This window comes from Heterodontus francisci, chromosome 9 (genome assembly GCF_036365525.1).
Source record: "Heterodontus francisci isolate sHetFra1 chromosome 9, sHetFra1.hap1, whole genome shotgun sequence".
In the NCBI taxonomy this organism is placed as follows: domain Eukaryota; kingdom Metazoa; phylum Chordata; class Chondrichthyes; order Heterodontiformes; family Heterodontidae; genus Heterodontus; species Heterodontus francisci.
The window spans coordinates 76506562-76578650 of NC_090379.1; the positions used below are offsets into that span (position 1 = coordinate 76506562).

The 72089-nt window shown below is 41.7% G+C and overlaps 2 protein-coding genes across 2 annotated transcripts in view; both read right to left on the minus strand.

Moving 5' to 3' along the window:
• Positions 1–12748: 12748 nt before the first annotated feature.
• Positions 12749–59220, minus strand: coch (coagulation factor C homolog, cochlin (Limulus polyphemus)). The gene is made up of 12 exons (XM_068038160.1): positions 59187–59220; positions 58449–58493; positions 57939–58095; positions 35015–35148; positions 33844–33906; positions 29581–29640; positions 29352–29499; positions 29093–29196; positions 17484–17710; positions 15752–16265; positions 14568–14731; positions 12749–12808 (listed from the first exon to the last, which is right to left on the minus strand). The coding sequence occupies exons 1-12, from the start codon at positions 59218–59220 to the stop codon at positions 12749–12751; spliced, it is 1710 nt and encodes a 569-aa protein (XP_067894261.1).
• A 2685-nt stretch (positions 59221–61905) lies between these two features.
• The window catches only part of opn6b (opsin 6, group member b), a gene marked incomplete at its 5' end in the record, with an annotated part of 18400 nt that continues 8216 nt past the window's right edge, over positions 61906–72089 (minus strand). Inside the window, 2 exon segments of the mRNA XM_068038161.1 lie at positions 61906–62388; positions 65242–65465. Of these exon segments, the coding sequence (XP_067894262.1) occupies positions 61906–62388; positions 65242–65465 (707 nt within the window).

A 72089-nucleotide genomic window follows, 5' to 3' on the forward strand; every position in this document is an offset into this window, starting at 1 on the left:
AAATTTCTCTGCAGCACCTGTGGAAGAGCCTGTCACTCCAGAATTGGCCTTTATAGCCACTCCAGGCGCTGCTTCACAAACCACTGACCACCTCCAGGCGCGTATCCATTGTCTCTCGAGATAAGCAGGCCCAAAAGAAAAGATACCACGGAAGAGAGGCTAGAGACATTGTTGGCACCTTTTATTAGAATTAAAATGATTAGAGATGCTGAAAATCATATAGGTTTGTGATGAGGTAAATAGGAAAAACTATTTGTGATTGGTGAGTCAGTAAGTAAAGGGCATAAATAAACAGAAATAATAGCAGAATCAGAATACTTTATATCTTCAGAAAGGGATAATAATTTTAAAAAGAAAAATTTAAAAGTTTTTGGTGAAAGGGAATGGAACTAAGTGGGTGGTCAAAGAGCTAGCACAGGGACAATGGGCAGAATGGGTGCTTCTGCACTCCAATATTCTGCGATTCATTAATGAGCTATGAAAATTAATCTTTTTATTTCATGTGGGTGTTGCTGACCAAACCAGCATTTATTGGTCATCCCTAATTGCCTGTGAAAAGATGGTGGTATGTTGCAGATCAAGCAAGCTGCTTTCTCCTGGATCTTCTTGAGTGTTGCTGGAGTTGCATTCATCAGGCAAGTGGACAGTATTTCATCACACTTCTGACTTGTGCCTTTTAGGTGGAAATGCTTTGAGGAGTCAGGAGTTGAGTCATTCACTCTCCACAGAATATCCAGTTTCTGCCTTGCTCTTGTAGTCACAGTATTTATGTGGCTGGTCCAGTAAGTTTCTGGTCAATATTGATGTCCAAATTGTTGATGGTGGGGGATGGTAATGCCGTTGAATGTTAAGGGGAGGTGGTTAGCATCTCCCATCGAAGATGGTCTTTGCCTGACACTTGCGTGGCACAAATGCTATTTGCCACTTATCAGCCCAACCCTAGATGTTATGCAGATCTTGATGAATTATGAATAACTTCATTACCTGAGGAATTGCAAATGGAACTGAATACTGCAATCATCAGTGAAGATTCCCACTTCTGACCTTGGAGGGAAGATGAAGGTGCTGAAGAGGGTTGGGTCTAGCACATTAACAGATGAGTTTCCTTGCCTCCAATTCTGTTGGAGTACTCACTAGAACATGACATTCTTGGGGATAATCTGCAGACCTGTGCAAAAGAGCTCAGTTTCATAGTGATATTTAATCATTCAAGGAATTTATATTATTGCAATATGGTTGAAAATTTAAGTAAGACAAACTGACAGCTTTTTCATGATTGCAAGGATCAAACCAACAAGAGATTAATTAAACAGAAAATGCTGGAAATGCTCAGCAGGCCAGGCAGCATTATAAGGACTCTTCTCACTGCATGAGTCCAAATTGAGTGCATCCTAGTATTATAGCAGTAGCTAGTCTCCTGCCTCCCCTGCTCTCCCGCCAAATGTAAATGCAAGACTCACCACTGAAAACATGGCAGCCGAGACGCTCATCACAGAATTGTTACAGCACAGAAGGAGGCCATTTGGCCCGTCATGTCTGCTAGTTCTCCGAAGGAGCAATTTACCTCGCACTACTCCATCACCTTCTCCCCGTAGCGCTGCAGATTCTTCCTTTTCAGATAACAATCCAATTCCCTCTTGAATGCCTCAATTGAACCTGCCTCCATCGTGTTCTGAGGCAGTGCATTCCATAGTCTAACCACTCGCTGCATGAAAAAGTTTTTCTTCATGTTGCCATTGCTTCTTTTGCCAATTACTTTAAGTTTGTGCCCTCTTGGTCTCAATCTGTCCACCAATGGGACCAACTTTTCCCTATCTACTCTGTCCAGACCCCTCATGATTTTGCAACCTCTATCAAATCTTTCAACCTTTTCTTCTCCAAGGAAAACAGTCCCAACTTCTCCAATCTATCCTCGTAACTGAAGTTCCTCATCCCTGGAACCATTCTCATGAATCTTTTCTGCACTCTCTAATGCTTTCACATCTTTCTAAAGTGTGGCGCCCAGAACTGGACACAATGCTCCAGTTGAGGCTGAGCCACTGTACTATACAAGTTTAACATAACTTCCTTGCTTTTGTACTCTATGCTCCTGTTAATAAAGCCTAGGATGCCGTATGCTTTATTAACCGCTTTCTCAACCTGCCCTGCCAACTTCATTGATTTGTGCACATATACCCCCAAGGTCCCTCTGCTCCTGCATCCCCTTTAGAATTGAACCCTACATTTTATATTGTCTCCCCTTGTTCTTCCTACCAAAATGAATCACTTCACACTTCTCTGCATTAAATTTCATCTGCCACTTGTCTGCCCATTCCACTAACCTGTCTGTGTCCTTTTGAAGTTCTGCACTATCCTCCTCACAGTTCACAATGTTTCCAAGTTTTGCATCATCTGCACCAAGGTCTAGGTCATTAATATATATCAAGAAGTGAAAGGGTCCTAACACCGACCCCTAAGAAACTCCACTACAATCCGAAACACATCCATTAACTACTACTCTGTTTCCTGTCACTCAGCCAATTTCATATCCATGTTGCTACTGCCCTTTTTATTCCATGAGCTATAACTTTTCCCACAGGTATCAAATGCCTTTTGAAAGTTTTACAACACATCAACAGCATTCCCTTCATCAACCCTCTGTTACCTCATCAAAAAAACTCCAGCAAGTTAGTCAAACACAATTTTCCCTTAATAAATCTGTGTTGTCTTTCCTTAATTAACCCGCATTTGCCCAAATGATGAAAAATTTTGTCCTGAATTATCATTTCTAGAAGCTTCCACACCACCGAGGCTAAACTGACTGGCCTGTAGTTGCTGGCTGTATGTTTACACCCTTTTTTGAACAAGGGTGTAACATTTGCAGTTCTTTAGTTCTCTGGCACCATCCCTGAAACTAGACAAGACTGGAAAATTATGGACAGTGCCTCCGCCATTTCCACTCTCACTTTCCTCTGTATCCTTGGATGCTTCTCATCTGGTCTTGGCACCTTATCAACATTAAGTCCAGACAGCCTATCCAATACCACCACCGTATCAATTTATAAACCCTTCAAGTATCTAAATTACCTCCTGTTTCACCATGACCTGTGCAGCATCATATTCATTTAATACCTCAGCCATGCCCCTCCCTCCCTCCATTCATAAATCCCCTTTTTGGTCCTAAATCGGCCCCGCTCTTCCTTTTACTGCTCTTTTACTATTTATATGCTTATTAGAAGACTTTTGGATTCCCTATTATGTTGGTTGCCGGTCTCTTTTCATGCTCTCTCCTTGCTTCTCTGATTTGCTTTTTTCACTTTCCCTCTGAACCTTCTATATGCAGCCTGGTTCTTGGTTGCATTATCCACCTGACATCAGTCCATAAGCACACGTTTTCTTAATATTGATCTCTATCTCTTTTGTCATCCAGGGAGCTCTGGATTTGTTTGCCTTACCTTTCTCTTTCATGGGAATATACCTTGACTGTGCCCAAACTATTTCCTCTTTAAAGGCAGCCCATTGTTCAGTTACCATTTTGCCTGCCAACCTTTGATTCCATTTTATCTGGGTCAGATCCATTCTTACCCCATTGAAGTTTGCTTTCCCCCCCCCCCCCCCCCTTAATTATTCTTACTCTGGATTGTTCCTTGTCTTTTTCTATAGCCAACCTAAACCTTATGATACAATGATCACCAATCCCCTAAATGTTCCCCTACGGATACTTGATCCATTTTGCCCGTCTCATTCCCAAGAACCAGATTTAGCAGTGTTTCCTTTCTCAATGGACTGGAAACATACTGCTGAAGAAAATTTTCCTGAACACACTCTAGGAACTCTTGCCCCTCTCTGACCTTTACACTGCTACTATGCCAGTCTATATTCAGATCATTAAAGTCCCTCATTATAACTACTCTATAATTCTTGCACCTCTCTAATTTCCTTGCAAATTTATTCCTCCACATCTTTCCCACAATTGGTGGCCTATAGACTACATCGAACAATGTAATTGCGCCTTTTTTGTTCCTTAGCTCCAGTCAAATAGTTTCTGTCGTTAACCCCTTTGGGACATCCTCTCTCTCCTGCACTGTAATGCTCTCCTTAATCAATACTGCCACCCCTCCCCTTTTGCTAGTTTTCCTGAACACCTTTATATCCAGGAATATTTAATACCCAGTCCTTCCCTTCTTTGAGCCAGGTCTCTGTTACAGCCGCAATGCCATATTTCTACATGGCAATCTGCACCAGTGATTCATCATTCTTATTTACCACACTCCGTGCATTCACATACATGCACAGTAACCCTAACTTAGACTTTATTACTTTCTCCCTTACACTGAACCCAACTTACTATTCCCTATTTTAGTGCTATCTATCTCTCCCAGTATTCTGTGCACCTTGGTATTCCTCTCTGATATTTCTTCCTGGTTCCCACACGCTTGCCCAGTTAGTTTAAACCCTCCCCAATTGCACTGGCAAATTGCGGCACAAGGAGATTGGTCCCGGTTCTGTTTATGTGCAACCCGTCTGGTCTAAGCAGGTCCCATCTACCCCAGAACTAGTCCCAATGTCCCAGGAATCTAAAGCCTTCCCTCCTGCACCATCTTTCCAGCCATGCTTTATCTGCTTTATCCTCCCATTTCTATACTCACTTGCATGTGGTACCAGGAGTAATCCAGAGATTACTACTTTAGAGGTCCTGTTTACTAATTCCCTACCTAGCTCCCTAAATTCTGACTGCAGGACCACATCTCTTTTTCTGCCTATGTCATTGGTACCAAAGTGGACCACAACTGCTGGGTGTTCACCCTCTTCCACCACCCCCCCCCCCCCCCCCCCCCCCACCCCAGGGTGTGTTGCAGCTGTTCAGTGACATCCTAGAACCTGGTACCAGGGCAGCAACACACCGTCCTGGGTTCACATCTGCGGCCACAGAAACGCCTGTCTATTCCCCTAACTATCGAATCTCCTATCGCTATTTTTCTTCCCGTCGTCTTTGTGCAGCTAAGCTGACTGTGGTGCCATGGACTTGGCTCTGGTTGCACTCCCCAGATGAACCATCACTTTCATCAGTATTCAAAACTGAATACTAGTTGGAGAGCGAGGTGAACTCCGAGGACTCCTGCACCATCTTCCTGTTCGCAGTGAAGAAGGCCGAGTATTCGGGAGCTTTGGGGGTTGGCATCTTGTCAACTACTCATGCAGGATTGACACTAATTGCCATTAATATATGCAATGTGGTCGATTTGTCTTTTGTCTCTTCCCTTTCGTGCCTTGTATTTTTTCTTTCTCTCATCTGCTTGACAAATTATTTTGCGGACCCCTGGATAACCTCTAAGGACTCCAAGGGGTCCACAGACCCTAGTTTGAGCGCCACTGCTCTAGTTGAATGGCAGAAGAGATTCAAAGGGCCAATGGCCTACTCCTGTTCCTAGTATCACCAGAATGCTTTTGAAATACGCTAGCTACCTACTGACACATAAAAATTAGACAAATGTAAACTGCTATCCGATAAGAAAGCTCAGTATCACAGGTCATAGAAAATTGAATAATCTTTCATCAGTAATGGAGGAGGGCTTTAATAAATTTTAGCTACATTCAAATCTAATGACTTGGAACTAAGAATTGGGTGCTTCCTTCTAATTTTGAATCTTTCATTTCATGACAAAATAGTGATGAATCTTTCTATAAGTAATTCCATATGTGTATCAGCTCCTTCAACAGCACCTTCCAAACCCACGACCTCTACCACCTAGAAGGACAAGGACAGCTGGTGCAAGTTCCCTTCAAAGCCCCACCCCATCCTGACTTGGAACTATATCGCTGTTCCTTCACTCGCTGGGTCAAAATCCTGCAACTCCCTCCCTAACAGCACTAAGTATTCCTACACCCCAAGGACTGCAGCAGTTCAAGAAGGAAGCTCACCACCACCTTCTCGAGGGCAATAAGGATGGGCAGCAAATGCTGACCTAGCCAGCGATGCCCACATCCCATGAATGAATAAAAAAAGTTTAAAAATCACACTACGAAAAGCTTGGTCATTAAGGATCAACTTAAAAGGAGAGAGAGGTCGCAAGATGGAGAAGGTTAGGGAAGGAATTCCAGAGCTTAGGGCCTAGGCAGCTGAAGGCACAATGGTGAAGCAATGAAAATCTGGGATGTTAAGAGGCCAAAATTGGAGGAGTGTAGAAATCTCTGAGGATTGTAGGTCTTGAAGAGATTACAGTAATAGAGAAGACATGGAGGGATTTGAAAACAGTGATGAAAATTTTAAAATCGAGGCATTACTGGACCAGGAGACAATGTTGGTCAGCAAGCATAGGGATGATGGGTGAATGGTACTTAGTGCAAGATACGATACGGGCAGAAGAGTTTTGGATGAGCTCAAGTTTTTGGAAGGTGCAAGGTGGGGGTCAGCCAGGAACCCATTGGAGTAGATGAGTCTAGAATTTACAATGGCATTGATGAGGGTTTCAATAGCAGATGAGCTGAGCCAGGAGCAGAGATGGGTGATGTTATGGAGGTGTAATTAGGCAGCCTTGGTGATGGAGAGGAAATCAGTTTGGAGCTCAGTTCTGTGTCAAATAGGATGCCAAAGTTGCAAAAGTCTGCTTTAGCTTCAGACAGTGACCAGCGAGAGGGCTGGAGTCAGTGCCAAGGACCAAAGATAATGGCTTTGATCTTCCCATTATTTCATTGGAGGAAATTTCTGTTCATTCAATACAGGACAGGCAACCTAGGGAGCTACATACGAACCGACATAGAGAGCTACACACCGACAGAGAAACCTATCCACCACTGAAATGGATTTGCAGAGCAAACCTTCAGGGAATCATAACTAACTGGCGATTTGCTCACTGCTGTCACAGAAGGAGACCCACTTTAAAAAAAATGACTGCTGTCACATTTGTGGGCTTGCTTTTGAGGAGTGCTTTATGTTTGGTGAAGTTCTACACCTGTGCAATGACAGTTGGTTAATTAGATATTTTAAAAACTTTATTGTAACATTTTGGGTACTGAGTTTACCGAGTATAAGAATTTTATGATCCATTTGACAACAAGGCATCTGGCATAAGGTATATAGCCCTCTGTTTACAACCAGGTGTGGCTCTTCTAATCTCGGCCATGCAAGTTGTTTTAGGAAAGTAGTTGCTAACTGCAATTTCTAAAACTCCTCACTGTAGTCCATGGAACCTTGCTGTGCACAAAACAGTTGTCACTTTATCTCACAGCACTGCACCAGATAATCAACTCTATGCGAAGTGCTTTGGGACATTCGAAAGACACAAGAAGATGCTGAGCAGATAAAATTCTTTTTTGTCTTTAGGGATTGTCAACGACAGTGCAAATGACAGGGGATTAATGGCCTTTTCTTATTACATATTCTCTCATGCAGCCAAGAATCTTATAAGGAAGGCACTGACTGGCCAGCTGAGTCCAAAAGCTATAGAATTACTTTGGTACATTAAACTGAGGGAGATGAAAAATGTTGTGGTTACTAACTGCAATTTTAAAACTACAATTTTTTAAAAGCCCCATTGCATTCAACAAAATTGTGAGATATATGTGTCTTCCATTTACTTTTCAGCACCATCTTAAAGCCAATGTTTTTACAAAGGAACAGCTTTATGTAGCTTTTTCCAGGCCAGAAATTTTGATTCTGTTGAAGTCTTTGATGAAAAAATAACTAGAAATCCTGTATTTAAAAAGTGCCGTTGCAATAAAGATACTACTTTGACCGCAAATATTTTGTCGGCCTCTGCTGTGGTACATGCGGAGACATGTGGGCTGCAAGGAAAACTGGAACATTGTTTTTAAGCTCAATTGCGTTTATTGCATTAAATTAAACTTTACAATATGAGAGCATCGTCCACATGGGGTGCATTTAGTTTTCGGTGCCACTGAAAATTATTTTAAACCTAATTCCATTTATTGCATTGTTAAATTTTGAGTTATGTATGTTTCACTGCAATTTATAATAATATGCAATTTTTGTCTGCCCACACTCTTCTGATTGGTCAGTGGGTTGATTTGGTGAGCGGAGCCTGGTAGGCAGAGGACTGGAATGCATGATGTGCGGCTGCCAACCGTTAGTGGTGGGGTTGAGGGGATGTTGGAGAAAAAGAACAGCAGAAGACACAAGGAGACCAACAACAAAATTACCCTAAAACATGATGCTGGAACTCTGAAATGAGAACAGAAAGTGCTGGAAATACTCAACACGTCTGGCAGTAACTGTGTAGAGTGAAACAGTGTTAACGTTTCGGTCTGTGACCTTTCATCAGAACTGGATGAAGCATCACAGAGCTGAAACATTGAGCCAAATTTTACCAGCCATCTGGAAAATTCTGCCGTGAGAGGCCCGCCTCGACCTCCAACGTCAAGAAGGCCCCGCCGCATTTTACCGACGGCAGCAAGGCCTCAGTGAGGTGGGAAGGGAGGATTTGTGGAGAAAAAGAACAGTAGAAGGTGCGGGGAGCACAACAGCAAAGTTACCCTGGCTGGAGGGATTGGGGAGGACATTTGACGGTGGTGTTGGCAGCGGCAGGGTGTGGGGATTGGTGAGGGAAAAAAAGTGAAAGGTAAGGAGCGCCCAACAACAAAGTTACCCTGGCTGGAGGGGTTAGGGGATGGGGGTGGGTACAGCATAGGAGGGCACAAGCAGCTGCCTATGGTTGGCAGTGGTGGGATGGGAGGGGAGAGTTAGAGAAAAAGAACAGCGGAAGAAAAGGGGAGACCAACAACAAAGTTACCCTGGTTGCGGTGGGGGAATGGCAGGGTGTGCGGGAGCTGGCTTTGGGGTGTGTGGGCAGCATAGGAGGTAAGGAATGGGGATGGCATTGGGAGAAAGGAATGGGATGAGTATGGCATAAGGGGGATGGGGGTTTAAACAAGTACTGTTGCAATAAAGATACAAATTTTACCACAAATGTCTTGTGGGTCTCTGCTTGTATTTAGTTATTATTTACTTTTATTTTCCTGATGACTTCTCACGTTCTTTCCATCTCTCTAAATCTTAGTACAGGGTGACTAGTCAAGTAAGGATAGGCATAAAATGAAATAAATGGTAGCCTTTGATATTTAGTATAGCACTTCAAGAGCTGATCCACAAATTTGAACTGGATTGGGTCACATTAGAGATCAATGCAGATCAAGTGTCAGCTTGGCTCATTAGTAGCATTCGTACCTCTGATTCAGATTGTTGTAAGTTGAAGCTCCACCTCAGGGACTTGAGCTTTATATTGTATCAGAGGTGCCATCTCTTGAATAAGGTAGATAACATCTACCCTGTTCAGGTGGGCACAGAAGAACTGACAGTATTAATTGAAGCAGGAGCGTTGTCCCAATGTGTGTGCAAATTGGTTAACATGTTTGTCTCTGTTGTTATGGCCAGGTGAGGAGGGGGTCACAGGCTCCACTCTTGCCCTTCCTCTTATTTGACCACAACAGGACTTATTCCTTTTTAAAGAGATGTGCTTGCCACCTCAGTGAGTGTTTTACCTTTTACCTTTAATGTGATGAAAGAACCAATCAAACAGGTTTTCTTGAGTTTAAACAAGAAAGAGATGAGTTTATTCTACTCAAAAATCTAAACCCGATCTAAAAAAAAAATTCTTATACATTCACGCACGCATTCACACAAGAATAACGCACCCACAGATTAAAGAGCGAAAAGTAGGTTTTGTGGTTGGATTAGAGTCCAGAATAACTAAAAATTCAATGCACAGTCTGTGAGGTTGGATGATTTGGGGGTCTACTGGCTGAAGTTGTATTCTTGGCTGGTCAAAGTGCACTTTGTGGCTGGCCTGCTTGGCTCAGGATTTTCTTGGAGCAAACTTGTAGGTTTCTCTCTTCCCCTGGTCTCGATCTGTAGCAATCTGTAGGCTTGGAGAGTCCACTGTTGCAAATGGTTTTCAAACTTGTGGTGTTATCTAGAGAGAGAGGCACACAGCCTTTCTGCTGCTGCACAGTCTTGAGTTACTGGCTTGATTCTTTGTTCAAGGAAACTCTCAGCTTTCACAGAGATGGACAGACAGTCACATGACTGCCTCAGGGTACTCTCTGGAACCTTCTAATCAGATTAGAGGTCCAGAATTGCCCCTCCCTCCAAACCCAAGGATGCCAATATTTACACTTGGAGGGGTTTGCTCTTTCAAAGTCAAGGTGTTAGGATCGCCTTGAATGCCGTGCTGATGAAGCAATATTGGGTAATTCAATCACTTAGAACAAGCAATTGTACTGGGTCCATATTCCTTAGACCTCTGTCTCTTCTTTGGAGGCCTTGGAATGTGTAGAGGTGTTTCAGATGCAAATTGTGGTGGCCATCTTGGCTGCCAGTTTTTTAAAAGTTAACCTGGGTTTTTTCTATTAAAAGTTTAATGTAAGTTTCTAACCGATGAATTAATATTCCTTATTTGGCATATCGCTTTTCTTGACACTGTAAATACTGGCTCCACTTCAAAACAAAGTACTGCAAAATGGTTTATGATGAATCCTGCATGTTCATGTTATGGCAAATGTAGGTTTGAGGTTATTGTGTATGTATGGTATTTTATCATCACCTCATTCCATGACAATATGAAAGGCACAATTCAGCATAACGGCGCCTCATCAGACCCCTTTCCTATCCTGAGTGGCGTGATAAAGGGCTGTGTTCTCGCACCTACGCTGTTTGGGATCTTCTCCCTGCTGCTCTGACATGCGTTCATGTCTTCAGAAGAAGGAATTTTCCTCCACACAAGATCAGGGGGCAGGTTGTTCAACCTTGCTCGTCTAAGAGCGAAGACCAAAGTACGGAAAGTCCTCATCAGGGAACTCCTCTTTGCTGATGATGCTGCATTAACATCTCACACTGAAGAGTGTCTGCAGAGACTCATTGACAGGATTGCAGCTGCCTGCAACGAATTTGGCCTAACCATCAACCTCAAGAAAGCTAACATCATGGAACAGGACGTTAGAAATGCTCCATCCATCAATATCGGCGACCACGCTCAGGAAGTGGTTCAAGGGTTCACCTACCTAGGCTCAACTATCACCAGTAACCTGTCTCTCGATGCAGAAATCAACAAGCGCATGGGAAAGGCTTCCACTGCTATGTCCATACTGGCCAAGAGAGCGTGGGAAAATGGCGCACTGACACGGAACGCAAAAGTCCGAGTGTATCAAGCCTGTGTCCTCAGTACCTTGCTCTACGGCAGCGAGGCCTGGACAATGTATGTCAGCCAAGAGCGACGTCTCAATTCATTCCATCTTCGCTGCCTCTGGAGAATCCTTGGCATCAGGTGGCAGGACCGTATCTCCAACACAGAAGACCTCGAGGCGGCCAACTTCCCAGCACATACACCCTACTGAGCCAGCGGCGCTTGAGATGGCTTGGCCATGTGAGCCGCATGGAAGTTGGCAGGATCCCCAAGGACACATTGTTCAGCGAGCTCGTCACTGGTATCAGACCCACCGGCCGTCCATGTCTCTGCTTTAAAGACATCTGCAAATGCAACATGAAGTCCTGTGACATTGATCACAAGTCATGGGAGTCAGTTGCCAGCGAATCGCTAGAGCTGGCGGGCAGCCATAAAGGCGGGGCTAAAGTGTGGCGAGTCGAAGAGACTTAGCAGTTGGCAGGAAAAAAGACAGAAGCGCAAGGAGAGAGCCAACTGTGTAACAGCCCCAACAACCAATTTTATCTGCAGCACCTGTGGAAGAGCCTGTCACTCTAGAATTGGCCTTTATAGCCACTCCAGGCGCTGCTTCACAAACCACTGACCACCTCCAGGCGCTTACCCATTGTCTCTCAAAACAAGGAGGCCAAAGAAGAGATGGTATTTTATACCTGTATGAACAAATTTTATGCTGTACTACTAACACCACCACCATGCAGGGCTAAAGCTTTTTTCAGCTAATTGTGCTTATAGTTTAATAGTTATTATACGGAGTAGCAGGAGTTCCTGGAATAAGGGATCTACCATTGTGAAATTGTCATACAAGACCAAAAATGAAACCACCTCTCCATTTCATATGGATCAGATTATCAAATAAATTGGTTCCAAGTTATTTTTAATCAATAGAAAACTTGCCTATGTGAAGGAAGGTGGCAGCTACCTGATTATTTGACTGACATGATGCTTGTGTTATAATTCAACGGCCATTGGAAACATTCTTTTTGAAGGCTGTGCCAATAACAGTACTACTCAATTAAAATACCTGGCACTGCTCTCGAAACTATTGTCATTTGCCCCCACCACCACCAATCCAGAAACTTGGTATAAATACCATCCACTCCAACGACCCAATTTCACCTGCACTGAACTGCTTCACTAAGGCCTTCCATCATGGCATGCTTTGAAAGCACAATTTTTTTTTTGTAATTTGGCTACTTTTATTTATGCATTTCAAAGGAATGAATGAATGAACCTGCTAGACTTGCACAAAACTGTTATCTGTGGCCTCCTTTGTTGCAAGCAGTCTTGACCAATATCACTTGATATAAAAAGAGAAATTGATCACGATCTGAAACACTGACTGTTTCTTCCTCCACAGATGACAGACCTTTTTTTCCCAGCATTTTCTGTTTTAATTTCAGGTTTTCAGCATCCACCATATTTTGCTGTTGAATATCACTTGATTCTTTCCTGGTACCTGGACAAGTATTGTGGCAATTTTAACAACCATCAACAGAGTGATTATAGTTACTGGGACACCTTTTCAAGTTAGGAGCCTGCATATCTCTCACCACTGTTAATACTTCTAATTAGCCTCGGTCAAATACAAACTTTCATTTGGTTTCAACTTTTTCTGATCGCTGAATGTCCTTGTTCTGAGTGCAGAGCATCTGCTACAATAGCAAAGTATGGTATTAGGCAAATGGCTGAGAAATGTGTTCCTGTCAGATAGCACCAAGTAGAAATTGGCTTGGATTTGACCATTGGTGTCTGTTCTACCTTGATTTCCTGGACTGATTGTACAAAGACACATAGATGATATATCTTTCCCTCTCCAATTTTCTTCGATCCTCTCTTGAAGAGGTGTTCTTGCAGGTACAGTTGCATGGGCACAGCCAACCATCCTGTACTTTGCTAAGTGGTGATTTTTAATTTCAGAATGTTAACAGCGATCAAAGGCCATTTAACTACAAAGGCAACACAAATGAGCTCAATTCCATTCTTACCCATCAACTGCACATGCACACTTTCCAGCAAAAATCATAGATTGTAACCAAGGATGGGAATCCTGGCTCATTTTTTTGCTCCCTGTTCCAGGAACACTAAGATATTTGTTAAGATCGGTGAGCTCAGTGTACACTTGGAATGGAAACTTCTGCTCTCTATAGCCTGATACTATATACTTTATGCTCCGAATATTTCTGCACTCAAAAGTCAGTAAACAAGCTGCTGTACCTCAGAATTCACTTCACTACAACCTGGCAGCAGGAGAGGTTTTAAGTACCAGGAAATAGTCAGTTAAACTGCATGGGATTACCATCCCTTCCCCAAATAATTGATATTCTTAATTCACTAGCAAGAATCAATAATTACTTTGATAAATCCAAGCTAAAAATGCAGAATGGAAGTAACCCATACTGGTGCAATTTTCCTGTTTATGGTAATTTGGCATAATTTGAGAATAAAAAAAGTGAAAAATTGTACCTTTAAATCTACCAAATGTATTTTATTTGTGACCATATTTAGAAATTAATTCAGTTAGATTATTGTGAATCATTTGTTGCGTGTGCAGTTTGTAATTAAACAGTACGGTTAAAATAGAATACATAGGAACAGTAGGAAGTTTCAGTGTTAAGAAATATAATAAACCATGCCACCTTAAATTTCTTTTGGAAGACATTTTGTTTTACACAGTAAAAATCGAGCATGTTCTGAAAATGTAAAACAGTGCCCAGTTTCAGGGAGACTTTCAGTGCTAGGGATTGGTTTCATTTTCAGGGCAATGGTTTTTCTTTAGCACTTGAATTTTTACTGTTCAAGTTTATTTTCATATCCATGAAAACCAACATTTTCAGAAAGTTACTAAATTATCTAGGACTGGATCCATAGTAAACATAAATACCCACTTGCTTACTCAATCAAATTTAATAACAGACTGGTATTTATTTCAAACTGTAAGGTATTTGCATTTTAGCTGACACAGCATTCAGACAATAAGGACATGTTTAACACATTTCAAACCAGTCATTTTACAGCTAAAGCCTTCTACAGAGGTTACTTGTCACTGAAATCGAATGACCAACACAGTGTCTTTGATTTTCAAACACTTACTGAACCAGCAACATCACTTTTTCCTCAGACATGTAATACATTGACTCTTACACAATACAATCTCCGTTTTTTAAGGCATCTTCTTACATACTGTCATGTAAACTAAGCCTTCCCATTCTTGATTTCATTTTGGATAATTTGTAAAATAGGAGAAATAGCACATGCAGTACCAATGTTAATATTGAGGCCTAGATTTCTATAAAATATTGCACTAGCATGTTTGTTAGTATTGTCATCAGAGGTCTAATATGATGTTGGCAAGAGGCAGTTCATTCCCTTTGAATATCAAGGCACATGGTAGCTGCTGGATTAGTTTGCTACTGCCAAATAATCTTTGCAAATGCCCTTAAGGATGTCAGGCACAAGCTTGTTGACCATCGGGAAATCTCTCACAAAGAAAGTATGCGAATCTTTGGGTTCTGAAGCCATTGCTTTGAGTTCATCTTGCATTGCCCATGAAATTCCAACTGAATATATTATTGTACCTAAAACAAAATATAGGAAATCATAAACTCGTAAGACAAACATTTTGGTGTTGGAAACCAACCCAGTAGTATTACATTAGGTTCTGTGCATAAACTCCTAGGAGGATAATTCTGATGTCCATGTTGGTGCCAGTTTCAATATTTCAATTCTAACATGGAACCTAAAGAAAATCTGCTTTACTGTAGACACTATTAGTGAGTGATTGGTTAATATATATCATTTTGAAGTATAGCTTCTGAAAACCATTCTTCTCAGCAAGATTTATTTCATTGAAACATTAAGCAATGACCAAGGCTACTGACAATCATCACAATACAAATAGAATTCTTTAGGACACTATATAAATACAAGTTTTCCTTTTATCATGCTTTCTTTCAGTACAAGAACCTGATCACTAGAAATGCTAATAAGTCTAATTTATTCAACACTAAATCGTTAAAGACTCATTTTGGAGCTGTATATTTCTCATGTTTTGGATAGCTGTTATATATAGTCTATATTCCAGCTGACTGCATCATTATTGCAAATTTGTGGTATGTCTTAAAATATGCTGTGTCTTCTGTAAAATCTACTGTAGAGGTGCCCCAGAGCAGTGATTTTATCACTAATTGTTCAACCTAAATATTTTACAATATTTGGGAGTGCAAAATAGTATTCGTATGTATGACTGTGGTCACAATTGCATTCACCAGAATTTCCCAAATTTATCCTTGCAATCAGACACATGAACAGAAGTCACTTCTAGTAACAAGGGACAAAAACTTGCAGATAATTAAACCCAAGCAGCTCCTCCTACTGACTGGTTACAAACTCTGGGAATGGATTGGCTGCTCTGTCCCTCAGCTGAGGGATGACATGGTGTAAATGGGCACAGAGTGTGAACTTTAAAGTTTGTAACACTTTGAACATAAGATAGCCTGATATTTATATTTACTTATTGTAAAATTTGCACTATATATTTCCACATTCTAACTATATTTGCTGTGATATGTTTTTATCCATCCAGATAGATTAGTTACCTGATTGATGTGCCACAGTCGCTGGAGCCTTAACATCATCATAAGATTGGCCATCAGTAATGACAATCAGCACGTTCAAGTTGCTGTTCTTCAGTTTTCCAAACAGATTCTTTGTGGCATAAGTAATTGCTTCCCCTGTGGCCGTGCCACCACTCCAGTAACGGATGTTACTGATGGCATTTAGCACTGCATCCTTTGTTAAATAGTCACCAAGATCAAATTCAGTTCTCTGATCATATGTAAACTGGGCAGCACCAACTCTTGCACCAATCTGATGAATGTCAAACTGCTTCACAATTTCAGAGATGAAATTCAGAACCGTGCGAAAATTAATATCCCCAACGCTGCTGGATCCATCGATGAGGAAGCCGAGGTTTACTGAATTGTAACATGTTCTACTGCATGCCATCTGGCTGTAGGAGCACAACCTTTGTGCTAAAGGTTTTATAAATTTGTACATCCCAAACCAGTTTGGGATAGTATAGGAAAACAATCCATTGTTTTTGCAAACAATCTGGGAATGTAGAAAAACAATCAGAAAGCAAATATTGAGCATTACATCAGTAACAATAAGAAATTTCTGCCACATTTGCTGTGAATATTGAAGACAATCATTGTTGAATTATTAATGGTACTATTATATTGCATACACAATACCAGTAACTGGAGTTCGCAAACGTCCAAATGGTGATCAAGTTTATAAAGTTACTAAAGAAACCAGTGTTGGTTCTTGCTAACAATGAAATGCTTAGAAATGAAGTATAAAATATTACCAGATGACTGAACCTCTTAAAGTTTGCTTCTTATTTTTTTTTTATTTCCAAAATATACTTTATTCATAAAAATCTGTAAAAATTACATTGCCAAACAGTTTCAAACAGCACCAAAAAATACAAACATTGCCAGGGAGATCAGTTTCCTTCAATACAATCATGAGTTGCCTCACAACCCTTCCATTTCATTTGTCATGCCATTAACATTTTTACATTTTACAGCAAATGAAAATTTTTCCGATACAGTTCGAGGGGTTTCCCATGGATCCAGCCCCTCAGTTCTTATTAGTTGCAATGATGCTGAAGCAGTGTAAGATTACAACCCTAAGATGCACTCACACTACAGACCAGAGCTCAGCCCAGCAACTTCACTCTCAAATTGTTCTGCACATTTTGTAACAATGTGAAACATCAACCTTAAAAATGGGTAATGTATCTGGCTTATAATACGATGTCAGCTAAAAGTAAAGTGGAGCAGTTGTAATACAGAAAGGCTGAATCTATAACAATTTATGCAAATTAGGAACTGACTGTATCCAGCCCATTTGAATTTGATAATCTTGGAGTGCATATCAGTGAATCTGGATTATTTATTCTCAAATGCTTAAAATTTAGCAAATTTCTTCATTCTTAACATCTGAGAAATCTTTAAGAAATATTTCAAATTAGATTTCACAAATTCTGTAACTAGTAGTGTTTAAAAGATTATAATAACCAAAGTATTACAGGATAATGAGGGCAAAAAGCAAAACCATTTCACAGCTTATAGGCAACATATGCACAAGGAACAAAGTGCTGAGGAGAGCTGTCAAAATGTCAGCAGTTGTAATGGATTGGAAATGATCAAAATCTTTAATGTTCTCATTTACCACTATAAATACAGAGCACAATTAATTGTATTATTTAACTTTTCATTGAAAGGTTATAGTCAATTATAATAGTTTGTGCAATGGCCTTACCTTTTCCATGTAATTGGGGTCTAGGACCATCTTTTGCTCTTCTGGAAGGGCTTTTGCAACTGAGACAATAAAAACATTCATGCCAGATTCTCTGGCCAGATTTGAAGCTCTTTCAATTTCATCTGAGGGCCATCCATCCATCAGAACAACTATGACTTTTGGATACCCAGTCCGTGTACCCTTATCAGGAGTGAAAAAGCTTTCTGTTGTGTGGATTAGTGCTTTACCTGGTGTATAAAATTAAGAATAAACTTGGGAGAATGTTTACAGAAACTCAGAGCAATTTAATTTTGAAATGGTCAGGGTGGCTTCCATGACAAGGCATTATTAATCAGTGCTGGAAGTCTTTTGAAATTTATTCCCACATCATCGAGTCTTATAGGACCATGCGGAGATTAGAAGAAGGTCGGCATGAGGGAAAGAGTAACCTCTGCTCCTGTCCTCCTTGGCATCTGCTAGGAGATATGAGGCAACATCCAGGCAGATCCATCCCATCGTCCCCCAACCCCTCCACCCCCGCGTCAAACAGCACCGCTCGATTTGAGAACTGAGTATTGTGTTAGAATTTAACTTGTGACTGACCCATTTCATACCAGCATTTGTGTTGGGCTCCATAAACTGTGCCAATACATTGCCCTTAAATATTCTTGTTGCTTGGCAAATAGAATTCTTTTAATTTAACCTACAAGAAATATTATTGGCTGTGTTTGCTGATAACACAACCAGTATGTGGCGCAGCACTAGCACATGCGCAACTGCTGCCTAATCCACTGAAACAACACAGTCTGTGACAACCCAGGCGGCTGCCAGTAATAAAGATGGTGCTGCTCAGTTAGTCACAAAAAACAAATTAAACCCAAACCCCCTCAATGGCTGTGATCACCACCTCCATGCTACCTCGTACAGTATCCCGCATTCCTGCCATCGCGCTTCTCTTTGCTGCTCCCTCCTGTACCTGTCTGCTTGCTGCTCGCTCCCCGCCTTGCAGCTGCCTTCCCTCAGCCACTCGCTCCCGCCCTCACTGCTTCTGCCCTCGCTGCTTCCCCACCTCAGCCACTTGCTCCAGGCACAAAAACAAGAAATGCTGGAATCACTCAGCAGGTCTGGCAGCATCTGTGGAAAGAGAAGCAGAGTTAACGTTTCGGGTCAGTGACCCTTCTTCGGAACCGAAGTTCCGAAGAAGGGTCACTGACCCGAAACGTTAACTCTGCTTCTCTTTCCACAGATGCTGCCAGACCTGCTGAGTGATTCCAGCATTTCTTGTTTTTGTTTCAGATTTCCAGCATCCGCAGTATTTTGCTTTTATTTCACTTGCTCCAGGCCTTGCTGCTTCTCCTCTGTTGGCCACTCGCTCCTGCGTTGTCCTGTTGCCACTCACTCCCCACCTTGCCACTTTGGCGGCTCGTTCCCCGCACTCCACTCCAACCCCGCCACTTCTTTGGGGAGCAATCGATCGAGGAGGGGAAGTGGCGAGGTAGGAAGCGTGTGGCCGAGGGGGTGGTAGCAAGTGGTCGTGGCGGGCACTGGTGAGGGCGGGAGCGAGCGGCCAAGGGAAGGCAGCGGCGAGGACTGGAGCGAGCTGCCAAAGGGGGCAGCAGTGAGGCAGGATGGAGCGATGAGTAGTCGGGAGCAGGAAATCGAAAGCGCGGATGGCAGGAGGGAGCGGGGTACTGTTTGGAGGTGGTGATCGCAGCTATTGTTTAGTGAGGAAGTTATTGCATGGTGACATCAGCTTACGCACGCGCACATTCATACTGACAAGCTGGCAAGTGTTCGCATGCTTATATTCCGCTAAGATTCATTATAAGCCCACGGCTACCTTGACTACACTTCTGCACGCACTGTTTCCTATAAGGACTCCATCCCATCCTCCCAGTTTCTCCATCTCTGACACATCTGTTTTGATGATGCAACCTTACCTAACAGTGTTTTTGACATGTCTTGCTTTTTTCTCAACCGACGATTCCTCCGCACTGTGCCCTCAACCATGTCCAACCCATTTCCTGCACTTCTGCCCTCACCCCTACTCCTCCCTCCCAGAACCACGACAGGGTTCCCTTGTCCTCACTTTCCACCCCACCAGCCTCTACATCCACCATTTCCGCCACCTCTAGCATGATTCCACCACCAAGCACATCTTCCCTTCCCCTCCCCTGTCAGCATTCTGAAGGGACTGTTCCTGCCACGACACACTGGTCCACTCCTCCATTACCCCCGACATCTCATCCCCTTCTCACGACACCTTCCCATGCAATCACAAGGGCAGTAAAACTTGCCCTTTTACCTCCTCTCTCCTCACCATTCAAAGCCCCAAACACTCCTTCCAGGTGAAGCAGCGATTTACTTGTACTTCCTTCTATTTAGTATACTGTATTCGCTGCTCACAATGCGGTCGCCTCTACATTGCGGAGATCAAGCATAGATTGGGTGACCGCTTTGCGGAACACCGCTCAGAGCAAAAGCATGACCCTGAGCTTCCAGTTGCTTGCCATTTCAACACATCCCCCCTCGCCTCCTCTCATACCCACATTTCTGTCCTTGGCCTGCTGCAGTGTTCCAGTGAACATCAACACAAGCTCGAGGAACAGCATCTCATCGTTCGATTAGGCACACTACAGCCTTGAGGACTCAACATTAAGTTCAACAATTTTAGAGCATGACTGGCCTTTTTAAAAATTATTTTATGTTTTTTTAATCATGTGCCTTTTTTTCATGTGCTTTTGGACAGAGCTACTCGTTACTTTGCCATTAACATTCTCCCTGGACGAATGCTTTGTCTTTCGCCACAAGCATTAACACTCCCTTTGCCTTCGTCTCATGACATTTTTGTTATTTAATCACTCCTGCCCTCTGCCCTATCACACACTTTCCCTTTTGTTCTCTTCCCCACAAAACACCACCGCTGCCACCCCCTCCCCACCCCCCCCAACCCCGGTTCACTTGCTTAAAACCTAATTTTTTTCTAACCTTTTTTAGTTCTGATGAAAGGTCACCGACCTGAAACGTTAACTCTCTTTCTCTGCACAGATGCTGCCTGACCTGCTGAGTATTTCCAGCATTTTCTGTTTTTATTTCAAATGTTCGCACGCATTGATGATGTCCGTGATCACTCTGCACATGCTTTGTGTTGTCTGGAGTCACTCTGATCATTATTTGAGCATTAACCAGGAAACAAACTTAATTAGGATAAAGGAAAATATCTATGATTTAAGAAGTGAGCCACTGAGGTAGGAGAATTCCTGCACAGATCATAAAGGGTCAGGTTCATCAAAAAATTGGGAGAAAACTAATTAGGGCTCGGAGATGGAGAAAGAAATACAGTGGTATACTCTCCTGTTTTTAAGACACTAGACCTGGAATTAAACCCTCTCCAGCCCAACTAGCAAGTGCAGTTGTCCAGGCCTATTTTTAATTATTGTAAAAACAGTCACTTTCATAATATCATAAAAGTGAATAAAAGTGTTTATTTAGCCATGAAAGCTGCTGGATTGTTGTAGAAACCCAAATGGCTTGCTAATGTCCTTCAGGGAAGGAAATCTGCCTAGTCTGGCTGACATATAACTCCAGTCCTACATTATATGCTTGATTCTTAATGCCCTCAGGACAACTAGGGATGCATAATAAATATGGGCTTCCCTGTATGATGCGTGTGTTTGATCACTCCAACATTAGTCTTTCGTCTATTGACATTCCTGGCCTCAACATCTCCTTTGATCTTGAACAGAATCTCCATATCTGCTCCACTGCTGAAGAGTCATTGCACTTCTTCCAGGTACTCAGAAATTTGATTTTTTTAAAAATCTGCTCTTCAACCTACAGGCTTTTAAAACTCAAACTTGGCCTCTTTTAGCCATTGCATCTTGATTTATGTTATGGAATTTCTGAAATGTATTCAGGAGAACTTCCGTGTATGTTCTCAGCCCAACTAGAAAAGAGGCGTTGCTGGATCTGGTGCTGAGAAATGAGGTGGGCCAAGGGTCTGTGGGGGAGCACTTGGGCAAGACTGATCATTGTATCATAAGGTTTAGATTAGTAATGTAGAAAAGCAAGGAACAAAATCAGGTAAAATGTCTAGAATGGAACAGGGCTAATTACAACACGACGAGAAGGGATCTAGCCAGGGTAGAATGGAACCAAAGACTGACAGGAAGAGCTGTATCAGAACAATGGGTTATCTTTAAGGAAGAGATGCTTCAGGTAGAGGCTAGGAACAGTCCCCAAAAGGCAAAAAGTAGGGGAACTAGAACAGGCTCCTTGGATGATGAAGGAGATACAGATTATGATGCAACAAAAAAAAAGAGGGTGTACAGTGCAAGTCAGGTGAACTCATCAAGTGAGAACCAGGCCATGTCCAACTAGTTGAGAGGGGTGTTGAAGAGGAAAATAAGATTAGCAAAGAGAGAATATGAGAATAGAATGGCTATCAATAGGTAACCCAAAGATATTCTACCGGCATGTAAGTAGTAAGCGAATAATAAGAGGTGGAGTGGGGCCTATTAGGGACACAGAGGTAACTTATGCTTAGAGGGACAGGGCAAGGCTCATGTACTTAACGAGTACACTTTGTATCAGTGTTCACTAAGGAAATGGAAGCTGACAAAATATCAGTAGAAGTGGAGAGAGTAGAGGCAATGGATAGGATAAAAGGTGAGATGAGGAAGGTACTAAAAAGGCTGGCTGTGCTTACGGTAGATAAGTCACCTCATCTGGATGGCTTGCATCCCAGGTTGCTAAAGGAAGTGGGGATGGAGATAGCGGAAGGGCTTGCCATAATCTTCCAATCTTCCCTAGATGCAGGAGAGGTGCCAGAGGATTGGAGAGTGGCAAATGTTACATCCTTATTCAAGAAAGGGTGGAAGGACAATCCTAGCAACTACAGGCCAGTTAGTTAACATCAGTGGTGGGTAAGGTTTTGTCTAGTCTAGTCTGTCTAGTCTAGTCTAGTCTAGTCTAGAGATACAGCACTGAAACAGGCCCTTCGGCCCACCGAGTCTGTGCCGACCATCAACCAACCATTTATACTAATCCTACACGAATCCCATATTCCAATAACATCCCCACCGGTCCCTATATATTTCCCTACCACCTACCTAAACTAGGTGCAATTCATAATGGCCAATTAACCTACCAACCTGCAAGTCTTTGGCATGTGGGAGGAAACCGGAGCACCCGGAGGAAACTCACGCAGACACAGGGAGAACTTGCAAACTCCGCACAGGCAGTGCCCAGAATCGATCCCGGGTCCCTGGAGCTGTGAGGCTGCAGTGCTAACCACTGCGCCACTGTGCCGCCCGTTTTAGAAACAATAATTAGGGAAAATATCAGCAGACACTTGGAGAGATTTGAGTTAATTAAGGATAGCCAGCATGGATTTGTAAAAGGCAGATCATGCGTGACTAATCTAATTAAATTTTTTGATGAAGCAACAGAGAATGTTGATGAAGGGAATGCAGTGCATGTTGTTTTTATGGATTTTGGGAAAACATTTGATAAGGTAGCACATAAAAGGCTGGTTAACAAAACTGAGGTTCATGGAATAGGAGAATCAGCGAGTCAGAGTAAATGTTTGTTTTTCAGACTGGAGGATGGTAGACAGTGAGTTCCCCAAGGGTCAGTGCTGGGACCACTGCTCTTTTTTTTTTTGCTATATATAAATGACTTGGATCTTGGAATACAGAGTAGAATCTCAAAATTTGCTAATGACACCAAACTTGGAGGTGCAGCAAACAGTGAGGATGACATGAACCACCTGCAACAGGACATAGGTACGCTAGCAGAATGGCCAGAGAGGTGGCAGATGGCATTTAACACTGGAATTTTGGCAGAAGAAATAGGGAGAGGAAATATATACTTAATGGCACCGTTCTAAAGAGTGTGCAGGCACAGTTCTAAAGAGTGTGCAGGAACAGAGGGACCTGGCAGTGCACATGCAAAGATCTTTGAAGGTGGCAGGACATATTGAGAGAGTGGTTAGTAAAGCATATGGGATCTTGGGCTTCATAAATAGTGGCATAGAGTACAAAAGCAGGGAAGTTATGCTGAACCTTTATAAAGCTCTGGTTAGGCCTCAACTAGAGTATTGTGTCCAGTTCTGGTCACCATACTTCAGGAAGGATGTGAGGGTCCTTGAGAGGGTGCAGAGGAGATTTATCAGAATGTTTCTAGAGATAGAGGATTTTAGTTACAAGTTTACATTGGAAAAGCTGGGTTTGTTCTTCTTAGAACAAGGGAGATGGAGGGGAGATTTAATAGAAGTGTACAAGATTATGACAGGCTTAGACAAGTTAGACAACAAAAATCTATTCCCATTAACAATGGTACAAGGACTAGGGGACACTGATTGAAAGTTTTGGGCAGAAGATGAAGGGGAACTATGAGGAAGCACTTTTTTACACAGCGGGTGGTAATGACCTGGAACTTGCTGCCCACAAGGGTGGTGGAAGCGGAGACAATCAATGACTTCAAGAGGAATTTGGATGGCCACCTGACAGAAATAGACTTGCAGGGCTATGGGGTTCAAGCCGAGGAATGGGACTGACTACATAGCTCTGTGGAGAGCTGGCATGGACTCGATAGGCTGAATGGCCTCCTTCTGTCCTTCTGTGCCATAAATAAATAACTTTATGTTTAACTTTCTCTACCTTCATGATTACATTTCCAAATATAATTATTACAAAGCTGTAACCTAAATAAAATGTCACTCTATCACACAAATATCATTGCATCAGTTATAGATGAATTAAAATTGCATGCAATGATTTGTAGCCACCTTGCTCCCAGAAGTGTAATGCACCACTTTAAATAATCTTTGTGACAATTCCAAAACTGGAAAAATTTGCTAATTCTGTAAAAAAAAAAATCAGTTTTATATAGAAATTTAACATCACAGAAGGAGGTTATTTGACCCCATTTGAACAGATCCCATGTTGGAGTAATCGACAGCTAGTCCTACCCTCCAGCTCTCTCCTGGTGGCTTTGTATCTTCATCTGCTTTAAATATCTAGCCAATGTTTCCTTAAAATATACACTTATCTTTGATTGTGATAAGAACCTATGGTCCTCTAAATAAATTTCTCCGAATCTCTCTCTTCACTGTCTCATGAGGACGATAGAAATGGACTCAACCAAATTTGAAGTTTAGAGCAAAGACTGAAAACATTAAAACCACCATGATGCCCTCTGCCCATCAACGAAGTTAGTGTTTTTGTTAACAATGAGAAACAGTAATTTGAGACCTTTCCCTTGCTTTGATACATACTTTAATTCTACTTTATCATGTTTGAGTAGCGCAGTGGTCAGCATCGTAGCCTCACAGCTCCAGCGACCTGGGTTCAGTTCTAGGTACTGACTGTGCGGAGTTTGCAAGTTCTCCCTGTGACCGTGTGGGTTTCCGTCGGGTGCTCCGGTTTCCTCCCACAGCCAAAGACTTGCAGGTTGATAGGTAAATTGGCCATTGTAAATTGCCCCTAGTATAGGTAGGTGGTAGGAGAATTGAGGGAAGGTGGGGATGTGGTATGGGATTAATGCAGGATTTGTATAAATGGGTAGTTGATGGTCTGCACAGACTTGGTGGACCGAAGGGCCTGTTTCAGTGCTGTATTGCTCTATGACTCTGTGTTTAACTTGATAAATGGTAGACTTGTAAAATATGTTTGCTGCAAATATCCGATTATGAAATGTTACTCAGTCCTTCTCTTGGAAAATAAAATCATTAATTGTGTAAAAGGAAATTTAATTTGCTAACTATAGTAGACCAATAAATTGTTATGGGTTTCTGTCACAATATTTTTTGCTTTTGGGGTTTTCCATGGGAATTCCTACCTTGGTCACACTATCAGAGAAAGTGTTGAGTAGAGACAAAGCACTTACAGAGAAAGAGCGAAGAAAAATCAATTGATTTTCCCCCTTTACCAGACTGGTCTCACTCACTACATAGTTCCCAATTTAAGACTGGAAACAGCGAGCAAAAATCAGCAAAAATATATATCTAAAATATGATGGAGACATTGTAAACAGGTTGAAAATTAATTAGGGACATACTATACAAAATGATTAATTTTAGAATTGAACTTCAACATGAAACAGTCTCCTGAAAAGTTTAATTCTGTGTCTGTTACATTTTATTTAGTGTTAAATTTCCTTGTTTGTAATGGAAGAGTTTCAGACCAATTCATATAAAGTCCTTTGGAACAGCACCAAGCTGGCTCCCATCGGGATGTATCTGAAAGCAAAGCTTTCTACTTTCCAATGAGGGATTTTGGAGATTCTCCAGTTGCTCGTTACTGTGCTCTTCAGTAATGCCAGCAATGTCAATAGTCTAGAAATAGTGACTGTGATTAAAATCTATGACTGAATGTGTGCTATAATATCTAAAGGTGAGGACATCCTTGCTCTGCAAAAATTCAAAAAGGGTGGTCAATGGTTTACCACTACAGCCCACAATTGCCATCATTAATTGCAGATAATTGACCCTGCTGGCATGACTAAAGAGAAAGTAATTGGTCACTGGAGAATCTTCCAGATTGCTGTCAATATTTGTCTATAAGTATTTTTTAAATGCAGTATTAAGGGTTGTTTAGTGGTAAAATAAATTGGTGTTTCAATGCACCAAGAGACACAGGGCATTTTCACACCTGCAATTGTCCACATCACATGCCAAGTTCCAATTCTCAGTTGAGCAACTGTGAGGGAAGGGAATGAAAGAAAGTTCATAGGACATCATCTGAAGGGGCTGTCACACCCATCCTAACCATTCGTTCAATATGGCAGAAGCCCAAGGAAGCTTGTCTGCCTACCTTGTCAGTAAGAAATATCTCAGTGGAACAGGATCAGGGAGGCTCTTTTTAAGATAGTAGCAGTTTCAAAATTATTGTTCTCCACATTTTAAATGACAAGGTGATTCATAACAGGGAAACCAGCTGAATAAATGAGCTTCTACGTGAATATTATTAGCATTTCACAACATGTACTCAACGCTATATCGGAAAAAGTACTTCACAGTTAATTATGGATTTGTACTTTTCTCAAACTCACCTTTTCACTTTTGATTTCTGTTCTTTTTTCCATTTTTAAATATTTAATTATCTATATTTTTCTTTCATTATTAGCTCAAACAGCACATTTTGTATTTCTTCCTCTACCTAATGAAATACAATAACATTTCTTCCCCTTTTTTTAATCAGCCTGTGTAAATATGTGTTTTATTTTTGTGATGGGAGAAACAGTTTGTATTAGGTACAAGTGCAGGTTCTCAGTTAGTTGCAAATGGTCAATCCATTGAAAATAATGAGACAGCAGATTGAAAGATGCAATCTTGAGGGAAAAAGATGAACATTGACAGGAAGTTAAAGGAGCAAACAGTGAAAATAGTGAGCATGGAATAGCAGAGAGGCTAATGAAATGCACATTCAGCAGGTCCTGATTTTTCAGCAGGGATGCTCCAGAAATTTATGCTCAGTGTGTGGGACGGAACCCTTTCCACCTGTTTTGTTCAGATTGTAATATTAATTGAAAAAGTCCTCTGTTCTTTTGCCCCCAGTGTCGAAGGAAAATAGATAAAACTATTTTCTCTCACATGGCAGCTTTTCAGTCAATTACAATGACCATTTTAGTGCAACAGTGTGCTTAAACATATAACTCACCATCCATCACCAATGTCTGTCTTACTGACAATTTTAGATGGGTTTTCGATCAAAACTAAGCCTGTTTTTTCTAATTACAGTGACTGACTGTTTCTAGATTTTGAAAATTGCTGCCAGCAAGTCTGTGTGTAACAGTCTGGAAAAAGTGCAGACTTAACGACATTAGCAAAAACTTCTCACTCGCTATTGGTAACCAGGAAATGAATTACTTGTGCTTTGGAACAAGCCACGACTACTTCCCTAAACAGAAATGTAAAATGTCAGACAAACTAAGGCTTCCTAAACAAAAAAGCCACTTTCCAAGTCTCATAAACATAAAACCAATGTCCAGGTCAAGAGGTGCAGTATAGCAGTTTATCAATGCACTGCATCAATGATCAATAGGATCAGGTTCTCCCCTGGGATTATGTAAATTGTACATTCTCTCTCAAAGCCGGATTATCCAAAGGAAATGGTGGAGATAATTCTTGAAATATGTAACTGTTGACTACAGAGCAGAACTCAAGGTGAGGTGAGAGTGACTGCCCTTGACATCAAGGCAGCATTTGACTGAGTATGGCAGCAAGGAGCCCCAGCAAAACTGAAGTTAATAGGAATCAGGGGAAAACTCTCTGCCGGATGGAGTCATACCTAGCGCAAAGGAAGATGGTTGTGGTTGTTGGAGGTCAATCATCTGAGCTCCAGGACATCACTGCAGGGGTTCCTCAGGATAGTGTCCTTGGCCCAACCGTCTTCAGCTGCTTCATCAATGACCTTCCTTAAAGGTCAGAAGTGGGGATGTTCACTGATGATTGTACAATGTTCAGCACCATTCGCAACTCCTCAGGTACTGAAGCAGTCCATGTTGTAATGCAGCAAGACCTGGACAATATCCAGGCTTGGGCTGATAAGTGGAAAGTAACATTTGCGCCACACAAATGCCAGGTAATGACCATCTCCAACAAGAGAGAATCTAACCATCTCCTCTTGACATTCAATGGCATTACCATCGCTGAATCCCCCACTATCAATATCCTAGGGACTGGCATTGACCGGAAACTGAACTGAAGTAGCCATATACGTACCATGGTTACAAGAGCAGCTCAGAGGCTAGGAATCCTGAGGCGAGTAACTCACCTCCTGACTCCCCAAAGCCTGTCCAGCATCTACAAGGCACAAGTCAGGAGTGTGATGGAATACTCTCCACTTGCCTGGATGGGTGCTGCTCCAACAACACTCAAGAAGCTCGACACCATTCAGAACAAAGCAGCCCGTTTGATTGGCATCCCATCCACAAACATTCACTCCCTCTACCACCGACGCACAGTGGCAGCAGTGTGTACCATCTACAAGATGCACTGCAGCAACTCACCAAGCCTCCTTAGACAGCACCTTCCAAACCCGTGACCTCTACCAACTAGAAGGACAAGGGCAGCAAATGCATGGGAACACCACCACCTGCAAGTTCCCTCCAGGTCACACACCATCCTGACTTGGAACTATATCGCCGTTCCTACACTGTCGCTGGGTCAAAATCCTGGAACTCCTTTCCCAGCAGCACTGTGGGTGTACCTACCTCACATGGACTGCAGCGGTCCAAGAAGGCAGCTCACCACCACCTTCTCAAGGGCAATTAGGGATGGGCAATAAACGCTGGCCTAGCCAATGATGCCCACATCCCATGAATGAATAAAAAAAATGACACAATGAGAATTGCATGCTGTTATGTTTACGGAATAATGTGCACAGCCTAAAATAAGGGGAAAATGGGTAGGAAGGAGCAATATTATTCAGTTCCTAGGATACCTCCCTGTGCTGATTGTTTTTCTGGGGCTATATATGGTTCCAAATTTGCAGCTTGATCAGTCATGGAGAGCAGAGTGAAAGAAGCAGACTTTATAACAGGAAAAGCATAAAATTCCCAAAATTTAAATTGTGTAAGTGGGTATAACTTTAACAAGGACTTTGTTATAAGAATGTATCACTCACCAACATTGGTGCTGCCTCCTCTGTAAGTCACGTTTTTGATGGCAGTGACGACATCCTTTGAATTAATAAAGTCTTTCAAGATGAACTCAGTTTTCGGACTCTCACTGTATAAATAATACATAAAGTGCAACTGAAAACACCATCATTGTGACTCTTCTTATACTTGCATTTTCACGATTGGGTGCAAATGTTGGTCAAATCTGACTTAAGCAAAGATTTAGAAAGCAATTTTGCACAATCTTTTCACACTTTATTTTACCTGACTTGTACAATGCCAACAAGTGGTCCTTGTGGTCCAATACCAAGCAAATTAGTGACTCTAATGACAAAATTCTTCTGTAAGTTAAATCTGCGTTTACCAAGATTCCAGCTTCCATCAAGTAAGAAGGCGATATCAGCTTTGCACTCTGTGGGTTGAAGAATTACTTTTAATCTGTTGGAAAAATACCACTCAAAAAAGCACTGGGTATGGAGGAACCCTTCCTTACCTTTGTTTACCTTTGTATTCTTTTTCCCAATTTTTGCAGCTTTTTTCTTGGCAGTTCGCGCTAAAATATTTCAATTAAAAATATTAAAGTACACTTTTTATTCATTATATTTTGATGCATGCTTGTGTCTACTGCAGTGTATTGCTGAAATTAAGGAAAGAGGGAGAAATGGCCTTTTTAAATATGGGACATTTTTTTCAGAAAACCAACTACAGTCTTGCAAAGCATTCACGTTTAGTACTCATTTGTCTGTTACAGTATTTTCCTGCCATATGTTAAAAATATCAGAACTAAACAATAAAGAAGATCCATTTATGTATTACATTCATCTGTATTTGCTAAATCTTTCACATTTTCATTATATTAAAATTATACAGAAATACTCTGTAAAATAATCCTCTTCCAAAATTCCCTTCAACCCACTTTGTCTTTCTCTGTTTCAGTAATTAAATTTTGACCAACAATTGTGGTATCATAAAGCCCCAATTAAAAATAATTGAATGAAGATGATCAAGCAATTCAGAATTAAATAAACAATTGTGGAACTGAGTAGTTTTGCCATGAGTGGAATTCCTTTCGCTAAGTGGTGTGTGCCAGTGCATTTTGTATGTTAGGTACTTGGAAACAGGGTGCTTCTGAAACAATTATAATAAATGCAGATATCTTGTGAGATTCCCCTGCATTCTTGGAACATAGAAAGCATTGTATTAGGATAACAATGGGCAAGTTATCTCCCATAGCACAATGCTGGCTCCAGCAGCCTTGGCCCTGAAAACTTTGGAAAAACTTTGTGTTCCACATATGAGGGACAAAGGTTCAAACAATGACACTGTGTGGAAGAGAGTTCCATAGCCAGAAGTGTGAAGCTTCACTGCTGGAATAGACTTTTTGGATGTAAGCGGAATGTTGAGGTGCAGCTGCAACAGCAGTGCCAGGATAGCAATGCCTATCCTGGGCTCAATTAGGAGGCCAGGCTGAAGCACCGGAAGCTTCTGCTGTCCTCACAAGTCTTGTAGTGGAGTGACAGGCCAAAACAAATCTCGGATTTGTGAAAGATGGAGCTGAGCCTTTCCCATCCAGTCCATTAGTCTATATAGCTGTGAAACATACTTGGTCCAAGAGTGAATGTTTTATCTGCAATAATGGAATGTTGAAGACCAAGTAAAGACTTTTAAAGACACTAAAGGCCTCAACTATGGTCCTCAGTAGAGCCTTCTTGAGTATTCCTTTTTATACCAGTTTGCCTCTTTTGTTTCTTATTGTTGAGGCAATTCAGAGAAAAAAAGGGTTAACATTCATGTTCCTTAGATCTGAAAGCTTTACAAGATAAGAAAAGCACTCAGGAGGTCTGGTGATAACTATTATTATTCTAACTCATGGACTACAATCCAATTCTAATTCACTGCAATTGACTGGTGGGAAAAGACAATTGATAACAGAAATGTCCTGATTTGAAATGAGCTGTGAGTTAGTGAACAGCCAATCACCTTTTATTTAGGCATTACAGCCCTCAGTGTCAAAGGCAGAGCAAGATTTATTCAAAGTATAAGCGATACAAAAATGTTTTTAATACAAACTACTGCAAATACTTGTGTAGAGATAACAGAAAATGTGAATTAGTCTTTCATGCATCTCATTAAATAGGTTAATAATGAAAATAGCACAGATATTTAAATTCTGCCTGTAATCTATTAAGTTTCTTCTTGCAAATGTTTGTTTTGTAAAATGAAATTAGCAAAACTTAGAGAACAATAAATCATATCAGTTAGTGAAAATACTAATCTTTTCAAGTTTATACAATTAGATTTTGCCCAATTTTCATAGGAATGCTGTTACGAGTGCTTCCTTTTTTGTTAAGTTATGAGGATTTGTGCTTTAAAACTGCAAAAGATTCTATAGAAGCTGGAATTTGTTTTGTTTTTTAAAAAAAGGTCATCAGAAGGTCTTTTGGGCTTGGCTTGTAGACAGGAATTACTGGAAGGCACATATTTTCAGATAAATACCCAGCAGGGGGCTTTTTTGACTTGGGGAAGATGTTTACAGTGATGTGATAGGTCAAGATTTATAGGGGTCAGGTGGCTTGACTCCTGAGATGTTTTTGGTTACGCTTTGGACAGGCAGTTGGGATAGGGACAGTGGTTTGAAAAGGAGTAAAAAAATCAACCTGCCCAAGACAAACCCCAACTCAGCCTGTTTCAGCTCTTTGAAAAGCCTGACAGTTTTACCATCTCTTTGAGAAGCTCTTGAAGTGAGTGTAATAGAGAAATTGATGCTGCATTCCTCCTGCAAGGCCTGCCTGAGAGCCTTGTTGCTGCATTTCTCCTGGAAAGCCTGCCCAAACTGTTCTTCGACGTCGCCTGAGGGGAACTGTTCAAGAAAGATCCCAGTGACAGCCATCTATGCGTATTTGGGATGCCAAACCAAACAAAGGACATCTGACATCTTTCCATATCTTCTCTTTTTTTTTCTTCTGGAATTGATAAGTATTTGGCCAATGTATTCTTTTTTGTCTTTTTTTTTGCAATAGAGTTCTAAAGAGAGAATCTCTTTATTTTTTCAATTAACCGGGGTGTGTGTGTGTGTGAGAGAGGGGCTCAGGTAAAAATGGAACTTTTGTATTTCAATCTTTATGTTGATGCTTTGCTCCGTTACTGGTTAGGACTTGTTTTGTAATGGGCTGATAATTTTGGTTGGTGTATTTTGTTCTGGGATGGAGATAGAGTCTATGATTGACCGTATTGGTAACTGGGAAAATATTTAAATATATGTTATGACCTGGAAGTGGAACTAGAAAAACAGTGTACTCCTCCCACCTCAATTGTAACAATATTGAAAACTAATAAATTTAGAAACTAAAAACAAGCACATAATTTCCAGCCATTATTGCATATTTGCACTCATCCGATAATTATTGAATCCGTTGTTTCTGCTGAAGAAAGGCTCTTGCACACCTGGACAAATAAAGCATAGTCACACAAGGACAACCATGTACTGTATTTCATACATTAGTCAGCCATCATTCAGAAATAATGAAAGTTTATCACTTAGCAACAGAGGGTTACACTCATCAATTGTGTCACTTTTCCTTGCATGGGTGGCTTCCCCTATTAAATCAATCTGCAAAGCAAAATAGTTCTTGACTTTAAAGGAGAAGGAAGTCTTAGGGAAGCACTTCCTCATGGTATCAGTTATGAATTCTACTAATTGGCTCATCTGGCTTCAAGATACATCTTCAATACCTGCAGCCTGTGGTTTTCTTTTTAAATCTGTGTCAATTCACAACATTTAAGTAGTATTTAGATCAGCGCTTGAAAAGCCATAGCATACAAGGCAGGAATATGAGATTAGAATAATTGGGTGCTGGATGGCCGGCACAGATGGGCCGAAGGGCCTGTTTCTGTGCTGTATAACTCTATGACTTTGTTTTAAAACAGCACTTCATCATAACTGAACCCCAGAAACCTTTCTGTGAATAAAAATGGATCAAAAATCCCAAGATATGACACTTGTACTTATAACAAAAGTTTGCCAAGAGAAGTTATAAAAATGGTAGACGTGTTATTTGAAACAGTCAACCTTGCCTATTTCTTTTTGCTTCTGAGTATTATTTTTATCTGCAAATAAATCTAGACAGTAGTCTTGGCCTACATTGCAGCATTCTGACAATGTGATATTTTCCACCATCTGAGATGACAGGAAAACATTATAAGCATTCTATACATTTTCTAATGAACAATGTTGTTTGGAGTTTAAGCAATTTTGATTTGTGGTTAATTATTAGACCTAAGCTAGGCTAAATATGGCAGAGGATAAAAGCAGGCTCCATCTGCTTATGGAGACCTGGCTAAACATGTATATGAATAAAATGGACAAAAGCTCAGACTGTAGCAATCACCATTTAAGAATGTTTAAAACTGTAACTACAAATACTCAATTAAATCATACTGCAGGAAATGTATCTTGTTTTGTTTCTCTAAATGTTACCAATCTTTTCATTCACAGCCAGAATCTGATGTTATAACAGAGAATATGGTAATTAAAAAAGTGATCAAACTTTAAAAGATTTTAAATGACTTGATACTAAATTTAGACATATATTTTACCCACTCAAAATAGGAATAAAAATGCTCTATGATTGGAAAATTGGATGAGATAAATTTATATGCAGTAAAATAGAACTGCTTGTCAGGTTTCAGTGCATTGATTTCCAGTCTGATTAGGCAACCTACAGTATGCTGGGATTTCCAGTTGGGCAATACAGACCAGGAGTTGGGACAACTGTTGCCCTTGGCTGTCCAGACACTTCAAGTGGTTTCCTTTCAACTTCTGCAGAAGAAATTAAAGTTATCATTTCAGCCAAATTGCACAACTATGAGGAACAGTTTTCTATTTGTATGCAATATGTTTGTCTTGTATACAAATCTATCCTTATATTTTTGTGCGCAAGTGGGATTAATGGGCTATTTATTGCCTTTTGATTTTCCTGCTAACCACATATGATTATGTGGTAAGCTGGGACCAAAAAGAGCTAACAACATGTTAGTCATGTGGTTAGCAAGGGCCAATCAGATTCTCAACATCGAAAGTATTTTCACACCTACACAAATTACAAGTAAGTTAAAACAATTTCAACCATTTAAAAGTTGCAACTGAATATTTAAGTAAACAGGTTGGATTAACATTGAAATATTTAAAATGTACACATTTAAAAATTCAACTTCTGTCTGAAATTTTGACTTAGTTGCATGCAGGTCGAGGCAGGTCAAAGCCTCGGCTCCTGGACAAGCCTAGACCTCAACCTATGAGTAAGGTCAGTTAGTTGATAACGTCTGTTCAATTCCAGTTTTTTTATTCAAATGGTTTCTGTGAGTATTGCCACAGAAGATTATTGTTGTATTTACGAAAGCAAAGTTCATTCAAAAAAACAATAGTTTACAAGCTAGTGAGCCTGACTTGGCGATTAATATCCTCCAGACTGGTCATTGTTAGTCTGTAAATTAATTGGAACAGTTTTTTTAATGTAACTTTTATATATGCCTACATAAGGCAAAGATATTCCATTATACGTTAATCAAACCTATAGATAGGTATTGCTAAGTGATCAGATCCTTTCTCTGGTGATAGCACATTGCACAACTGTTGTAGGCGTATCTCTGAAATTTAAACTTTGCCAGACTATATAAGCCCTAGGTAAAACTCCTTGCTAAAGAAATAACGGGTGAATAGCTATTTTTCTCCACATTTAATGATTGCTAACAAAACAATGTGCTCATAAAACACAATCAAAAATGTATGATTTCATTAGTTAATTATGGAGAAAGTAAGCATTTGCTCTTCTCATATAGTTTTTACAATTTTTTTTTGTTTTGGAAATTTTACCTCTATTTGCTTATATACTAGTGGATATTCTTGAGAAGAATAAAGCACCACTCACTGGAGACTGAAAAGGAGCTCATCCATCGAGAAAGTGGGAAAGATCTTATTCCATTTGCAGAGGAAGCCTGATAATTTTCTCGTCCTGCTAGTTTCTGGAGATGAACCACTCCTCCCAACTTGTTAATCACACCACTGGATTAAACCACAAGAAAACACAATGTGTCAGTGGGGAATATCTTTAGCTCTTCAATTTGAGAAAGGTTCTTTCTAATGAGTAATTTGGCTGTCATTTTTTCCTCCTTTACAATAGTGACTAGAAAGTATTTCATTGGCTGTGGAGCCCTGAGGTCATTAAAACTGCTATATAAATACACATTTTTCTTAATTTAATCACAATGTATTGAAACTGAATAACACTCAGGTGGTATAAAACAGCACATAAACTGTATCTGTTTGAATAGTATCACTGACAACATCTGTTGGTTACTGTGTTAGCATTAATAATAATATTTGACTCTGTGTTGCACCACCAAAGGTATACTCTTTGTCTGGTTACAAATGGAAAACTCGCGCATAGCTAATGATCAGTTTTAGAGAAATTCCACTGCCCAAGATTAAATTACAAATAAATATAAATTTTAGAGGTGCCAATTAAATAAAAAAATCAGTAAATCTACAGCTAAGAGAAATTTTTAGCTTTTATATAAGTGCTGATTAATTTAGATTTTTAATCGTAACTTTCCATGCTTGCTTTTAATTTTCTAAAATCAACAGTGTTCAGTCCATTGAAGTGAATGGGGATATGAGGTTAGCAGAAAAATAGTAAATACATAGGAATACATGACAGTTGCGACACAGAAACAGGCCATTCTTCCAATTAAACCAGGTCGGTGTTTACCTCCATGTGAGCAATAAGTTTTAATCTCATTTACTCACCCTGTTCCCATATTCCTTTAACCCATTTTCCAATCTAATCTTGAATGTTGACATAATTTCTGCCTCAGCCACTAAACCTAGAAATGAATTCCACAGACTCACAACTATGAGTGAAGAAGTTTCTCCTGCCTCAGTTTTAAGTCTCTTACATTTAATCTTGTATGTATCTTGTTTTTGACCTCTCAACTACAACAGCAACAATAACTTGATTTCAGAAAAAAAGATTTGCATTTATATAGTGCCTTTCTTGACCACTGGACATCTCAAAGTGCTTTACAGCCAATGAAATACTTTTGAAGTGTAGGAAATGCAGCAGCCAATTTTGCACACAATAAGGTCCCACAAACAGCAATGTGATAATGACCAGATAATCTGTTTTTATGATTTTGTTTGAGGGATAAATACTGGCCAGGACACCAGGAATAACTCCCCTGCTCTTCTTCAAAATAGTGCCATGGGATCTTTTATATCCACCAGAGATAGCAGACATGGCCTTGGTTTGACATCACACATGGAAGACAGCACCTCTGACAGTGCAGCACACCCTCAGTACTGCACTGGAGTGTCAGCTTAGATTTTTGCACTCAAATCCTGGAATGGGACTTGACTCCACAATCTACTGAGTCAAAGGCACGAATGCTAGCAAATGAGCCATGGCTGACACCTATAGTATCTTTAAGGTAATAAAATGTCCCAAGGAGTGTGATAAAGCAAAATTTCACACCAAGCCATGTAAGGTGATATTATGGCAAATGGCCAAAAGCTTGGCCAAAGAGCTAGGTTTTAAGGAGCGTCTCAAACGGGAACAGAGAGGCGGAGAGGCTTAGGGAGGGAATTCCATAGCTTAGGGCCCTGACAGTTTAAGGCACGGCCGCCAATGGTGGAATAATTAAAATCAGAGATGCTCAAGAGGCCAGATTTAGAGGAGCACAAATATTTCAGAGGGTCGTGGGGCTGGAGGAGATTACAGAGATAGGGAAGGGCAAGGCCATGGAGAGATTTGAAAACAAGGATGGGAATTTTCAAATCAAGGCATTACTTAACTGTGAGCCAGTGTAGGTCAGCGAGCACAGGAGTGATCTGTGAATAGGAGCTGCTGCGAGTACCGGCATGGGCACCAGAGATGACCTCAAGTTTACAGAGGGTAGAATGTAGAAGGCCAGCCTGCAGTGCTTTGAAATAGGCAAGTGTAAAGGTCACCAAGCTATGAATGAAGATTTCAGCAGCAGATGAGCTGAGGCAGGGGCAGAGTCGGTTAATGTTAGGGAGGTTGAAATAGATGGCATTAGTGATGGTACAGATATGTGCTTGGAAGCTTATCTCAGGGTCAGATATGACAGCAAGGCTGCAAACAGTCTGGTTCTGCCTCAGACAGTTGCCAAGGAGAGGAATGGGAGCTAGGGGAATGGAGGGAAGCAGCTGAGACAGAGGCAGCTAATCAGATGGGCTCAGTCTTAGTGACAAAGAAGCTACTCACACTTATTATTGAAGGTGAGCAAAACACTGTGCTTCGATTTACCTTCTCCCACCCTTTCTTAATTTTAAACACTATATCACCATATCTGTAATCTGCATTATTCCAATGCAAAAAGCCCCAATTTTTCAATAAAAGCAAAATACTGCAGATGCTGAAAATCTGAAATAAAAACAGAAAGTGCTGGAAATACTCAGCAGGTCAGGCAGCATCTGTGGAGAGAGAAGCAGAGTTAACATTTCAAGTCTGTGACCTTTCATCAGAACTGGATGAAGCTTTAATTTGTATTTGTATTGTATTTCTTGCGGGTTTTCTTACAAAGATATAACAGTCACAAAATTCTGTTGTGTAGCACCTGTGTTTTCAGTGCTACTTTGCTGTTTTGGATACAAAATGGTATTGGCACCATACTTACACACTTCTGCTGTGGATTGCTCCAGATGTCATTTTAGGTCGGTCACTAGTGCGGGTGTGGGAGCATGCATTAGTAATGTGCAGAGCAGGCCAATCATGACATCAGTCAGTGTGTAACATTGACCATAGTGGTGCCATTTTTGACCTGAATACTTCAGTTAGTGCCCTCTCTTAACCTCACACAGCTGAACACCACTCAACAGCAGGAAGGACCCACTATCAGCATTATTTAGGTTTCAGGTTAGTTGCTGATCGATTCTTACTGGATGTTGCTGAGGTGGTAGAGGTGTTTGGAAGTTTGTACTGCTACTTAAAGTTGGTGATGTCTACAGGGATTGGTGTGGCACATGGTGAAGGCCTTAGTTCTCAATTCAAGGGTTTTTCTCAGACCACTTACTCCCAGTCACAAATGCTGTAGTTTCCATCATATTTGACCTGCAGCATAACAGGGAGAATGAGCATCAGCAACATAGAGCAGGACAAGCTGCTCAAAAAGGGAGGAGGAGGAGAAGGATTCTCAGCAGGAAGCCATATCCACCCAGGGTCTTCAGAGAGCAATTCTACCAACTCAGCCTAAGCCAGGAACAGTGTGTGCAACAGCTCTGCTTCACTAAGAAGGTGCTCACTGAAATCTGCCAGCTGTTGCAGGAAGATCTGTAGCTTCATAGCAGGGTGAGACCGGCATTGCCATTAATTGTAAAGATGACCCTGACCATGAATTTCTTTGCATCGGTCTCCTTCCAGGCTGGAGCAGGGGACATCACCAACACCTCACAGTTCATCATTCACTGTTGTAGAAGGGAGGTGACTGACACACTGTATGTGATGAGAGGGGAAGACATTACCTCCTTTCTTCCCAGAGAGAAGCAGGCATAGCGAGCATTTGGCTCCACCAGGATAGCAGGCTTCCCCATGGTGGAAGGTGTCACAACTGCACACACATCGCTTTGTGGGTGCCGCATCTAAATTCAGAGAAATACTGCAACTGCAAACGGTTCTGCTTTCTCAAGGTGCAGCTGGTGTGTGACCATAAAGCACCATGCAGGTCAATGCCCCTATCCTGGCAGCAGTCCTGAACATTTGAACCACCATGAGAGACCAGAGGATGGCTACTGAACTCCAAGGTCTACCCGCTGACCACTTGGCTCATGAGTCTGATGCACAACCCATGCACGTGGGCAGTATGCATAGAATGAGATACATGCTGCTACATAAAATGTCATCGAGCTGACCATTGGGGTGTTTAAGCAATGGTTCAGCTGCCTGGACCACACTAGAGGAGGCCTGTGATACCAGCCAGATTGCATGTCACAATTTGCTGCATCCTGCACAACCTCTCCATCATGAGAGCACAGCCCTTGTCAACAAATATAAGATGAGCAGCTGAGGCAGAAGAAGAGGAGGAAGAAAGGAGGAGGCAATCAACACATTCATTTTCTGGGCGTGTTGTCTGTGATTGGCTCACGCAACTCTGGTATCAGTGAACACAACCCAAATTCTCCATTCAACAACAGTCTCACACCTTCCCTTCCCTCTGTCACTGACCACCACAACATCCACTTGGCCACAATGATGAAATAAAAGTCACCACAAAACAACCATTCCAAACGAACTTTATCAATCAAACCATCCGATATTCCATACAAAAGTCAACTTGTGCATTCCCTTAGTGCCTGTCTTCTGTGTGGTTTTCCTGACCTAGTGCTCCTACACAGTGGTTGCAGCTCAGCTGGTAGAGGGCTGACTTTCAGTGGAGGAGACTGCAGATGGCCTTGCGGGACGACCTTATGCAGCTTTGCCCGAGAAGGCCTGGCTTCGGACCACAGCACCTTGACATGGGTAGCAGTAGGGGCTGGTTGGCTGATTGACAGGCATCAGTAAGGGCACTAGTAGAGTGGCAGTGGTGGGAGGATGAATGCTGTCTTTCTGAGAGAGGACAGCAGGTTGATGTTCAATGGAGCCACTGCCACTCCCATGGGCTGGTGCCTCAGCAATTCTAGCAATGTTAGAGGACAGATTACTGGACTGTTGTGAGACCCTGCAAGTCCCTTTGAACATTGGCATCCACAGCTATGATAGCAGCAGTCTGAGCCTGCATGACAGCAAGCTGAGCTTGCATGACTTTAGTCTGAGCAAACCCATCAGCTTTTTCCTGTAGATCATCCCATTGACATCCTCATCTGAGTCCTCTGTGGCAGAGCTTGTGTGTGACGTCATCCTCTGGCACGCTGGCACCTACGCTACCCTTTTCCCCTGCCTTGATTGCAGGCCACCTGTGTCCGGTGTCTCACCACATGAAGATCCCGCCTATGATTCCCTCTAAAGTACATGCAGCATCAGTATCTGAGCTGGTGGGTGCGAGTGTGGGAGTGAGTGATGGTGTTTCTTCATCATCAGTCTCTTCTTCCTCTACCAGTTCTTGCTCCTGCACCACTGTCTGGCCAGACTGAAGTTCTTGAGTACCTGAAAGAGAAAAGCACAAGGTTAGGGTTGTAGCAAGGGGAGATGGGAAAGCAAGAAGTGCATGCTTATTCCACTTGCAGTTTGTAAATCAGAAGAGACTGTGGGATAACGGGAAAGTGGGATATGAGAAGGAGGTTTAAGTGTAAGCAGACCATCATCTTTGCTGGTTTCATCCTCACCGCTGGTCACAGTCTCAGTCATGGCCACTACAATGATGGCCAGCACCATCTCTTGCATGGAGGTGAGGACATGGAGATGTGTCTGCCCTGCCGGTTAGGTGCTGCTGCCTGTGGTTATGCACCACCTTGTCCTGCAAGGGAGAGGGAAGTGCATCACTGAGTGTGGTGCAATGTGTTTGGGTGACGTGGCTAGCTGTGAGATGTGAGTATGAGGCTTGCAACAATGCTAAGTGTGTGAGGCTGAGGTGAAGCAAATGAATGTTAGATCTGAGTCATGTTTGATAGAGATTGTTGGTAGGTGAGTGTTGAGGGGTGTGGTGAATTGAGCAGTGTCTGATGCTAGTTGTGCAGTTTGTTTGGATATGGTATTTAAAGATGCATTCACTCACCTTGACCACTAGTGCAAGATCATTAAGCTTCTTGCAGCACTGCATACAGGTCCTTGGAGCTACACTGCTCTCATTGACCATGACAGCTATCTGCTCCCACTGCTTTCTCAGTGTCTGTCTGGAGGGCCTCCTGGTCTCCTGTGGATAGAGAACCTTGCTCCTCCTGTTGTGGAGCATTCAAGAGTGATGTCCCTTTAAGATCTTAGTATGCTAATGAGTTAAGTACCAGGATGTGGTCATGTGACTATTTTTTTTAGAGATACAGCACTGAAACAGGCCCTTCGGCCCACCGAGTCTGTGCCGACCAACAACCACCCATTTATACTAACCCTACAGTAATCCCATATTCCCTATCACCTACCTACACTAGAGGCAATTTACAATGGCCAATTTACCTATCACTATGTGTCAGTCCCACTGTAACTGTAACACCCAGAGGCAAGACCTGAAAATAGATAGCTCTGTACTGTATATAGTTGCTAGCTTTTTAATAAGCCTGTTTTGAGATCTTCAACAACCTGAACTCCATGCATCTCATTTATGTTGCATCAGACAGCATAAAGAAGCTTCTCATTTCACCTCCTGTCCACTTCCTGCACCAAGGCCTCCAGTGCTGCCTCATAGAACCTTGGAGTACTTTATCTGCCCTGTTGCCCTATTTTTCAGTTTTCTTGCTTGGACACTTCCACCACTTGTCCCAGTCAAAATCCTTTAAAAGGTGCAGTCTGGCTTTAAGTAGAGTAGGCTCGCTTTAAGTGGTGCTAGCCTCTCACGATTTTGCACCCTAGGCTCAAGCATGCAGCCACTCAGCAGTGCACTTAGCACTGGCTGCACACTTTCACCCGCACAATGAACAGGCGTTACAAAGTTTGCATGCATCGGAGGGAATGGGTGTGCGCTAACTGCGCATCACAATATCCACTTCCATTTTCGGGTCTTATTGAATTTTGCGGCAAAGTAGTTTTAATGAGTAACCTGGTATATGTTCACTGGAGAAGTGCTTCTCAAAACGCCAGGATGGAGATTCAAGCCTATAATCTTCCTAGACAGTGACTGCAAATTTTGACAAAACCAATTTGCAGTGCAGGACAGGTAGGGGGTGGGGAGGGGGAGGGGAGAGAAGGCCAGCAGATACCATATCCTTTCTCCATTAGGATGTGGCAAAATGATTGTAAGCTCTTTTTGCACATCTCCTGGGGCCAGTTACAGCATACTACAGGCTGAGTCAGGGAGTATCCATCTCTCCATCCTTATGGTCAAAAATGGTTTATGGCTTAGGGTGACTGGAAAGATCACAAGATTGCAAAATAAATAAGAATTAGGAAGGTCATACAACCAAAATTAATTTATCCCATCCAGGAAATTCTACAGTCCTCCTATTAAGGTAAAACAGTCTCTTAAACAACTCCAAGGTTTTTATCTCCACTGCACTACCTGTGAGTCCATTCACTCTTTACATGAAAAACTTTCTAATATCATTTCCTAAATTTGTCTTTTGCTAGTTTGAACCTCTGTCCCTTTGACTTCCTGTGATGGAATGCTCTCACTTACCTGGATGAGTGCGGCTCCAACAACACTCAGGAAGCTCGACACCATCTAGGACAAAGCAGTCCGCTTGATCTGCACCCCATCCCCAACCTTAAACATTCATTTCCTCTATCAGCAATGCACAGTGGCAGCAGTGTGTACCATATACAAGATGCACTGCATCAACTCACCAAGACTCCTTCGACAGTACCTGTCAAACCCGCAACCTCTTCCACCTAGAAGGACAAGGGCAGCAAACACATAGGAACACCACCATTTGCAAGTTCCCCACGAAGCCACACATCATAGTGACTTGGAAATATATTGCTGTTCTTACACTATTGCTGGATCAAAATCCCTCCCTAACAGCACTATGGATGTAGCCGCACCACATGGACTGCAGTGCTTCAAGAAGGCAGCTCACTCACCACCACCTTCTCAAGGGCAATTAGGGATGGGCAATAAATGCTGGTCTTGCCAGCGATACCCACATCACTTGAACTGAATAAAAAAAAGAATCAAGATAACAAAAAAATAAGAAAAATATAAATATAGAAAAACTTTTTTTTCCAACTTTCTGAGCCCAATCTCACACAAGTTATGACATGATTTATAAATTAAATTTTGTTCAGCTTGGTCTTTTCTACAGTTATGTGTATTGTCTAAAATATCAGATCCAAAACAAAAAAATGTCCCTACTATTGTCGGACAATCTGAATGAAATTATCTTATGTTTCATGCATGCGTTGTTATAGAAATCACCAAGCTGAACAGAATTTTATATAACCTACCATAGAATGCTTGAAATTGTTCTTGCAAAATACAGGTTTTTATGTTTGTCCCCTATTATTTGCTGTAATCAATAAAATGCTCCGCACCATATTGCCGATTGAACCACCGTATTGGCAGTGGGTTTTGTTATACTTTTCTTTCCCTTGCCCAAGGTTAAGTTCTTAAACAAACCTATAATGGGAATCATTATTGCACTTGCAGGAAACAATGAATTCGAGTGACACTTCGAGGCCACATCTGATAACAAGAACTTCAATACCGAGCAAACTCAAATCTTCGGCCCCAGTGCCTCATCGTAACTTGGATCTTACAAGATGATTTTCCAATAAATGTCCAAGGGCAACTAACTCTTTGTACATGCAATCTTGTCAATAGCCATTTTTCATTATAAGAAGAATGCAAGGTCAATGAAAAGAGTAACAGAGGAACTGATAAATAGATGGGAGGAGAGGAAGGCAATAGTCGCTTGCAAAGTTAACCCGCTTCTCAAGCTTATTCTTCCTGAGATTGCCCTAAAAAAGACCTGGCCACTATAACCTCACTCAAAAGAGGAGCAAGGTGGCTTATCAATAATGCAAGGCAACAGTGGATTCTCTGACGTAGATCCTTGGGGGAAAATCAGTGGTGCGGGAGTGGGAAGAGAAGCCATTGCAAGTGATTCTCTGGCTATGGTTAAATGGATAAGAATGGAACCCGATGAGAACAGTCCCACCCAGCTGGATGACAGTGGAGAGGCATTAGAGGAGGATGGTGTGGTCAACCGTGTCAAAAGCTGCAGACAGGTCAAGAAGGATGAGGAGGGAAAGTTTATCTTTGTCATAGTCACATAGGATGTCATCTGTGACATTGGTAAGAGCACTCTTGGCATTGTGGCAGGGGCGGAAAGCTGATTGGGGGGATTCACACATAGAATTCCAGGAAAGATGGGAACAGATTTGGGAGGCGACAAAATGTTCAAGGACATTGGAGAGGAAAAGGAGGTTGGAGATGGGATGGTAGTTTGCAAGGACGGCGCGGCCAAGGGTTTTTTTGAGTAGCAGGGTGATGATGGCAGATTTGAAGGAGAGTGGGACAGCACCTGAAGAAAGAGAATAGTTTACAATATCAGCTAACACGGGGACCAGGAGGGGAAATCAGGTTATCATCAATTTAGTGGAAATAGGGTCAAGGAGCAGGAGATGGGTCTCATGGACAAAATGAGCTCGAAGAGGGCATGAGAGGAGATTTTTTTTTAGTTTAGTTTAGAGATACAGCACTGAAACAGGCCCTTCGGCCCACCGAGTCTGTGCCGACCATCAACCACCCATTTATACTAATCCTACACTAATCCCATATTCCTACCACATCCCCACCTGTCCCTATATTTCCCTACCACCTACCTATACTAGTGACAATTTATAATGGCCAATTTACCTACCAACCTGCAAGTCTTTGGCATGTGGGAGGAAACCGGAGCACCCGGAGAAAACCCACGCAGACACAGGGAGAACTTGCAAACTCCACACAGGCAGTACCCAGAATTGAACCCAGGTCACTGGAGCTGTGAGGCTGCAGTGCTAACCACTGCGAAACTGGAGAAAGGTGAGAGTTCAGGACAAGGGTGAGTGGGGGAGGGGAACTTTAGAGGAAGTTAGGCCAGTTGGGCTAGTGGAAGGGAGGGACAGGGCAGAGGCAGCTGATTTGATGATCTCGATCTTAATAACAAAGAAGCCCATGAGCTCTTCACACTTATTATTGGAGGTGAGGGGACAGGGCAAAGGGGTTTATGAAGACGGTTTGCAATAGAGAAAAGAAGCCAGGGGTTATCTTTGCATTCCAAGATGATCTTGGAATAGTGAGCAGTTTTAGCAGATGAAAGCATGAACTGATAGTGTTTTAAGTGATCCAGCTAGTTCTGGCGGTGGATTGCTAAACCAGTTGTCTGCCATATTCTTTCAAGTCTGCGCTCCTTGGACCTAAGGGAGTGGAGATGAGGGCTGTACCAGGAGAATGGCCAGGATGAGAGAGAGAGTAATGGTTTCATTGGGATCGAGGGCATCAAAGCTGGAGGTGAATTGCAGCTGAGCAAATCGGTGACTGCAGAAATGCTGTTGTGAATGGAGGGCTAAAGAGGTCAGAGAGTTTGCATTTTGAAAGTGCAGTTGCAAGTGAATTGGGGGATGGTTTTTTCCAGTGATGGCTACAGAAGGAGGCAGGGTTGGAGTGTGAAAGGGGGATGTGGGTGGAGGGTGATATAGGGAAGTTATCAGAGATGGCCTGATCTGTAATTAATACAATGGGACTAACAAGACCACATGAGATGGCAAGGTAAATGGGTGGCTGTGAATATAGGTTGGGCGTTTACATGGAAGGAGAGATTTAAGGAGAAGAGGGCAGTGAACTCAGAGGAGCCAGAACACGATGAGCTGAGACGGAGGTTGAAATCACCAAGGATGAAAAGTCATTTGGGTGAGGCCGAGGGAGGAAAACAGTGAAGATAGTGAGAAAATTTCTATCATACTAGGGATGTTGGTCAAGAATGAAGATTTTGAAAGGGAGTTGAGAGGCGTGCAACAAGGTGAGATGCTTAAAAGGAGGAAGCGCCAGAGGAGTAGAGGGTCAAGTCAAGGTGTGACCTGGTGCTAAGCACCACACAGCCACTGCAATGGAAATCAATGGGAAACTCACACACAATCTCCATTGCTGTCTGTGATAATTCTAGGTGAGATACTTGCTTCACCTGACATGCTGCGTGTGGCCATATCATAAGAGAATCCCCCAGGTTTTAGGCCATAGTGGTTTTCTTAAGTGATTTACTGCCTATTCTACCACTCCTACAAGATACTCCTGTAGTGACTTGAACATGGCTGGTGGAAGGCTGATGCTCAGATGAGGGCCCTTGAAATGCTTGTGGGGGTAAAACCTGAGGAGCTCAGCTGCAGACTACAGCTTTTTGACCACTGACTTTCTTCCATGATGTCAGGCATTAGTTGAGGGGGTGGTGAGGGAGAAGATATACTGTTATCGTGAGAGGGATCTACATGGGTGCTCCCATCGAGGGACTGCAACTGCCATGGGACTACAGATCATTACCCACACCGATCTGGGGGCAGCATACTAGGGGAGAGCTGGGAAGTTGTTGAAGCTTCAATTCTTGGTGTCCACCAGCTTTTAGCAACTGGCAGAGGCAGTGACACTCTGAGCCTGAATGACATCAACTTAAGCTTCGATCAAAGCTCCAACAGCTGATGATACAGGTTCCTGTGCAGAGGACTTGGTTTGCAGTGTCCACAGAGGTGACCACACTTTCCATCCTGGAATGCAGGGTGCTAATGCCACTGGCCAGAATGATGCACAAGCTGGAATTTGATGCTGAGACATGCTGTGGCAGTTCATTGACAGGCTGCCCAATATTTCCAATAATTGATGGGGCAGAATTTTAGGCTGATTCTTTGAAGTAACAGCTCTGTCCTTCATGGCAGAGCTAGGACGTGGGCTTGCCTTCCATTAAGCATCTTCTGGGCTATCCTTTCCACTAGTCCCTGTTCCTGCTCACTTGTGCTCTGTCCATTCTCCTCGAGCTTATTGTCTATTCCTTTTGGGTACTAATTTCTGTGTTGGCACTCGGGATTGATGGAATGAGTGAGGAGAGTTATTCCCCTCCAAATCTTCTCTTGTAGGGTCCAAGTGATAGGAAGAAAAGGGAAGGGGGACAAGGGTCAGCTTGGCAGGAAAAGGTTAGGCAGCAGGTGACTGAAGTACCAGGGTGCCGTGCAGCCTGTCTGTATGATTGCTAGAGTAAACAAAGTTTAGAAAAAGGCAGATACTCTGCTGAGCACTGCTTCCAGCCTCACCATTGCTGATGCTCCTTGAACAAACTTCACCAATGATGAACCTGGCTTCCTCCCCCAGGGCCTGGATGAAGGATGTTTCCCTTCCACCCCCCCTCCCATCCCTTTTAAGGATACTCTCTCTCTTGTTGTGAGGCAGCTTGTGCTGCAAAACATTTGTAGTGAATTGGCGTGTGCTTCTTGTAAATTGTTGTACAGCTTTGTCAGATGTCTCTATGTAGGGCATGTTCTGAGAGGAAGAAGCAGCAAGTTGCGAGAAGGATAGGAAGGTTTTAAAGCCAGAGTTCTTGGTTAAAACACAGCTTAATGAGCTATTTGAGTATTTAAATAACTGACCGAACAGCTGAGCAGGGGTTCCCTGCTTGCCCTCGAACCCACCCAAGTGAAACCTGGCAAAAGGCTATATGATGTCGGGCTCCTGACCTGATGTCACTTTTAAGGGATTTAATTCCCCGCATGCACCCAAACAGTCCACCTCTTGCCTGGGAAAGTTCCTCCCCATATCATTGAGATTATGATCCAGGCACCTCCCTCCAGCTTGCTACTGAGCCTGCTTATTGACCCTAGTGCCCTCTGAGGGAAAGCCAATCTACTTATGTACCCTCACTTGTTTCACTAGGACCTCCACTGTTGTATCATTGAACCTGGGAGTTCTTGCCTTTGGCATGCTGCTGTGAAGCAATCTTTGTACCAGCCACAATTTGTAATGGGTGAATACAAGATTTCACCCTTTAAATTTGTACTCAGACTGAGGAAAATCCCACCCCTCAATTACCAATGATATACACATTGGCACTAACCGTCAAAATTAATCATGCCTTCTGCTCATGTGAGCAGGTAGCTGACCCTATTGCCCTGACCACTGAAAACTGCTCAAAGTGAAAATCCCCCACTCTCCTTAATGATTCTGAGGCATCAAACTGAGTTAACATGTTTGAGCTTGTTTCTTCAATTATGTACATCAATTCAATTCACTTTGCACACTCAAACTCTGTTCCCTTCAACACACACCGTTTGAGTACAGGTATTTCAAGAATTATTGGAAAAACTAGCTAAAAGCGTTAGTTAATTACATTTGTGGTCTTATTTTTGAAAGGGGTTCATTGATGAAGCTCCTATTTTTTTTATTATGAACTGCAATGCAAACAGATACTGAATCAAGACCACAGATTAAAAAACAAAATAATTATTTTTCCCAAACATGATTTATTACTAAAGACACCCAAGATGAACTCAATATGCCAAGTGTTGCAGAAAGCTTTGGCAGCAGTTAAGCTATTGCTAGAGTGAAGGACACAGGCTTAAATAATTTGTTAATGCACTGACGTAAAATTCTTCAGTGCACAAGAAATCTTTTTTTAAATTCATTCATGGGATGTGAGCATCGCTGGCTCGGCCAACATTTGTTGCCTATCCCTAACTGCCCTTGAGAAGGCGATGGTGAACCGCCTTCTTCAACTGCTGCAGTCCATGTGGTGTAGAGACACCCACAGTGCTGTTAGGAAGGGAGTTCCAGGATTTTGACCCAGTGACAGTGAAGGAACGGCAATATAGTTCCAAGTCAGGATGGTGTGTGACTTGGAGGGGAACTTGCAGGTGGTGGTGTTCCCATGCATCTGCCGCACCCAATCTTCTAGGTACAGGTTGCGGGTTTGGAAGGTGCTGTCTAAGGAACTTTGGTGCCTTGCTGCAGTGCATCTTGTAGATGGTACACACTGCTGCCACTGTGCGTCAGTGGTGGAGGGAGTGAATGTTTGTGAATGGGGTGCCAATCAAGCAGCTGTTTTGTCCTGGATGGTGTCGAGCTTCTTGAGTGTTGTTAGAGCTGCACCCATCCAGGCAAGTGGAGAGTATTTCACGACACTCCTGACTTGTGCCTTGTAGATGGTGGACAGGCTTTGGGGAGTCGGGTGGTGAGTTACTCGCCACAGAATTCCCAGCCTCTGACCTGCTTTTGTAGCCACAGTACTTATATGGCTAGTTCAGTTAGGATGCTGGTCAATGGTGACCCCCAGGATGTTGATGGGGGATTCAGCAAAGGTATTCCTGTTAAACATCAAGGGGAGATGGTTAGATTCTCTCATGTTGAAGATGTTATTGCCTTGCACTTGTGTTGGTGCGAATGTTACTTGCCACTAATCAGCCCAAGCCTGAATGTTGTTCAGACCTTGCTGCATGCAGGCACAAGTTGTTTCAGTATCTGAGGAGTCGCATATGGTACTGAATACTGTGCAATCATCAGCGAACATCCCCACTTCTGACCTTATGATGGAGGGAAGGTCATTGATGAAGCAGCTGAAGATAGTTGGGCCTTGGACTTTACCTTGAGGAACTCCTGCAGCAATGTCTTGGGGCTGAGATGATTGGTCTCCAACAACCAATCATCTTCCTTTGTACTAGGTATGACTCCAACCAGTGGAAAGTTTTCCCCTGATTCCCATTGACCTCAATTTTGCTAGGACTCCTTGATGCCATACTTGGTCAAATGCTGCCTTGACGTCAAGGCCAGTCACTCCCACCCCAGTCTCAATGACCTTCTTACATTTAACACACAGAATGCCTCAGTAACAGACTGAAAGATACTCTTATCCAAACTGCAAAATGGAGAAATATATCTGTAATATATAAAATGGTGTGAAATAAAATTGTATCAAAATGGCTCTTCCAATTTAGAAAACCATCTTGAAAGTGTGTGGTACACATAAAATATTATTTTATTTCCTCCTTTAATGGTGATCTACATTGAATACATTCAAAATCATTGTTTTGAAAATGATAGATTTTTTTCCACAGTTTCAATTGCAGTAAACCGTTGATTGTGAGAAGGATCCTGAAGAAAGATAATGTCGGCAAATTATAGCATGACATGGTTTGCCCCTTTAGCTGCTTTTAGAAGTTCAATATTTAAGATGAAAACAAATGGCACTACAACATTTGGGATCTGAATCAATTCATTTGTATGAAAGCAGAGAGCTAGCAACATTTCTGTGATACTGGTGTTTGAAGGATAAGTTTGAACTGAATAATATTCCTGAATTGCAAAGACTTGCTTAAATAAAAAATCTAAATTAACTGCTGTTGCTGTAGTCATCAATGTTACAAACTTGCTAAGTGTTCCGATCAGCCAAATTCTTTAAGTTTACGCGTGAAAGCTTTACTCAGACTGTACTGTACTAACATCAGTTTAAAAGCAATTACTCATCCTGATAACGTCTGTTTAAAAAGACCGGTATGTTCTATTTGTTTATTTACTTTTAAAGTAAGGCTATATTATAGCTTCATTCCTCTGGTGAGTCCTTATAAAGAAGCAAAAATATTGCTATATTTGCTCTACTAGCACAGGCATGATGGACCAAATGGCCCCTTCTGTGCTGTATGATTCTATCAGACTTCTAACCCATTGATTTTGCTTCTTGAAATAAAATAGAAAATGTTAGAAATATACAGCAGGTCAGTCAGCATTTGTAAAGAAAAAAAGATGTTTCAAGTGCGTACCCCTCATCAGAACTGTTCTTTTGCTTTCATTGATAAATTATTGATGGCAAAAGTACAATATTCCTGATTTTGTTACCAATGTATGTGGTACCCTTCAATGACATACAATGTAAATATTATGAATATACAAAAAATGATTAATGCCTTTTTCACATTTGATTCCTGGATTTTAGATTTTTGTGGCTTTTCATTTCTTTTCCTTGCCAGTTTTCTGCCTTCCTTTCTCCCCAGGTGCCCTCTGATACCCTAACCAAATAGCTACATTTTATGTATGAGCATAGTAAGTGAGTGTTGGCAGACTATTCAACTATGGTAACCAAACAGCTAGGAGCCATCCATCTAACATCTACACATGTGCACTTCCTGCAAGGTTTCTGGATTGTGAATTGGGGAGCAGAAACCCTGCACACAACATTCAGCCTCTCTAAACTAGGAATTCTGAGCTAAATTGTAGTGCCACAGCACAGTCTTGGCTGAGATTAGCCAACCCACTACTGATCAGGGTTCAAGCCTGGAACCTATCTGATGTGAATGGCTCAACTACTTTGGTGAACCAGCCTGCTGAGCCATTGGGGAGTGTGCACAGTTTAGAGGTGATGCTGCCATTTCACCTGGAAAGATGAGATGTTGCACAATAATGCAATGCCTTTAATTAGATTGAGACAATAGCAGCAGAAACTACACTACTGAATATGCCAGTTGACAATTGACCCTTTTGCAGCATAAGGGAGATGTTCAAATAGCACACAGAGATTTCTGCAAGAATAGGGTTATTTCAAAAATCACTACAAAGCTCTAGTTTGCTGCAGTAATGGGAAATGCCAAACAGGAAGTTTGTTACCATCTACTGTAATTCATGTAAATTTACGGCTCTCTTATTCAGCATTCAATGCCATCTGCATCTGAAATTAATTCTATTTAAGTTAAACCTGATATGAAGATTTATTCACTCTTTGGATTAGGGTATCCTGCAGTCAACTGATAAAATGCAAACATCTGCAAGACAACACGAGCCCTGTACTTTATTATCCTATCTGAAGTGGAGCACTCTGTTTCCTTACAGTACTCCATTCAGTGGCCCGGCTGAGAACTGGCACGTCTCCCTCGATGAAAGTGTATAGTGCGAATGCTATTCAAAGGGAAGCACAAACAGACTGCTGGATTTATTTAACACTTAAATTAGGCAGCAATATAATTTGACTAAATTTAAACAGTTACATTTGTGTTAGTTTACTCCTCAATTTGATATTGTCCCCAGGAAGATACTGCTGCACAAGTATATATAAAATGATGGTCACTTGTCCAGTTTTCATATTTGGAATTCAGTAGCAGGAGGGTGAGGTATGGAAAATCTTCCTTTACAAAGACATTATCAGAAGTAATCAGACAATACCAATTTTCTGATTTTTCCCTGTGTTTCTATTGCTTTCAAAATGATCCAAAATGGGATTCTAAGACAGGCTAGTAGTCAGGATGTTGGATGCATGGTGGCAAATCTAATTCACTGTAATGTCAGAAAAGGTTCTGGGCTGCAACTTAACTAATTTCTACTTTGAATTAAACATTTCAGGTCTCTTCAAATTCAGCTAATCGGGATATGCCTATATTGTCTCAATGGCAAAATGTACTTTTGCCTGTATCAATATTTCAGTTTAAGTTAGAAGCATGATACAAGCATTTTGTGGTTAGCAGCAAAAAGTAATCAGCCGCAGACTAGACACAGATATTAGTAAATCCTACATTTTCTCTTTAACTCCTTTGTCTTTTAAAACATATCAACTGAAATTACTGCAACAGAATGAAGTTATGAGGGAATCAGATTACAGTTTCCCAGTTGATGGCAGACTTGGTTTACGATTTGACTGTGGACAAGTGTATCTCATTAAAACACAACTGTACAATTCTGTTCCCATTAAAAAAACAAATTCAAGATCCAACGCAACCTCTGCTTCAAAAAAAAAACTCCTCTGCTTCTTATCACTCATTATTCATCTTTAACTCCTGGAGCACCATCAACAGGACAAATCCTTCTGGAGTTATCAACTGGCTGTACCATAGATGAATTATCCTTCCGGGGGCATGGGCTCATTTGGCCTTCTGACCATTGGCTGATTTAAGTCTAACCATATCAACTGGTAGCTTCAATAATGCAACTAGGTTACAATATGGTGCATCTCTTGATTGGCCTATGAAACTGGGCTGAATTTTACAGCCCCCCAACGTCGGGGGTCGTGGCGGGGGTGGGGGGGGGCGGAAAATGCCTCTGACAGAGGCCCACCATGGGCCTAGACACTGGGAAGGCCCGGTCCAATATTGCCGGTTGCGGCGAGGCCTCTTGGCGCCCCCCCCCCCACTGCTTGGCGCTGGGAGCCCCATTTAAATATTTAAATTTATTTTCATAAATGAATTGATTACTTACCCACTCCCTCCGTCTATCCCGGAGCGATATTGGTGCTGGTGGCCAGCACTCCCACGCCTTTGGATCCCCATCCGGGATATGAGGCAGAACACTGGTGGGGAGGGGGGGTGCAGTTAAGTTTCTCAGTGCGGGGAGTGGGGGGGGGGGGGTGGCGGAGCGGCGTCTGAGTAATTTCATTGGTCTAGAGGGTGTTGGGAAGGGGTAAAGTTTAAACTTGAACTTTGTGGGGGGGTAAGGTCAGGAGCACAAGGTAAGTGTTTTGGTGGGGGGACAGGACAGATAATTATTGCTATGCCTATTGTGGGGTGGGTGAGAGAGGGTCAGGATCACTTTATTTAATTTTTTAAAATCAGTATTCCTTTAAATATTTAAATTGCAATGTGGGGCTCAAAGCCCTGTCAAAATGGCACCAGCGCATGCACACAAAGGCGGCTGACATCATTGCCGGGGACGGACCACCCGCCCCCTCCACATCATCAAGGGGAGGGCGGGGGGGGGGGGGGTGCGATCCGTCCCGGCCATTTAAATGAGCTGCCATGTTTAATATCGCGGCAGCTTCGCGACATGCGGTCTGCATGGGCAGACCACCATTGTTAAATCGGCGACAGAAATGTAAACTCCAGCCCACTATCCCTGGAGTCAGTAGTAAATCACTGTCTGAAACACATATGGGTCATTCCAATTCCCAAATGGGAGGATGCAAAAAGCAAGTGAAAATAAGTATATAAGTTGTTGGAACTTTAAACTACATTTGTTACAAAATAAAGGTTGGATTGGATATTTTATTCTTAGACTGCTGACAGGATCAGGGAAATAACTATCTCACTATATATGAAGGTTTTGTAAGTTTTCAGCTCATGCACTGTCACTCTGAAATAAATGCAGAAGTACAAAATAATTGAATGACTCCTAACATTTGATAAATTTATTCCAGATACCATGTTAAATTTGCTGAGCTCCTAATGTTAAAAATCTATTTTGATCTGTGATTGGCAAAGGGGAAATGTGAGTAACCACAAATTGTCTGGCACCGAATCCTATCATGCAATAGATAGGATAACAAAATCTTATAATATTTAGATTTTGTCTGCACACTCTGCTTTTAAACACTCTTGTCCAGATATTCAGAATATACATCATCCTGTTCTTTTAAATCAATTTTTTAAATATATTTTTTGTGAAGGTTCTGAAAAATGTTGGGAAATTGCTACAATATGCGAAACATGAGCTGGCTTCACAAGCCATGCTCTACCCAATACAATGTTTATACTGAAAGACAGTTGTGGTAATATTACAATAATAAAAATATTCATGTGTTAGGAGTCATTCTATTATTTTAATTTTAACCCTAAGGAATTAAAGCAAACATTTAAACCTAATTTTAGTTCATTTTTAAAACAAATTGAACACTTGCATTCTGCTCATCATTCCCCTATTTGCTCAAATATTCTTATAATTTTAATTTACTTTGTTTTCTACCTTACCAACCTGCTCTATATTTTATTATCTTTTTCCTAAAAAAAATGTACTTTAAAACCATGCCGGACATTGCTTTTTTACCCTTCTGATCCAACCCTTCATTTGTAGGAGAAAGAAAGCCAGAATTATATATATTCTGATCATCTGGAGAAGACTATTTAAAAAGGAGACTGTGCAGATTAAATCTAAATAATTATTTCAGAATCATAATATATGAAAACTTTGCAAAAAGACATAGCTAACTCACAAGAGACTGGAATGTATTTACCCGCTGGCGGTCCAAGTGGTAATCATTGATAAAAAAGAATTTTAAAAAATAATTTTTGTTATTAACAACATCTTGCATTTATATAACATGTTTAATATAGAAAAATGTCCCAAGGTACTTCACAGAGCTAGCTTTTATTGGTTAAAAATAATTTTAAGGCCAGGTTGTCAATCAATTGAAAAGCCAAACTTAAGTGATTGATAAGATTACATCTCAGATTCAGCCCAGTCAATGATGTGTCCAATACTACCATCAAATAGATTTGGCAGACTTTGGAGATCAACCCAAATGAGTCTTTATGTGCTGCAATCAGTTAAATAATAAATGCTATAAGGTTTAAAGTTATAATAACAAATCTGGAAGAGAGTAGAGAAGATAGAAAGGCTGAGGGAGCAGTCGTTTTTAAAACAGATCATTTAGAAAACATGTAAAATATCTGACACCTAACATTATTACTTTAACATTCGTGTTTGTTCCAGAATCATAACGTCAAAACTTTACAAAAACATTGCCGACGCACAAGAGACTGGAATTTCCCTACCTGCTGGCTGTCTAAGGTAATCATTAAAAAAAAGTAATTTAAAAGAATAAATTTCCTAATTAACAACATCTTGCATTTATAAAGCATGTTTAAAGTAGAAAAATGCCCCAAGGCACTTCACAGAGACACGAAGGCGAACAGACAGTGAGCCGAAGAAGTAAAGATTGGGCTGGAATTTGCTGCAGCAGGGCATCTATCAGCATTCATTGTTAGACTTTTTCCTGCACCTTTCAGCGTAAACATATTTGAACCCTCACTTGCTGGAAATGCAAGCGAATAACATGGGCAACAAGACACCTGGGACATTGGCCAATGGAGGAACCAACAATACACCTTCTTAACCAATTGAGATTTAAGGATTGAGAAATAAACAGAGGAAGGACTTAGAATGAAGGTTGAATTAACGTGGCTCAATTAGAGTCAAATCAGGTACAGAAAATGATCTAAAAAGATGGAAGGAAAGATTTGATTAAGACAGAAAAAAAGACAGAAAGGAAAAGTAAGAAATTTTTAAAACATTTTTTAAAATTCGAAGTTTTTAAAATCATCAACCACAAATTACTGCCTGAAGGAATACGACTCCACAGTTTCGATTGTTCACTTTTTGGGCCGGAGAGGTTGTTTGGAGTAATTAACAGTTATCTCATTGTTAAAAAGGTTACACTCTTATTTACAGCCCGAGCTTTCTGCAGTGTGTTTAATGGGCAATAATGTGCAAAGCCAGCAAGTTTAAAAAAAAACAGGGAGGCTGTTACCATTTGTCCAAAACAATGGTGAAGTAGCGTAAATTGACCTGCAAATTCTGGAGACTTGCAACTCACACATATCTCTTAATCCTTGCTGGCTGATTTGCACATTAATAATGGAGTGCATTATTCACAGTGTTATTTTTACAGCTTGTTCAAAGAAATGGCTTTAAATGAGAGTCTTAAAGGAGGAGAGGGTGCTGAAGAAGCAGAGGGATTCAGAGAGGGAATTCCAGTGAGTTGGACCTAGGTGGCTGAAGATACAGCCACCAATGATGGGGGAAAGGAGCAGGAGGTTTACAATAGGTGAGACGCAGAAGAATGGAGTGTTCAAGCGTGGAGGTTGCAAGTGGAGTGGAGAGGGGGCAGATTTCTAGGGCTGGAGGTGCTTACAGTCATGGGAACGGGTGACACCATAAGAGGGATTTTAACATAAGGGTGAGAATTTTAAATTTGAGGCTTTGTAAGGCTTGTGGGAAGAAAATAAGTCAGCAAGGATGGAGTGATGGATGTATGGGAACTGAAAGCAAAGTAATAAAATTGCTTTTTCTTTGGGGATATGGAAAGAGGGAAAAGAGACGTTATCTGAAATTCCCCTTCTTGAATTATGCTTCCCTGTTGGTTGTTCACAGGGTTGTATTGACAGTGGTCATGCAGTAGTCTACATCCCTTACTCCCACATTTACATAGCTTGAGTTTGTTGCAGGGTATCAAGGGACCTGCAATGGGAGAAAAATCACAAGATTGTAGGATACATCCCGATAAGGAAGACCATTCAGACTATTATATTCATCCATCCGGAAGAACCCTCACACTCTCTCTATTGCTGCATTTATTTGTTTCTTAAATGATTCTGAGGTTTTCATTTTAGCCAGTCTGTCTGAAAGTTCATTCTAATTGTTGATTACTCTCTGCATGATGAAGAACCTTCTGATATCAAATCTGAAGTTCCCTTTAAGTAGTTTGAATCTGTCTTTCATTGTCCAACTCCCATCTTGAATTTTCTTTCTTTTTCTCCCTTCTTTAACTAAAAGTACTATTCTAGAACATTTTCCCCATACCATTTACTTTCATATATAAATGTCTCGATAAGATCGCCTCTCAGATCTCTCCCTTCCAGACTGAAAAACCCAAATTTATCAGGTCCTTCTTCATTACTCAAACCCAGATAAACTTTGTAGCTCTTTCCTGCACTGATTCTTTTGTTTCCTGGTGACCAGATGTGGACACAGTGTTCAGTGTATGGACTGACCAGAGCACTGTACAGTTTGATCATAATTGCTCCTCTACCTTGTATTTTATTGTTTAGGCCACGCAGTTCAGCATTTTAATGGCTTTGCATTGGTTGGACATGTCTGATCTAAGACTCCTACATTCCTTTCACCTTAAGCTGAGGTGGGCGAGCCCAGGTCTGGAGTGGCCTACTTTATTTTTGTGAAGCCAGGATGAGCATTCTTGCTCCCTCTGCCTCCAAAAAACAAAAATTTGGAAGGGTTTTGTAACTGTCTTTTGAGCAGCTGCCAGTGGTGCCTTTAAGGGCTGACAGTTTGGCTGTACAAGCCGTGCCCATTTGTAGCTCAGATGCTGATGCTTATGGCTGTTTCAGGCAGATGGACTGCTCACCCATTTGCTGGTTTGTCTGAATATGGCATTAGGCAGTCCTTGGGCATTAATTGGGTGGCTGCCTGGGTTTAAAATCATCTGCAAATGGTAGAATTTCTTTGGAAAGCTAACTGTTCATATACACTGATTTTTAAGGTTTTGTTCTATAGATGAGCAAAAAAAGTATGATAAAAAATGAAGACAGTCAAGTTCATTATTTCCATGATATCATATACACTCTGCCCTATCATGTGTCTCCTTGAACTGTTGTATATATGTATCAGCCTGCCAAGTTGCTAAGATCGATAGATGTCTTTGTGATACATTGCTTCTGAATATTCATTTCTCATTTTGATTTCACTCATGGGCATTAATTTTGGGATCACTTTCATGTTTCTTTAAGAGTAAGTTTTATTTGAAGATCTCACCTGTGAAGAGCAGCTGCGCAGACACTGGAGACTGAGGCATACACTCCAGTTCCCCAGACTGATAGCTGGGAGTGATCACAATGTGGTGGGCACAGAACTTCCACCAGGTCTTCCTTGTAGTTGGCACCTCTGGTGGCACAGTCAATTGAAACTGGCACTTGAAGAACACAACATACTCTGTAATATAACTCGCAATGAACATCAAAGGAGCAGAACTATCAAAAATTCAAAACTCAAATCCGAACATATTGACACAAAATGATAACAGCATTATATGGCAGAAATTGTTCCTTTAACATTGAATAAACGATCCACAATAAATACACATTTACATTGTATGACTTCATAAAGGAAACTACACATCTGGTGCCTCAAATTTGTGTAAGAACATATCATTGTGCCACAATAAATATATTGATTGCTTGTACAGAAGTTTCAAAAACTTTTCAATGGAACATATCCAATAAAACACAAAGAAGTGGAGGATCATTACTTTTTTACAAAACGTACCTGCTCCTTGCTCTCCCTTTGCTGGTGAGGTGAATGTTAAGAATCCTGCACATATCAAAATGAACAATGTCCTGTAATTCTGGAGCATTACTTTCAAACTTAAGTGCAAGAATCAGTCACAGCGGTTAGAGAAAAAAAGGCATGACAACTTGTGTAAAACATGACATAAAATACAGTTCACTCCCAATAATTCAAATTCATTTCCCACTAAATAATGTGAACTAAGCAGCTTAAATATGTGAGCAAATTGGGAATTTCGTACTAACAACCAATGGTGAAGTGATTTGAAGAAAGTAACTTTGAATTTAAAGTATACTGTGCAAAATACTAGAACACAATTGCATTTTGTGAAAATCCCTGTAAACTCCAGGTTCAGGAGTCAGCGCGGCGGATTGTTCCTCTGGAGATATTTGCATCTCCCGGTTTTCCTGGCCCTGTGATGTACCCTGTTGTGCAGGATCACTTCACCTGCCAGTTCATCCGTTCCATGTCTATCCGATAGATACCAGGCAGAGCCGGGTGCTCTCCCTTCTGGACTAGACTGAAGGAAAGTAGGAACCCGGGACCGCAGACACCCAATGCCCCGAGTGTATCCCCTCTCTGTCGCTAAATCGCTCTGTTTTAGGTGAGTTCAGAGGCTCCACTTCTCTGATACGTGTTTGAATCTCTAGTTCCTAAACTGATCGAGTTCGCCATCACAACTGTTTGCCGAATTATTGATTGGAATGAGACACTTACCGAGAGAGAGGATCGCCGTGCCGAGAATAGACATGGTAACAGAATCCAGAGTCTCCCAGTCCCAGAGCTACAGTCAATTATAAACCAGATGAATATCACTGACAGCAAGGTTAGAACAGTGAAGTGCTCCAGAATCAAGGCAGTAAAGCTACAGGATAATGTCTGAACCAAAATACCTTAAACAAGAAAGTTTATCATATCAAACGGAGTTCACAGATCCACACCCAGAATGGTATCTAACGCTTTATTTTGTTCTCAAGTTTATCAGATGGCACCAGAGAACAAAATAAAGCGTTAGATACCATCCCGGACATGTTAGAGAATACAGCAAATGAAAGCCTTAGGAAAGGTCCGCAGTTCACAGCAAAGGCTGTATCTCAGTCACCTTACTGTTTATTTATTCTTGGGATCTAATTGTCAATTATTCACAACAACTGTTATAGATTTCTATTATTATAATCGACAGCATTTGAGATTGGATCTGTATTATCAATTCTACTTTCCATACGGCTACTCCTAAACCCGCAGTTAATTTATGGTCCATTCGAATGAATAAACAGGGTTCAAAGGGACAGCGCAGAACCTGGACTTCTGTTAACAGTAACTGAGATCGAGCTTTTCTCACTAGTCTTCAGTAAATATCCCTGTGTAGAAGTTTCTACTCACAGGTGTAAGGTACTTCCACTATCTGCTGCTGGTACGAATCGATCTTCTGTCTCACTCGATGGATTTTCTGAGCTCTCGGATTCAGCCCAAGTCTCAAAATTCAGCTTTAGCCCAAACTTCTCAAATTCACCTAAATACGCCTGGCTGCGTCACGCCAAGGCGTTACAGATGTGCAGTCTTGCAAATGACTGGATTTTGCATAATGTCTGGACTCTGGCGGCAATTGGATTTTTCAAATATGAAGGATTAAAACTGAGTGACAATACTTAGTAAGCATAGTAAGCAGGTGTGGAACGATGGTAGAAAATCTTCACCGATTGGGTTCGTTTAGTGAACGCGCCAGACTCAGATCACGGATGCGGGATGTGGGAAGCATTTCGGCAAAATAACTGAACAGCATCGCAATTGCAAATCAACAGAGCTGAAAATCATAGACAAAACATACCAAAACACTGCAGCTTCTCCCAATAAACTGGAACCAGAGCCTGACCCCTCTGTGTGAAAGCACTGTCAGATTTATCACATTGCAGCCTCTTGGTGTAAAATAGTAATGGTTTTAATTTAGAAATCTTATAAAAATGCTGACAAACTAACTTCTCGTGACAGGCAAATCACTCCCCCATTACATTTATGTTTCTAATGATTGATAATGGTAAAGATTGTATTTCTATTTGGTCCAATAATATGCAGTAAGCGTGTTCCCCAGTTAGGATAATCTAACAACCTGCATTTATGTAACATGTTCAACGCAGAAAAATATCCTAAAGTGCTTTACAGTAAGAATATTAGACCAAAAAAACAATGAACGGGCTCAGTATCATCATCTGAACTATATTTCTGGAATTGTTTCAATTCGCAACAATACTTTATTGAGACAACACAATACTATGAGCATCTGATCAGAGCTCTGAGCAGAGGGAAAGCTCCAAGTTTAACGCCACTCTTCAGCATTGAGATACTTTAAAATCTATATATAAATAGGTAAATGTTTAATCGAGCTAGTGGGAGGGGGTTGTTGCAGACGATAGAAGTCATATTGGTCTTGTTTGTTGAAGGGAACCCCCTTTTACAATGCCCACCCTCATCACCTCCTCCACAAAACTGCTTCTGTTCTGTGTTGTGAAACAAAATAGACGGGGACATGAAGTTTGCAGTGCACAAGTCCAGTTTTATTTACAGGTTTCTGTTTGAACAGGAAGTGTTCCCCTATACTTCTCAGATGATCCTTCAGGAAGAGGAAATTTTGAGATTGTTCTGGTCAAGTTTGTGGTCTTATATTTTACTGAAACATTAATTTCTCCGTAATCTGTTTCATTCTCTTCAACAAAATAATTGAATGCATTTCTTAAATACAAAACAGTGTCATACAGTTAGGTTCCATCTCCACCTCTAGTCCTCCACTGGCAAAGTATAAATATGGATGGGATGCATTTTTGGACCACCACCTTACACAGTGAAAATACTCATAAATATTGTATTTCACTTCTTTGAAAAATTCAGTCTGAGTACATTGTTGCAATAAAATAAACTGTCCAGCATTGTAATCCAATTGAAGCCATTACTAACGCCATCTTTCCAAAATTTGTTTTCCATAGAATCAGGGATAACTATAAAGGGGTTTAAATGGTCTTGTTCTTTGGTGTCAGAAAAATGCAGCATCAAATGTACTATTGAATAGAAATTTGATTCTCAAAAGCTTTTTTTTAAAAAAAACAAACGACAAAAACAAACAAACCTGGGCTCTCTTTTCACAGCATACATACTTCTTTCCGAATACCAAATTGATGAAATGAGGAATAAAATCCAGTCAATTACATCTAAAGTTTTTGTCCTTTCTGTTAACTATGAAATGGCCATGGGTCTGGGAGAACAGGCTTTTTGCTGCTGTGCCACTTTTGCTGTTAAAGGACTGATTTCAACTACTACTGATAATTAGTCATATTAACGCAAATGAAATGATTAAAAATACATAGAATTGTAATGAAAACAAATATCTATATTAAACAGATACAATATGTTTTCATAAATCTGAAAATATCATACAAATATATGATTATACAACCGTGTTTAAAGTCAAACTGGGACTGAAACTCCAATTGTCCAGAATTAAAGATTCACTTTCCAGCCCTGGTGTCTGTTTCTTTTCTAAGTTAGAAGTCACAGTGGTGCTGGGTGTAGTGTTGTCGAACTTTGCACCCCAATCTGAGATCATAGCTGTAGGAACCTGAGGTACCTGATACTTGTCACCCTGATTTACAGGCTCTGGTTTCCTCCTCGCATTGAACTGGTTTACAGGTTTCCCAAAGCCTGCATCATTCTTTTCTTTCAGGCAATGGAAGAGAGCTCGCACCACCTTGCGAAACTTGGGACTCATGCCAAAGTAGATGGTGGGGTTGTAGAAACTGGCAGATTTGGCAATGAGACAGGCGAGTATACTACTGATGGCTGGTACACTGTAACCACATGCTGACCACATGGAGATGACTGCATAGGGGGACCAAGCCAGAATGAAGGCTGTACAAATTACAAAGGACACCTGTAAAACAGAGCACAGCAACTGCTATAACAATGGCCAAAACAGAGGATCATATTTCTATTTCAGTTTCTAAACCTTGTCGCTGTGGTGTACACCACTTAATTCATTTGGATTAACAGAGAGGTGCGATCAAATTTAATAGCAAACACATATGATGGTAGTTGGGTTTGTTGTACTTAATATTTGACAGATTAAATAAAATTGATAGTATTGATGATATATCTTCAAACATTTTATTTGTATTTCCAGTTATCTGGCTCTTGTTTCACTTTATTGTGGGGGGCTGTTCTGATCTGAAAGATTATTAATGTAAAAGCTTTTCTCATATAAAGCTGCAGCCCCTCCCTTCTGTCAAACTACCACGTTTGATCAAAAATATCAGAGTAACATGAAAGAGGATGTTGACAAAATATCAGTAGAAGTGGAAATGGCAGAGGTAATGGATGAGGTGAAAATTGAGAGGCAGGATGTACTGGAAAGGTTGGTTATGCTTAGAGTAGATAAGTCACCTGGTCTGGATGGCTTGCATCCCAGGTTGCCAAAGGAAATGGGGATGGAGATAATGGAAGGGCTTGCCATAACCTTCCAAACTTCCCTAGATACAGGAGAGGTGCCAGAGAATTGGAGAGTGACAAATGTGACATCCTTACTCAAGAAAGGGTGTAAGGACAGTCCTAGCAACTATAGGCCAGTTAATTTAACATCAGTGGTGGGTAAAGTTTTAGAAACAATAATCAGGGAGAATATCAACAGGCACTTCGAGAGGTTCGAGTTAATTAAGGATAGACAGCATGGATTTGTAAAAGGCAGATTGTGCTAGACTAATTTAATTGATTTTTTTGATGAAGTAACAGAGAAAGTTGATGAAGGCACAGTAATGGATGTTGTCTATATGGATTTTAAGAAAGCCTTTGACGAAGTACCACATAAAAGGCTGGTTAACAAAATTGAGGCTCAGTGTCCAATTGGATAAATAATTGGCTTAAGGACAGAAAGCAGTGAGTCATGTAAATGGTTGTTTTTCAGACTGGAGGATGGTAGACAGTGGTGTTCCCCAAGGGTCAATGCTAGTAACACTGCTTTTTTACTATATATAAATGCTTTGGATATTGGTGTACAGAGTAAAATTTCAAAATTTGCGGATATCACCAAACTTGGAGGTGCGGCAAACAATGAGTATGATACCAATCAACTGCAACAGGACACAGTTGGCTAGCAAAATGGGAAGATAGTGGCAGATTGAATTTAATACAGAGATTTGTGTGGAGATGCATTTTGATAGAAGGGTTGGGAGAGGCAATATAGATTTAATGGCACCTTTCTAAAGAGTGTGCAGGGACAGAGGGACCTGGGGGTTCATGTGCTTAAATCTTTAAAAGTGGCAGGACATATTGAGAGCGTGGTTAGCAAAGCATATGGGATCTTGGGCTTCATAAATAGAAGCATTGAGTACAAAAGCAGGGAGGTTATGCTGAACCTTTATAAAGCCCTGGCTTGGCCACAATTAGAGTACTGCATTAAGTTCTACTCACCACACTTTAGGAAGGATGTGAGGGTCCTTGAGAGGGTGCGGAGGAAATTTACCAGAATGGTTCCAGAGATGGGGGAATTTTAGCTACAAGGTTAGGTCGGAAAGGCTGGAGTCATTCTTCTTGGAGTAAAGGAGATTAAGGGGAGATTTGATACAAGTGTATAAGATTCTGACAGGTTTGGATAGAGTAGAAATTTTTTTTATTGCCATTAGCTGATAGTCCAAGCACGAGGGGACACAAATTTAAGGTTTTAGGCAAGAGATGCAGTGTGAATGTGTGAGGAAGAACCTTTTTGCGCAGCGGGTAGTAAAGACCTGGAACTTGCTGTCTACGAGGATGGTGGAAGCAGAGACAATGATTTCAAAAGATAATTAGATGGGCACTTGAGGGAAATAAACTTACAGGGATAGAGCTGGGTAAAGGGACTGATTGGATTGCTCTACAGAGAGCTTGCATGGACTCATAGTCATAGAGAGATACAGCACTGAAACAGGCCCTTCGGCTCACCGAGTCTGTGCCAACCATCAAACCACACATTTATACTAATCCTACATTAATCCCATATTCCCTACCACATCCCCTCAATTCTCCTACCACCTACCTACACTAGGGGCAATTTACAATGGCCAATTTACCTATCAACCTGCAAGTCTTTGGCTGTGGAAGGAAACCAGAGCACCTGGCTGAAACCCACATGGTCACAGGGAGAACTTGCAAACTCCGCACAGGCAGTACCTAGAACCAAACCCGGGTCGCTGGAGCTGTGAGGCTGCAGTGCTAACCACTGCGCCACTGTGCTGCCCTGACTTGATAGGCCGAATGGCACCCTTCTGTGCTGTTATGACTCTATGATTAGGAGATCCAGATTTGAACCAGCACCTATGTTAATTTCAAGGTGGCAATTAAGGTACTTACATTTGGCCTTAATACCTCTGGGCTGGGAAAGGAAATAAAATCAGCTAAGATTTCTGACCTAATCATTAGCTGGAAAATTAATACTTGTGACTATAGGTTCATAGCTTTTTTTTATCTCGATTATTCTTGTTTGAATGTTAATGCTGATTTCATTACTTTTAATGTCACTAGAAATTAGCTGGTTGTTGTTGTGATTTCCAAATTTTATCTGTTATATGCATGGCTGTGTATCCATTTTCACCTTATAGCCAAAGTCCTGATCTTCTCCCATTCAGTTCTTCTCCAGGTAATTTTAATGTTAATGCTTCATTATCAATCTCTCCTCTGCTTAACCTGTTCAGCTCTTACCCCAGTTACATATACAGCTCTAATCACTCGTCTTCATGACAGAAGTCCCAGCTCTTACCCGTGTTACTTCTCGTTCCATATGGCGTTGGTGTTCACTGATCTCTCCTCTTCTGACACACTTGTGACTAGATCTAACCATTTTTATTATGGACACGTATGAGAAAACCATGAATGAAACAGGGATGAAAAAACAGCAGAGAAATATGCCAATAACATAGGATTTGTAGTCAATAGAGAACATTGCCTGGATCCAATCAATCTCACAAGTGCCGTACAAGCGATCTGTAACAGTTCAAATGTACATCAGTAATAAAGATAACAAGTAGATCATTCTTATTGCAGAAATATAAATCATTCGCCAGAAATATTAATAATATCTTCTCATTCACATGTCATTTATATTGAAATTCAGATACTGAAAGATTTCACTTTATAACAGAAATGACTCTTGAATATTGTGTAATTGTTGAGTGTTCTGTATTAGAAAGTGAGTAAGTTTCCAATGTCTGCGTGTAAGATTTTACTTGCACAGTAGGGAAGTTAAGGATGTAGTGGACCAGTTCATACTTCAGAGGTATTTTAATTGGTAAAATCTGGACATTAACAGTTTAAAAACACATTGGGCTGAAATTTCCCAGCTCATTGGAAATGGCTAGGAGGTGGAAGGCTGGCAATATGGCAGAGGAAGACTTCGGGAGGGGAGCCCATGTCTTCCCACCGCCATGGCATATTGCCAGCGGCAACAACCTTAGTGGTGCGACTGCTCACTGAGCGGCCAATTGAGTCACGTAATGGTCTAATTAAGGGCCACACCCCACCCCTGCAAGCATTTTGCCCATGTCAAGAGGGCCCGCTGGCACATGGGGAGGCTGCCAAGTAAGCCCTGGTCACCTCTCAGTGGGTTTCCAGGGGCCCTCCTTAATAGGCAGTCCATGGCCCACAGAGGGGCCCCCAGGGGGCAATGGCTGCATCTGCACCAAAGGTTGCACAGGGAAATATTGGAGGCAGAGGTGATAAGCGGAATGTTGGCAGAAGAAAATCGGGGAGCGAGAAGGAAGCTGCGGGGTTTGGTGAAGAGAAACGGTGCTGAGGAGAGTTTTGGAGAGGGGAAGTGACATGGGAGGGATGGGAGGAGAGCATTGAGGGGACCATGAAGGATGAAGGTGGTCAGGGGGAATGCAGAGGACATGGAGCTCAGGAAGCAGACACAGAGCAAGGTGGTAAGAGTTCCACCCTCTTCACATTGCTTCTGGTACCATTGGGAAATGTGGGCTGTTTCCCAGAGCAGATACCTTCCCAGTCACGCCATCCACCACCTCACAACCAAAAGAGAAAAAAAGACAGAAGCAGACACAGAGACAAAGAAAGACTAACAGAAGAGGAGACAGAAAGAAGCAGACCAAGAGACACACATACATGCAAAGAGGTGTCAATATAAAGATGACAAAGATAGGCAAAAGAGGGATTTTATGCTTTGACTTCTCATGAGTAACACCATGGGAGATCCATGAATATAAATGATACAAAATCTTGGATAGGACGTGTATTTCCAGTCAAAAGTGTACTTTGTACTTATGCATTTTTGTCAGACTTTTGCCCCAACCTTTTCCATTCCAAAATCCAAAATACATATTTATAATGGAAACTGTCTTTGTACACATATCAAGCTGTAGTTACACACTCGCTCTCGTGGTAAAGATGCAATGTCTCAGTTTTACATCTCCTAGCTCCTTAATCTCTAATGCAGGGAAATCTGAGCAACTCAACTCTTCTGTTTCCCAAATGGGCATTAATTTTGCTATTTAGCTATCAATAATAACACATTGAAGCATTACATAAACACAATGATAGAATATACGACTTTAAAATGGGGACTGAATTACATCTCTGCACTGTATCCTCACTATACCTGAATATATAGACACATACATATTAAATCTCCCATGGCATTGCTCATTGGAGGTGTCAGGAGCAAGTGAAGAGTAAGACAGATGATGGAAATGGCGGACGGGACAAGCCGAGAAAATAGGCTAAGATAGGTTACAGCACTATCTCTAGAGGAAGTATGATCAGCATGCACTACTGTTAGACTGTCACCCAATGACTTCAATGTATTGGGAGCAACAGAATGTTGTCAACTCAAGGATTTTAATATGTTGTGGTAACAAATAATAATTATAAATAATAAAAGTATTGCTAATATAAGAAAAAGTAAAGATCAAATCAGCAGTAGTTATGTTATTTGGAGATGAAGATTGCTAACCCAATTGCTCTCCCCTGTAGTTGTCAGGCTCTGTGCCCAGCATAATCCATAATTGGTTCACTAAATCCATAGATTTCCTTGTGATATTCTGATTGGTTTTAATTTTGGATTATGAAACACCCTGGATTAAGAAAACAATGACACCAGAACAATGCACTAATATCAATCACCCAGTTCAGAAGGTTAATCTGGAACTGACAGTGGAGCGCTCAGGAAATTCAGGCATGCAAGCCCTCGAGTTTCTGACAATTTGCATTGAAAGTCTCAGGCTGCATGTCTGCAATTCCCATCATGGCTCTTACAACTACACTTAAATGTATTGGAGAAAGGACATTTTTTGATGTTGGTAGTATTATAAAAAAATTAAAACAATTAACAAACATTAATCCTTCCTACATTACAACAATGACTACACTTCAAAGTGCTTTGGGGCGTTCTGAGGTTGTGCCAGGTGCTATATAAAGGAAAGTCTTTCTTTTGTGTTCCTATTACATTAATCTGGCTTCTATACATTACAGATTTATGATTGGTGTGCTATTGTAAAATAATTGCTGGCCCCAGATGATGGACAAGCTGCAGGCTTTAAATATTTTATCTTGGAAGCTACAGTAATCTGAAAGCAGAAACCAGAAGTGAACTGCTAGTCTAGAGTCGAAGGCAGTTTAAGTCCAACGTCAAAATGATTATGTGTGTCTACAGTATATTTAAAATGTCAGCTAAAGAACAGCAATTTCTTCATTAGTGTTTCATCCTGTGAGCCAAGGCTTGTTTTTGATTTCCATTTTCTTTCGATACCAAGTGTTCCTACTGTGCAATGCCAAAAAAACCAGGGAGCACAATATGTTTACCAGGCAACATCAACCAATCTCCACTAAATGCTTGCTGCTGCTGTCAATGCAGAATCAGATGACGGTTTGGTGTTGACAAGAAGTTTGTCAGACAATGCCAGTTTGTAGTGCAGGATAACCTCAGAAGTCTAAAAGTCAAGCACAATGGGAACAAATGGAAGAACAAGGGGAATCAAAATTGAGATATGAAGAATAATTCTGGACTGGCACTCCCGATAGGAAACTGTACTTACAAGGGAGTGGAAGTCAAAGACAGCAGTACAACAGTGTAATAAAAGCAAAATACTGCAGATGCTGGAAATCTGAAATAAAAACAAGAAATGCTGGAAATACTCAGCAGGTCTGGCAGCATCTGTGGAGAGAGAAGCAGAGTTACCGTTTCAGGTCAGTGACCTTTCATCAGAACTGGCAAAGGTTAGAAATGTAATAGGCTATAAGCAAATAAAAAGGGGGTGGGGCAGGAGATAACAAAAGGGAAGGTATTGATAGGACAGGGTCACAGAGAATAACTGACCAGAAGGTCATGGAGCAAAGGCAAACGATATGTTAATGGTGTGCAAAGACAAAGCGTTAGTGCAGAGAGGGTGTTAATGGACATAAAAATGAACAGCCCAAGCCCAAAGCACAAACATGAAAAAAACAGTGGGCAGGCACATGGTTAAAAAAAATGAATGATGAAACAAAGTAAAATAAAATACAAAGAAAAAGAAAGAAGAAAAAAGAAAAAGAAACTAAAAATAAAACGGGGGGGGGGGGGGGGTGCGGTGGGGCCTGTCATGCTCTGAAATTATTGAACTCAATGTTCAGTCCAGCAGGCTGCAGTGTGCCTAATCGGTAAATGAGATGCTGTTCCTCGAGCTTGCGTTGATGTTCACTGGAACACTGCAGCAAACCCAGGACAGATATGTAGGCATGACAGCAGGTGGGTGTGTTGAAATGGCAAGCAACCGGAAGCTCAGAGTCATGCTTTCAGACTGAGCGGAGGTGTTCTGTAAAGCGGTCACCCAATCTGCGTTTGGTCTCCCCAGTGTAGAGGAGATCACATTGTGAGCAGCGAATACAGTATATTAAATTGAAAGAAGTACAAGTAAATCGCTGCTTCACCTGAAAGGAGTGTTTGGGGCCTTGGATAGTGAGGAGAGAGGAGGTAAAAGGGCAGGTGTTACACCTCCTGCGATTGAATGGAAAGGTGCCGTGGGAAGGGGACGAGGTGTTGGGGGTAATGGAGGAGTGGACCAGGGTGTCGCGGAGGGAATGATCCTTTTGGAATGCTGACGGGGAGGGGAGGGCAAAATGCGTTTGGTAGTGGCATCACGCTGGACATGGCAGAAATGGTGGAGGATGATCCTTTGGATGTGGAGGCTGGTGGGGTGGAAAGTGAGGACAAGGGAAACCCTGTCGTGGTTTTGGGAGGGAGGGGAAGGGGTGAAGGTAGAGGTGCGGGAATGGGCCGGACACGGTTGAGGACCCTGCCAACCACAGTGGGAGGGAGAATTCTCGGTTGGGGGAAAAGGAAGACATATCAGAAGCACTGTTGTGGAAGTTACATCATCAGAGCAGATGTGTCAGAGATGGAGAAACTGGGAGAATGGAATGGAGTCTTTACAGGAGGCAGGGTGTGAAGAAGTGTAGTCGAGGTAGCTGTGGGAGTCGGTGGGCTCATAATGAATATTAGTAGACTGCCTATCCCCAGAGATGGAGACAGAGCAGTCGAGGAAGGGAAGGGAAGTGTCGGAGATGGACAATGTCAAGGTGAGAGAAGGGTGGAAAATGGAAGCAAAGTTGTTGAAGTTTTCCAGTTCAGGTAGGGAGCAGGAAACAGCAACGATGTAGTCATCAATGTACTGGAAAAAGAGTTGGGGGAGGGGGCCTTAGTTGGACTGGAATAAGGAATGTTCGACATATCCCACAAAAAGTCAGGCATAACTAGGACCCATGTGGGTATCCAAAGTAACACCTTTTACTTGAAAGAAGTGAGTGGAGTTGAAGGAGAAGTTGTTCAACGTGAGAACAAGTTCAACCAGCTGGAGGAGGGTGGTGGTGGATGGGGACTGGTTGGGCCTCTGTTCAAGGAAGAAACGGAGAGCCCTCAAACCATCCTGGTGGGGGATGGAGGTGTAGAGAGATTGGACATCCATAGTGAAGAGGAGGCGGTTGGGGCCAGGAAACTGGAAACTGTCAAAATGATGTAGGGCATCAGAAGAGTCACGGATGTAGGTGGGAAGAGACTGGACCAGAGGAGAAAAGATAGAGTCAAGATGGGAGGAAATAAGTTCAGTGGGGCAGGAACAGGCTGAGACAATGGATCTGCCAGGACAGTCCTGTTTGTGGATTTTGGGAAGGAGGTAGAAGCGGGCTGTCCAGGGTTGCGGGACTATGAGGTTGGAAGCTGTAAAGAGAAGATCTCCAGAGCAGATGAGGTCAGTGACAGTCCTGTGGACAGTAGCTTGATGTTTGGTGGTGGGGTCATGGTCCAGGGGGAGGTAGGAAGAAGTGTCTGAGAATTGGCACTGAGCCTCTGCAAGGTAGAGGTCGGTATGCCATACAACAACAGCACCACCCTTGTTTGCAGGTTTGATGACCATGTCGGGGTTAGACCTGAGAGAAGTGCAGCAAGTTCAGTGGGAGACAGGTTAGAGTGAGTAAGGGGGGCAGAGAAATTGAGACAGATGATGTCTCGCCGACAGTTTTCATTGAAAATATCAAGAGTGGTTAACAGGCCAGAGGGAGGGGTCCAGGTGGAGGAAGAATGCTGGAGGCGGGTGAATGGGTCTGCTGGTCAGGGGGAGGACTCCTGGTCAAAGAAGTGAGCCCGGAGGCGGAGGCGACGGAAGAAGAGCCCAATGTCATGCCGAGCGCGAAATTCACTGAGGCGGGGGCGTAAGGGGATAAAACTGAGACCTTTGCTGTATACAGAACATTCAGCGTCAGAGAGGGGAAGGTCAGAGGGTATAGTGAATACACGGCAAGGGGTCAGATCAGAAGGGGTGGGGTCAGAGGGAAGTGAAGGGGAAGAAGGATCTGGAGGGGCCTTAGTCCCCATCAGCTGCTGGAGCTTGCGTTCCTTGACACCAGGAAGAAAAAAAGTTCTTTGTTAATGCGTCGGATGAGACGAAAGATGAAATGAAACTGCGGAATAGAACAGCTTTGAGATAAGGTGAGGCGGTGCTGCTGGAGAGAGAGGTCCAGTGTGTGCATGTGGCGGCGCATAGCACTGAGTGTGGATCTCAGGATGCGGCGAGAGTAGCAGTCCGAGGAACGTTGTATTTCTCGGAGATACCTGTAATCCTGGGTGGATTCAAAACGTGAAGGATGAAACTTCAGTTGGAATCCACGTGGAATAAGTCGGAGCCGGAGACGGTCCCTGAGGAAAGAGATGTATCTGTGAAAACAAGTTTTGGTAGACATTTTATCAAACACCAGGAGGGAAATAGAAAGCAATGAAGGTGAACAAGGTAAAAGAGATAAACAAAAATCCCGTCGGAGAGAAGAGCAGAACTTCTTCAAGGTAGGCATTCCTGGAAGAGAGGTGGCAGTGAATTAAACACTAAAACAGAAGCAAAATACTGCAGATGCTGGAAATCTGAAATAAAAACAAGAAATGCTGGAAATACTACCGTTTGCCTTTGCTCCATAACCTTCTTGTCAGTTATTCTCTGTGACCCTGTCCTATCAACACCTTCCCTTTTGTTATCTCTTCCCCCACCCACGCTTTATTTGCTTAAAACCTATTTCATTTCTAACCTTTGTCAGTTCTGATGAAAGATCACTGACCTGAAACGTTAACTCTGCTTC

Excerpts from the sequence above, each read along its gene's own strand:
- coch (XM_068038160.1), bottom strand. The coding sequence starts at position 59,220 with ATGTCTATTCTCGGCACGGCGATCCTCTCTCTCG. Across the intron at positions 35,149-57,938 it reads TGCGCAGCTGCTCTTCACAG|TGGTGTGATTAACAAGTTGG; the intron begins GTGAGATCTTCA and ends GGTTTAATCCAG. Across the intron at positions 17,711-29,092 it reads AGGAGGCAGCACCAATGTTG|GTAAAGCACTAATCCACACA; the intron begins GTGAGTGATACA and ends TTTATACACCAG.